This window comes from Panthera pardus, unplaced genomic scaffold (assembly GCF_024362965.1).
Source record: "Panthera pardus isolate Hobbes unplaced genomic scaffold, ASM2436296v1 HiC_scaffold_8, whole genome shotgun sequence".
In the NCBI taxonomy this organism is placed as follows: Eukaryota; Metazoa; Chordata; class Mammalia; order Carnivora; family Felidae; genus Panthera; species Panthera pardus.
Genome location: NW_026527013.1, coordinates 99,295,846 through 99,367,934, shown reverse-complemented (window position 1 = coordinate 99,367,934; position 72,089 = coordinate 99,295,846).

Here is a 72,089-nt window from a genome sequence, read left to right as displayed (position 1 = left end):
TAAAGAGAGCTACCAGTGTGACTTAGCAGCGCTATTCTCTTGAGCTGAATCCAGGCTTTTTGGTCTAATATTTTGGAAGATGCTACTGCCTCTATCAGCCAGCACTAAAGCATTTGGGTATGTGGCTTAGTAACCCTAGAGAAAAATACCCCTGAATGTACCTCCAGCTGTAATGTTCAGACATCCCAATTCTAAAGTATCCTAAGATTAAGTTATTGTACTTTGAAGGAAAAAGCTGACAATAGCTTTGTTACTGCACGCAAAGTTCCAAGTTTACTATGGGTTAATTAATTGTCATAACATATGCCTTTGAAGTAGCTGGAAGAAAAGAAAAATTACCCCATTTGACTGATAGAAAAACTGAGACAAGGGCAGCTAACTTGCTTGTGGTTACCCAAGGAATAGTTGGCTGAGACTCCAGGATTCCTGACTCCAAATTCATTGCTGTAACCACCAGACTGAAACCAGCCGCCAAAGGCTGTAATTTGGTCTTGAGGCCGTGGCTATAGTTTAGAACCACAATAGTGAGGGAAACACACTTTAAGGAGGACCTTGAAAAATCTCTCAAGGGAATTATGTCTCTTTATGTTGATTATGCAATGATTGGAATAAATGAGGATTCTGGCCCCACCAGGTTTGTGGCTTTGGGTTAGACTGGGGTCCCTCTTAGGAAACTGGGAAAGTTTGCCTCACCCTTAAGCCCACATTTTTAAACCAATTGTGTTGAGTTTATGATGCACAAATCAATGTGTTAACACTATGCTTTTTATTTGACAGAAGTTGTAAGATGAGTTGCTGTGGATACAGCAAGATGAGCCAGAGAGAAGAGGATTGACTTGGAGACTGAGAGAGCCTACTTCTTGGGGCCACAAAGTGTTCTTGAGGTGGGTGATCTGCAGGGATCTGAATGGGCATAGTCTTTGCATTTAGATGCCTTCAGTATCTCCAGAAGACAGAGCATAGCAGAAGTGAGTTCTGACCGTGGGTACCAGGCTAATGTTCTGGAGGGCAAGGTTCAGGCATCATAGGGTTTGGGCTATATATCTTTGGGTTAAGGCTCAAAGAATGGGTTTCAATGACAATATTAAAGCTATTTTTGAAAGAGTAAAACAACACTCTTACTCCATTATTATAGGGATCATTATATTTGTATCAATAGTAACTATACTAACTCTTTATTGAGCACCTACTATGGGTTGAGTGTTATGGTAGCTTTTTATATTTGTTATCCTGTTCATTCCTCTCTATAGCCCTGAAATATAGATGTTTGTTTGTTTTAAATATTTATTTATTTTGGGGAGAGCACATGTGGGGGAGGGGGAGAGATAGGGGAACCAAAGATCCGAAGCAGGCTCTGTGCTGACAGCAGCAAGCCCAATGTGGGGCTTGAACTCATGAACTGTGCGATCATGATTTGAGCCAAAGTCAGATGCTCAACTGACTGAGCCACTCAGGTGCCCCTGAAACATAGGTTTTATTGTTTACATTTTATAAAGGTAGAAATTGAAACTTGGAGAATTTAATTGACTTGCCCAAAGTCACAAGAATACATGGGAGAGGGAAGAGATTTGAACTCAAGACTCTGATCCCCCTGCGCATGCTTTATACTCATCCGTAATAGAAATAGGGGGCATGTTGGGGTGCATGGGTGGCTCAGTTGGTTAAGCGACCGACTCTTGAGTTCTGCGCAGGTTATAATCTCAGGGTTTGTGAGATCAAGCCCTGTGTCAGGCTCCTTGCTGACAGTGTGGGATTCTCTCTCCCTCTTTCTGTCCCTCCTCTCTCTCTCTCTTTTTCTCTCTCTCCAAATAAATAAATAAAACATTTTTATAAAAAGAAAATAGGGGACATGTCACTACATTGGTCCATAAGGCAAGAACCCAACTACCAGATCCAGGGGCAAGGCTGACAGATGTACTGGGTGAACTCTTCATATTTCTTTTAAGAACAAGATTGGTCCTAGAGGTTAGGCTTTGGCTGAGTCTTCAAAGTAGGAATGAAATGGCTTTAGAGTAAAGTTGCTATGCAGGTCCTTAGCCATATTTAACTGTTCTTCCCTATAATGACAGCTCTTCCTCACTTATTAGTACTTTAGTACATGGTCTTTGAAGTCATACAGATTTGATTTCAAATCTTGTTTCAGACCCTTACTAGCTGTGTGGTCAGGGGTAACTTACTTAACCTCTCTGAGCCCTCGTTTCTTCATCTGCAAGGCTGGCATCTCACAGGATTGTTGGGAAGAGTCAGTGAGTAGCCCAAGTAGCCTGTGAGTAAGCTGTGAGAGGTTGTCAGCAGGCCTCAATCTCAGCTGTACTTAGGCACCTGGTGGGCTATCAACCTCTGATGGCTAGATACATTCCAGATCACTGAAGTCAGAATCTCTAGGCATGGGACCCAGACATCAGTGTTTTGTTTCAAAGCTCCCTATACAATTATGAAGTACAGCAAAGGTTGGGCACCAATATAATAATATTTTTCTCTTGTTGAGGTGAAAAGTAGTTTTCTTTCTCAGTCTAAAAGAATGGACAAAATTCCTGAGTGAAAGTAACTATGGCTAAATCTTAACCATAAAAGGGTATCTTCTTATTCATAAGTAGAGAACTAACTTTCCATGTTTACTCACACAGATGTTCAAAGTTGCTACATTTCCCTTATTTTATTGGGTTTCCAGTTTAACTATTAATTTAGACAATGTGCAAGAATGAGTAACCAAGGGCATGTTCTTAAGGATAGGTATATACCTCAAAATAGATCATCGTCTATCTCTCCCTTACTTTCATACCCCACAAGCATACACATATTCCTCCCCACTGACCCCACTTTCTGGAGGGTGGTAGGGGTTGTTGGATGGTGGTGAGGGGGTCTGTAACTAAGCTTTGTCTAAAACCTATCTCTGGGGTTTGGCAGGCCAGGGGGCAGCCTGACCTGAAGGTGGGTCATGGGCTGGCTTCTAGGGGGAGGCTAGAGTAGAGATGCCTTTCTGGGGTAGAAGATAGTGGGGACAGCAGGTGGGAAGTTTAGAAGCAGATGGCTGCAGGAGCACTGAGAGTTTAGAACTGAGAGCCCAGAGGCAAATGCTGACTGTGCTGAGTAGGTGTGGGTTTGTAAATGAGGGAGAACTGAATGGGAACTGGGTTGAATCAGAAGCAGGTTGAAAACAAGTTAAAGAGGTTGCAAAATGATTGTCTCAAGTACCACTGTGTATCTACTGCTCAACTGTGGGTGTTGGGCTGGTTTCATGGTCAAGGTGGGCTCATCATAAAAAGATATATCATGGTCCTTAAATAATTCTATCACCAGTACTTTTTAACAGCTATCAATCAGCCTAGAAATAGTTGGCATAACTGATAGAAGAAACTGGTTGTTAAAAGAGCACAGAATGGAGTGAAAGCCAGGTGGCTATTCATCCTGGTTTTACATGTGTAATTTAGTTCTAAATAGGACTCCTCATTCTCAAAGATGTCCTGATTTGGCCCCCAAAATTATGTGGCCCCCTCTGTATCATGATCGTGGAATTCCATATTCTTCTAAATTGGAACTGGCTACAATAACTATAGCAATAGACTTAATCCAAATTGCAGAAATTCATGTCTGACCACCTGTGAGGAGAAAGGTGAAAATTATTCAGCAAATTTTTTTTTTATGTTTTGAGGGAGCAACTGTTCCACAAGTTGAAAAGCTCTTTATAGCTAGAATAGGTGGTAGCAGCAAGGTCGTAGCAGAAATTAGGTTTAGTTCCTTTGATCAAATTTATCTGTTGCTGTGCCAACACCACACTACTCTAGCACAGTATATCATAAGTCTAGTGGGCAAGCCATTCTTCTTCTCCAGGAATGTCTTAGCATTATTGACCATTTGCTCTTTCAATATAAATTTTAGCATTATTTTATTGAATTCCTAGAAGCAACATGTTGAGATTTATTTGAAATTGCACTGAATTTAGAGAGTGATTTTGGAGAGAACTGATACCTTAATGATTTGGGGTCCTTCTAGCCAGAAATGTATATGTCATTGATTTATTACGTATGAGTATCTTTCAATTGAGCTTTATGGATTTCCCGGAAAAATCTCACATGTCTTTAGAGACGTAGCAAAGAATAGGGGCTAAGAGTATGGAATCTGGCACTGGACTGCCTGGGTTTGAATCCTGCCATTTACCGGTTGTGTAAACTTATATAACCTCTCTGTGCCTCAGTTTCTTCATCTTTAAAATGAGGATAATAATTATACTCACTTCAAAAGGCTACTGGAAATAGTAAATGAAATAATATGTAAAGCATATATAAACAATCTTGAGAAACAATAAGAAAGATGTAAATATTTGCTGCTAGTATTATTTATTGCTAGGTTCCTTTTATTCACATCAAATGAAGTGGAAAAATATTATTGGTACTAACATTTTTGTATTTCTGTATATAGATATGACATTTATGTATTGATTTTAAGCTCAGTTCTGTTGTGGTCACATACCAGTTCTTAGAAATGTCTTGAGAATTGCATTAGGGCCTATATTTGGTCAATTTTAATAAATATTATATGAGTTCTTTAGAAGAATGCATATTCTTGGGGTGCCTGGGTGGCTCAGTCAATTAAGCCTCCAACTTCAGCTCAGATCATGATCTCTCAGTTCATGAGTTCGAGCCCTGCATCAGGCTTTGTGCTGACAGCTCAGAGACTGGAGCCTGCTTCACTGTCTCCCAGATTCTCCCTCTCTCTCTGCATCTCCCCCACTGACAATCTGTTACTCTCTCTCTTTCAAAAATAAATAAATATTTATAAATAAATAAATAAAACACAAATCTTATTTTTTAAAAAAAGGAGAATGTATTCTTATGTTATTGGATATAGATTTTGCTTTACGTTCATTAAATCAAATTTATAAATTGTTCAAATCTTCTGTGTTAATATACTTAAAGTGGGTGGGTTTCACTAGATCAATGACTGATGACATTAGTGATGTGTTAGTAATGTAGAAGATCTCTAAACAATTTAAAATTTTCAAAATGCCTACTGGAAATTATACATACAACAACCACAAGGCTTCTCACCTTAAAGCAAAAGCTTCCTCTGTTTTTTACTGGGATTAGATCAAGTCCATATGTTCAGAATGGCAGTTATTTATATTTCTGATTTAAAAAACTGAAATTATTGTACAACAAAATGCCACTAAATCTCTACTAGTTTTTAATCTCCTTGACCTATCAAGAATTGAAAGAGGTGTGTTGAAATCTCCCACTATGAGAAAGGATTTGTCCATTTCACTCTATGATTCTATCAACTTTTGATTTATATCATTTGAAGCTATTTTATTAGTTATATGCAATTTTAGAATTGTTATATCTTCCTGGGGAGTTGAAACATTTTTTCTGATGTTGGGACATTCTCTATCCATAAGAATGTTCTTTTGTCTCAAAGTCTATTTTATCTGCTACTATTATAGCTATCCCAATTCTATTTTGATTAGTATTGGCATGGTTAGTTTTTCCTGTCTTTTTATTTTCCATGGATATTTATTTTCCAAGGACTGTTCCGTGTCCTCAGGTATGGTTTTTTTGTGTGCCACTTGTAAACAACACACAATTGGATTTTATTTTTCATCTATTCTAATACTGTTATTTTTAAGCGGCAAAATTAATATAATTACACTTGCCATGATTACTGATATATTTGGGCTCTTTTATTTTTAACCATCTTTGTCCTTTCTATTTGATTCACATTTATGACATTTCTTCCATTTATCTTCTTGGTTTTGGAGGGTTGATGGAATATTTAGTTTTTTTTCTTTATTCTATTTTCTTTCCTCTATTGGTTTAAAGTTATTCATCTTCTATTGTTTTAGTGATCACCCCTGAAATTTGGAAGTAAGCTTGGTAAAGTCAACAATCAATGCCTTAGTCTGTCTCTGGAAGAATACATAGATCCTTAATATATTTTAATTCAATCACTCTCCCATCTTGAGTGTTTCTGTCTTTTTTAAGCCATCAAATTAGAAATTGTACCTATTTTATACAAGCAGTGTTGTTTAGATTTACCTCTGTGTTTAAACTCTTTACACACTTTTCTCCTTGTGTCTCTCAGATTTTCCTTCTTGGGATTATTCTTTTTTTTTTTAATTTTTTTTTAATGTTTATTTATTTTTGAGACAGAGAGAGGCAGAGCATGAATGGGAGAGGGTCACAGAGAAAGGGAGAGACAGAATCCAAAGCAGGCTCCAGGCTCTGAGCTGTCAGAACAGAGCCCGACGCGGGGCTTGAACTCATGGACCATGAGATCATGACCTGAGCTGAAGTCGGACGCTTAACCGACTGAGCCACCCAGGCACCCCGGGATTATTTTTCTTCTTCCTGATAATCACCCTGTGGACATTCCTTTCATAAAGATCTTTTAGTGATGATTGCAACTTCTGTTTGCCAAAGATGTCTTTGTTTTGCCTTTGTGATTGAAAGATAGTTGTGCTGAGGGTGTAAGTTGGCAGCTATTTCCTGTCAACACTTTGAAAATATTATTTCACTGTTTTCTGGCTTCCCTTATTTCAGTAAAGGGTCTACCAGTAATTTGTAGATTATTTTTGCATGTTGCTTTTAGGATTTTCCCTTTATCTTTGGTGTTCTTCAGTTTCACTAAAATGTATCTGGGTGTGGATTTCTTTTTATTTATTTTGCTTGGCTTATGGCCTGCTTTTTGTTCTGTGAGCTTATGTTTCCTCAATTTTGGAAAATTCTGAGCCTTACTTTGGATGTAGACTTTTTCCATACTCTTTTATCTCTTTCTGGAGTTTGTTTCAATAGCACTCTGCTGTATGTTACAAGTAGTTCAGAGACAGTCATAATGATACAACCAAGCAAGCACAACTACAGGTCCTCGATTAGGTCATACAGTGCCTTTTGCAAATTAGAAAAAAGCGCCCCCTTCAGGCATATTTGGGACATTTTATTTAGTGAACGGGGAGCAAGGCATGGGGAGCAGCCTCAGGGTAGGTTTTAGTCATTTGTTGCTTGGTTAGCTGGGTGGCTTTAACCAATCACAGCGCCTCTGAAGTGAGAGGACCTGTGGTGGCTGGGTGCAGTGTAAGGATCAGAGCAACAGAGAAATCTTCATGTTGTGCATTAGAGAAAGACAGCTTCGTGACTAGCTGGTCTCTTCACAACACTTGCACATAGAGTGGATCACATTCTAGTATAAAGACAAGTTATGAATCCTGTCTGCTAGGAGTTGCATAGCTCCTGTGTATGGATGAATCTTTGTTTTTTGTTTTTTGTTTTTTTTTTGTTTCTTTCCATCTGCACTCTTTCTCAGAGGGCATGTGTGTGTGCATATAAAAACAAAGTATTTGGACATTTTCACTATTGAAAAACATCGGTATGATTTAACCAGTGGAATCAATTTAAAAAATGAAAAGACAGTACATTAGAGATGTTCAGCATTTTTCATTATATAAGATGTATATACCAAGCATTCCTGACCACCCAAGTGGGTACTTAGGTACTGACCAAACCCAGAGAAAAAAAGAAAGGCACTAAGATTTATACTCAGCCATTTTTCATTGGGTTCTCAATCTGTGCCCAGGACCAGGCTGGCACCAGACATCACACTACAAAGCTACAAAGGGAATATTAACAGAATACTAACATGTCAGTCCCCAGGCTCTGAATCCAGGAGAGTTGCAGGCTATTGAATCACACATCCTATTCTCTGATTTCACTTGGGATTCATCAACCTAAATAACCTACTTGAGTGTCATAATTGATTTGGGAGACTCATTTCCTTCTCTGGAAATCATTAAAGTTGGCCAAGTCTTGCTTGAAGCAGCACTTTCTCTAATGGAATCCTCTGGACTCCTTCCAGGGGAAGAAAAGCCCTGTCAGCAGGTGGCTGCTCAGCCCTGCTGGCCTGAGGCCTGCCCAGACCTGCCCTCTCCACAAAGGCAGTCAGTAGCTCCTCAGGCCTCCCCACTGGGCGCCTTTCAGAGTATACAAAAAGGGCATATTGCCCTTTCTAATGGAGGCAGCCACCCTGGGCAAAGGGCTGACCATTGGCCTCCTCTTGGCCATCACCCCAATTAGTGAGACACACTCCTTGCCACTAAAGAATTTTCAGCAGGAAACTCTTTTGTGAGTGGCTTGATTTCTTCCTTGTGTGAAATACCTAGATATTGTGACTTCTTTTTCGAAGCCAATGTTAAATTCCTAATTAAATCTTTACCTTTGAGGTTTTTCAGGCAACTGAGAAAACCCTCTAGAGGTGGCCCTAAAGAATTTGCAATGCCTTCTCTTTGCTTTCACCAGGGAGAGGTGAAGCTGGGAGCAGCCACTCTACTCAGAATACCTTTGGAGTCACAAGAGGTGGTTCTCCTTTCCCTAAAAATTAATCTCCTACTTTTTTTTAAAGTTTATTTATTTATAATCTCTCCCAATGTGGGGCTTGACCTCATGAGTCTAAAATCAAGAGTCACATGCTCTTCCAACTGAGCCAGCCAGGCACCCCTAATCTCTGTTGGACTTAGGATGGAAATAGCCTGAATCAAAATCTGAAAGAGTAGCATCAAGTTCCAATAAATATGCTGAATTTTGGGGTCACAAATGGAAAGATATCTGAGATTTAGTTTTGTGACATTCATTCATCTTTGTAAGTACCCTGTTCTTAAGCATGCATTTCAGACTGCAGTGGAAATTTCTATTTGAAATATACTCCCTACACGTAGAAGCCAATCTCAATTTGAAATCATCTTCATGGCCCTGAGATAGCCTCAAATCTACAAATGGCCTTTCTAAAGTCATCTAAGAAAAGAATGTCTGCGTCATTGGTGAGACAGAAAGGCTACTCTAACCTATTTGTTGGTTTAACCATTTTTCACTGTTCTTCCATGCATCCAACTTAAATGTTCTTGCTTCCATTTAAATGTTTTGTCTCTGTGGAGATGAATAACAGATGTTTCATATTTTTCAAAGCTTAAAGACAATATTTCTTTAGAGTATATAATTACGATTTTATACCATATTATGCATATTTTTATAGACACAACTACAGCCCAATTTATAAACTGGCTTAACTTATAAATAGACCCAACATATATACTACATATATTTAAATTTTTTATTTTTATATTTTATATATTTTTAACATGTGCACTCTTCAACTGAGCTGCACTAGCCCCAATAATTGAAGAGTACACAAGTTAAAAGTGCTAAAGTATGGCATTCTTCTTTCTCCTCTTACTTAGAGATTTTACAGGATTCAGAGGTTACTTTTCCCACTTATTCTTGGATCACTAATTAAATAAATATAGATGTTTTTTGATGTACAAAAATAGATTTCTAAACACTGGTCCTGCATTTGAATGGTAGAATCCTGTTTTATTTTACTAGTCCCTAAACTGACTCTTTGAGGACTAAAGAAAAACGTATAATTTATCATGTAAGCTGCTTAAATGCAAAATTAATTAGGCGAGGGGAGGATGGACATGGGGATTAAACTGTCATGCTGGGATCTGGATGGTTGGTGACAGACCAGGTGGGCTGAGAGGCCAGGATGGGGGTGGGGTTGTGAATGTGTCTGGTATATCAGAGGCCGATAGAGGGAATTTGGCTGCTTCAGCAATGATTCAACAAGGGAGTCAAACCTGGGGAGTTGAGCTAAGCTGGCTGTGGAGAATATTTGGGCAGTAGGAGTGGAGGACTCTGGCTAAGAGTTTGGGCCCTAATGGGTTTGGGCAGACCATAGGCCAGAGAGATTAGGCAGCATCTTCTTTGTGTAGCAGATGCTAGCACCAACAGGAAAAATAGAATTTGATTTTGAGCTCAGAAGTTAGGTGGAGGGTACCTTTATGTGGTCTTGCCCAGGGCCAGAACCTGTCTCTAAGAGAAGACTAGTTTGAGTCTATGGAAGCATGGAGACTCAAGATGGGAAGCAAAAGAACAGGGGCTAGAAGTACTTACATATAACAAGTTTCATTACTGAATGATTCCATTAGAAGCTGCATGGAACCTGTTATGGGAATCTGGCCCAAAGTTTCTGTCATCAAGATTAATGGCTAATTAATATGTAGCCAGTTCTATATTTACTTTCCACTATTATATTAACAGTTGTATATTTAGTATTTTGTTTTACAATCACTACTCCTCAACATATTTTGGTTTTGAAAGTAGCTTTTTATTTATTGTGGAGATGATAAAATGAAAGCTAAGTAACCGGTTCAAAGCCAGGCACCTAAGTCATAAAATAAAAAGGGTAAAAGGACCAAATCAAGACATCCAGCATCTGTTGTATTGAAGAATGGGCTGGATTGCAAAGGGGCATGAGAACACTTTTGGGGGTAATGGACTTGCTCATTATCCTGTGTTTCACAGGTGTGGACATATGTCAAAACTTTCCAGATTTTGCAATTTAAATATTTGCAGTTGATTGTATGTCAAACATGCTTCAATAAGGCTGTTCAAAACATGAAATAAAATGATACCACCAACAATTGATGAATGTAAGCATATATAAGCTGCAGTTTTTGCAAAACCACATGACAGTGGAAATGGGAGTCTTTGGGTACTAGATTCCTTTCTATTTTTGCTGTCAACAAGACTGATGGAGAAATTTGAATAAGAGGTAAGAGTTAACTTTCTAAGATTGACCCCCTGCTGGCTTGCCTCCCTCAAAAAAGTTGGCCTCCTGCAAAGCTCCATGGAAAGAGACTAGGCTCTAGTGCTTAGAGCAATCAATCATCCCTGGTCAATTACCAGGCATGGAGCCTAGCCTCTCCCTTTCCTGCGATGGGAGGACATGGTGCTTCATAGCCATGAACACTGATGTGGTGCATGCTCTAGATGGCTTTCTATGTCCTATAGATATAACTCAAAGTGTAGACCTCAACCCCTGATCACACCAGGGAAGAAGCCCATGACCTTTTGTCATGAACCCCCATCTTGCAAGATAGACTTATGACAAGGTTCCATCACATTATGTAGCTTTTGTATCCTGGCCCTGGTTATGATGATGCTTTCTAATGAAGTAACTTAAAAGTTCAGATCCCTTTCCTCAAATCTGAAAGCTGGCCTGGCTAGGGCTCTCAGTGTTGCTGTAGAATTAAGTGAGAGATGGGGATTATGTCTCCTGTCTCCATGAACTTTCCCCAGTGGACACTGATATGAATACTTCTTTGCCAGTTGTCATTGTTTACACAACATTGGGTAACTGTGCTGATTGGCCCCATTACTGTTATAAGGCTTTCTTTCTTATCTGTATTCTCGGGGTTGCTCTGTCAACTCCTTACTCTCTTCTAGTTAGCTTCCAGATAGATGTGAATGTTTACAACTCTCTTCAAGTCTCTTACCCAATCATACTCCTGCATTTTGGGCAAATAGCCTAGCTTCCAACTTCATAGCAAAACAGACACCATTAAGTGCAAATTCTCCCCCGTAGACAAATGTATCTTTGTACTTTCCTACCACTCTTTCATTCCTACCTCTTCCAAAAGAAAAACAGAAGACTGCTGTATAATGGTTAGGAGTTGGATGGCCTAAGTTCCTGTCTCGTCTGGCATGGTGACCTTGGAAAGGTTATTTAACCTGTCTCAGTGCCTTCATCTGTAATGCAGAAGTAATCTGGTATTTGGTCTCCTAAGTTACTGGGAGGAGTAAATAAAGTGAGTGCTTAGTGTACTACCTGGCCTGTGACATGTACTCAATCTGGTGTCAGCACTGTAATGACTCCTTTCAAGTGCTAACTCGATGAGCCTTCCTGATGCTGTTTTGTACCCCCATTTCCAGGTCCTGGCTACAACAGTCACTTCTGCCCTACATCTCTTCCTACTCTTAGCTGTAATGTCAACTCTTCTATGAAACCATGTTGCCTGACAAGACAAATTACATTTATTTGTGTATTAGTGTTCTCTGTTACTATCTGTCTGAAATCAGGCCAGATAATCATCTCTTATAGACTCTAATACTTAAGTGCATAGTTTGTTAAGTAAATCAGATATAAGAAGTAGTCAGATTCCCTCCCTTCTTTCTTATTGGGATCTGCCTCCGGTGTTAAAAAGCCTTTACTGTTTTGTTCAGTTTTGAGAGGCAGTATATCATAGTGGTCAGCACGTAGGTTTGGAACCAGTGGTCTGGATGGGAGTCATGGCCCTACCATTTAAGCCTCTGGAGCTTCCATTTGTTCATATGTAAAATGGAGCTAATCACAGTAACTACCACCATAGCGTGGTTATATTAACGTGCAGACCAATGCTTGGCATATTAGCCATTTCTATCACTATTGTTATTAGAATTGAGGAATTTCCAAAGCCATGGTACTATAGCTGCTAGAAAATCCACCCAGATCATGCTTGTATGTCAACACTAATGGTGCTGTCAAAACTACAGAAAGAGTGGAAATAAAAAAGAGAAAAGGGAAAACATTTTTATTCTGTTCACAGGCTCTCTTTTCAATGCATGCATGAGTGATTATCTGTATGAGTATTCATATGTGTGTTTTAAGTTTAAGTTTAATTCATACAATTAGCTTTTCATTTCACCACTCAAATAATTTGAGTACAAAGGGGAAAAAACTATACTTTCTTTGGGAAACATGACTGAAGACGAAAAAGAAAATTTTTCTAAAGTTGCTTAAATTTTACTTGGGATAGATTTTACTTTTGATTAGTATCATACACAAAATCTATTGTGCTTCCAAAGTTTTAAAAATTGATATTTGGTCACCATAAAAATTGAAATGACCCAAATGATGGATTGGATTGTTTAGGCAGTATTAACCTTGAAATGGTCAATTATATAAAATTTTCCCTCTTCTTTTTGTGTTGGTGATTATTCTTCTGTAATTACTCTTCATTTTTAGTCAAAAGAGAAAGCACTTCATCATATCCTGAACATTCTCAAACAAGTTTACCAAAACACCTGCAACATATATACAGAATGCAAAGGATTTTTATCCTATAGAATTAGTTCATAAAAATCAATAAGAAAAATACAAATGTTCTCCTATAACAAGCAGGCAACAGACATGAACAGGCAGTTCACACCATAAGAAATACAAATGGCCAGGAAACAATAAAGCAACAAATACTACTTTAATGTAAAAAGTTTACTTGATTTGGGCATGCATTTTACCACAAAATTCTTCATGATTCAATTGCATTTAAAACAGATTTACTGATTAAGAAACATTCTGTCTTCTCAGACAACTTTATATCAATTTTACATGCTACCCAAGACCCATGGGAAAAAATTAAACAAAAAAGAGATGGGAATAGATATGAAATAAAATAAAAAGTGCAAATATGTTAAATATTCAAAAATGAAGCCCATCTGCTCTTCTCTGAAGTTCCTAGATAAAGGAATTTTTAGCCTCTCCTCAGACTTTGAGTTTGGTGAATTCATGACCTCTTTGCATCTTAAAACCATTTTGTCATCTTGTTCTTCATTAGCTCTATAGGTAGAAGCTTCTATTTCAGTCTTAATGATCACAAGTCCATTACCCACGAGTAGAGACCCTGGTGTCCACTATGACCTGGTTCCTAACTATGTCTATGGTTCTTTCTCTCAAGTCCACCTAACACTAATTACATTTGATGGTGTAGATATTCCAAAGAAACCTCTTCAGTTTTTGTCTTATATGTGCTTTAAGTAATAATAGTTTATTTTTTTTAAAATACCATCTGCCATTTTAATATGATATAGGAAACTGTGTGTGTGTGTGTGTGTGTGTGTGTGTGTGTGTGTGTGTGTGTGTTGTATTCATGTATGTGTGTTTTAAATAAGAATCTTAAAGGAAGAGCCTACCACCTTTTCCAGTGTGGAATTTTAAATTCTCTTGATTCCTAATTTACTACCACTCTGGCCACAGAGATGACATTCCCTATAAGGTTTAGACAATTTATAGCAATACTAATAAAAACCAATCCTTGAATTGCCACCCATGTGCTGTTTGAAGCTGTTCTTCTGGAGAACCTGGAAACTGTGGCATCTTAAATTCCTGGCTTTGTGTTATTCATCCCACTGACCCTTCATTTTTCACCATGAGTAATGGCTTTCCTCTCAGTTCTAGTAACCCAGAGCCACCGAAGTCCAAAGGCAACAGTCATGTGGAAACATAAATCACAGATCCTCACCTGAACACATGATAGGGAAACTTACTGCCAGACTAACTCTGGAAAGCAATTGCTATCAAACTGCATGGATGAGACTAACTTTATATAAGAAGAAAAAAAGTCACTGCCTGAAAGTTAGGGAAAAAATAAATTTATATATTTTGAAATGGTTATAACTGTTAGGCCAGTTTTTAAGAATATTGTGTCCTATCTGCAGCTTTGAGTGTGTGTGCGTGTGCGTGTGTGTGTGCGCGCGCACGCAGGTATGTATGTGTGTGTGTAACTTCTTCCATTTGCTTTTATCCATTTAAAAGTTAGTGATTCTCATTGGAATTCTAAGTAATACCTTCAAAAGACAGAACAACCCTATAATATTATTATTATTACTGTTTTGCTTTATTGTTATCTTTCTTTCTCTAGGATTTTTTATCATTCTATTCCTTCATGTTAAAGTTGCCAGAAAAAGCCCCAAACTCAGTCTCCCCAAATGGCTGTGCCTCCTAGCACTGGCTTGGTATGACTGAATGAGATAAGTGACCAACTGGCAAAGTATCTCTTTTGCAGTCTGGAGAGCATGCCCAGGAGGCTGGAAGAACCTGTTCTCCATTGTGATGAAAGCCTGTCTTCTCATCAACTTGGCAATAGTGTAACACACCAGGCCAAAGGAGACTTTCTGACATTTGGCTGAAGGAATATTGTGCTGAGTATTGTGCAGTAGAGTTTCCCATCCTTTGTTCCGTGTATCTTTCATTTTGTGAGATGCCCATAGGAAACAAGATTTTTGTGGTTACATCAGTTATGGAAACCTTTGCCTTTGAGCTGTTTGTAGATTCACAAAGCACATTAGCATGAACATGTTCTAAGACTTCCTGTGTTTAAAAAAACCCTCTGTTTAACTTTGTTTAGCCTAGTGATTTCTAAATTTGTTTGACCACAGAATCTTTCTTAGGGAAACATTATTAATATTTCATGGAACTGGCATGTTACGGAAAACATGGATGGACAGTGTTAGGTGCATGAATCAAATGTATAATGGGAAGAAGGATGGATTTGGAGTCACAGACATATGTTCAGATTGAATCTGCTCTTTGCTGCAAAATACACCTACTTTTTATTTAGATCTCTAGGCTTCTCTAATTCTCAATTACTTCATCTAAAAATTAGAAATAATTAGAAATACTAAAAAATTAGAAATAAAAATTAGAAATTAAAAATAATACTGTGCACTACACAGAATGCTGGTTGGTGGATAAAAGGAGGCAGAGTGTGAGAGGACATAGGACTAGTGCTTGGTATAGTTTTGGTGAAATCTGACTTTTCTGGAGGAATGAATACTGGGAACAAATTACACATTAGAATTTATGTCACAGAGTGGTCTACAGAGCCCTGCTACTATCCTACATGCACACGTCCTCTGTTGTAATGGCTTTGTGCAGGGGTGGGTGTGGCACCTTACTGATGAGCAGTGAAGTTGTAAGGATACAGATCTTTCTATGCCAACAAGCTGGCCATCTTGAGAGTTGGTGGAGATTGACATCTTACAGTCACAAGCGATTAAACCAACAGCTCTCACAACACTGGACCAACTGTATTTTTCACAAAAGGTCAGCAAGATTATTGTGGATATTTGGTAGCCTCTTTCCTCAGAAGAACATAACTCAGATCTTTCGATGCCAGCCGTGGCTTGTGATATGTTTCCTTGTACAGTCAATCAGCTGTCATTGACCAAGTCTTTTGTTGATGGTTTTGTGACTTCTTCATAGTTTTAGGGAACATTTTGTCTAAATATTTTGTTGTACTTTAAAAAATTCTCTTATTTTTCTAACTTCTAGTTTAAAAGACATAAGTTTATGGGTTAGCTCTATACTAAACTATCTGTATACAGGTAGTACTTCAGCTATGTCTAGTTAACATCTCGGGAGTCCATTGTGAGATCTCTCTGCTGAGTTTACATTCACTTTCATTAATAAATGCTTTGATTAGAAATTCTTAAAGAGTCTTACAAGTAAATTATGGTTGACATAGAGCTATACTTCCCAGAGGCTCTTTCTGGGTTGTGCTACCGCCCAACATCTAGAGTCTTCAGTTCTCAGCTCCTTGGAGGTGCATTTCAGTTGCCAAGAGAGCCATCTTGCTGGAGGTCACACCCTTCTCATGACTGTCCACAACTAATGACTGATCCAAGAAGGGGCAAAAAGACTTGCCATCTTGGCCCAATGTGAAACAGTCCTGATGACCAACATGTACTTTAGCACCCCCCACTGAGTGGACCAAGGCTTTGTCAGACCTGAATTGCAGTTTGCAATGGTCTGCAAATAAATTGCAGTTTGACCTCTGCTCAATCCTACTTCCTTCACCTTCCTTCTACAGGTATAAATTCCTCAAATCTAAACATCTGCTTCTGGAAAAGACAATCTGTGCCAGAAGGTGCCACTCCTCTGTATCTCCTAAATGTCTATTCAGTGTTTGATGAATACAGTGTTCTTTCTCTAACTTGACTGTAAGTTTTTTGTGGGCAAGAAACATATGGAGACTTCTACATATATGCCACAGTTTCTATTGTTGTGGCATGGACTTGGAAAGATAGGTGTTAAATATATTATGAATGAAGTGATATATTTATTAGGCAGACGGACAGCATACCTCCATTTCAGAGAGACTTTTGTACTATGCAAATGGTTGCAAATTAAGAAAGCCGTGTTAGAAATCTGGACATTCTGTCAATCTTATTCACCTTTTTAGTGACTCTCTTAATGTTCAGTTTCTCCGTAGAAATTTCCAGTATATGGTTCTCACTCCCTTTCCTTCTTCCTTTTCTCTGTGCATCCAGAGCTAACAGTGATGTCCAGAATTCTTCCACCTATATCCTTCCACATTCTTCTATGATAGCTGAAATGATATTTTTCTTTATGAATTGTTATTTTCAGCAACCTTCTTGACTAATGCATTCAAAAATTGTGAATGCCATTTCCCCCTTAAATAGGCCCCTTTAGACAAATAACTGCTAAGCATTTTTCCCTGTGAATATGTAAATAGGGTTAAAAATGAGGATGCAGTCAGTGTTGTGTGAATATTATTCCAACATTACACTTAAGATCCTTTCAGCACCATTTGCTAACATTTTGTACTCCCAGCCAAAGTGCCAAAAATTGTTCTCTCCTCATGCAATTTTCAGAAATTTTGCTGGCACAAAAATGAAGTAAAATCTCTATCTGCAGGAGAGAGCAAACTTCATTTAGCGTGTTTTACAAAGTGCTAAATAGGTTTTCTATTTTGGGAGTGTAGTGGCAAAATGTGTGCTTCCTGCTATCCTGATCAAACATTTGCAATTCCGTCCTTGCACGGATGGCACATTCTAGGTTGTCTTTGGATATATTAACATAATACTTGTTATTTTATTCAAAAGAAAAGAAAAGAAAAAGGGATGTGATGTCAGTACTATAAGCTTATTTTTCCTTGTCTTTTAATTTTTTTTATTATTTAAAATAAAATAGTGATTAGGGCCCCAATGAGAGGCTTTTGTATTCAAGTAGTTTCAGAGTTAGAGCTCTTATTTCCTATTTTCGAATGCATCATACAGAAGAAAAAGTGTCATGGTCTCACTGCTGAGAAATTTAGGAACCTAGATCCCTAGCATTATTTGAAATAGTCCATCAAATCTGTGTCTGAAAGAAACCATGCATGACTAAATAGTCACTGAATAATTTTCCAGGAAAAAAAAGTAACTGTCTCATAGTATAACAACAACAATAATACAAATATTGATCGATTGCTCATAGTGTTCCAGGCATTATTCTAAAATCCTGACCTGTATTATATCTTGAAATCCTGACATCTACTTTCTGAGATAGTTCTGTTATTACCTCCATTTTACAGATGAGAAATTAAGACAGAGGAGTTAAGAAACCAGGGCAAATGAGTATGCAGGTGGGCCATGGTTTAGAACTTGATTTGGCTCCAGACCCTGCATTCTTTATACTGTGTCACAAATAAAGAGAGCATGCAATGATAGAACCTATGCTCCCAATGGAGTTTACCATTCAGTCCATAAGCAAAAATGACTGAGAGAGCAGAAACAGAGTATTAGGGAGGAAGCTGGAGAGCACACAAGAAACTGAAATATATGGCTTCTTTGTAAATGTTATCCATATTTACACCATAAAACACATATCCTGAGAGCATTTGGACACTTTTACAGCCTTTTCCAATGCTTACTATGTAACTTTTGGCAATACCCAGCTATTGTTTGAAAGGAAAGAAAGTTCCTTCAATGCCAGTGAAGGTTTGAGAACTGACCTGGGCAAATAATTTTTGGAGAGTAATGATACTTGTGAACATTAGCTTTGTATAAATACTGCTGACTCACTTTCTCAGAAGCAGTGAACAAAAAGAAGAGAGAACTCATTGATTCTTAGATGGGGCTCCAGTTGCATCTGTAATCCACAGAGCTGTCTCCCAAGTGTATACCACCTTTATGTCCCAGTATCCCAAAATAGTGTTGTCCATATCACCAAGGAGAGGATGGTAAACAGTGGGGGTAGGGGTGGGGTGGGCAAACAGTGCCAGTGAGGAACATAGAAACATTCCCCACATTACCTAGAATTATGCCTTGACTATTGCAGATAGCCAGCAAATACTTTTTGCAATATGGTCCCTGTTTTCAAAAAGCTTGCATTTGTAATTGTCTAAAAAAAACCCATGCTAGGGCACCTGGATGGCTCAATCGGTTGGGTGTCTGACTCCGGATCAGGTAATGATCTCCCGGTCCATGAATTCAAGTCCCACACCGGGCCCTGCATTGACAGTTGGGAGCCTGGAGCCTGCTTCGGATTCTGTCTCCCACTCTCTCTACCCCTCCCCCACTCACACTCTGTCTGTTTGTCTCTCTTTCAAAAATAAATAAACATTAGAAAAAATTTTTAAAAATCCATGCTTATAGGAAGAGAAGAAACTCAAGACAGTATATAATGAGAGAACTAAAATATGTGTGAACCAGATAGTAAAACTACCAATTCAGAAGAAAGAGAAAGATCATTATGATCTGGGGACTCAAGAGAAATTGAACTGTGATTTTAGGGATAAGAAGGATTTGGAAAAGTCTAGAGTAGATAAGGGTCAGCAAACTTTTTTTTGTAAAGGGACAGATAGTAAATATTTCAGGCTTGTGGGCCCCATACTGTCTCTGTGGCAGCTACTGACCTCTGCCATTTTGATACAAAATTAGCTAGAGACAAATATGTAAATATTGTCTGGGCTGTGTTCTAACAAAATTTTACAAAAAGAGACAGCAGGCCAGATTTGGCATGTAAGCCAATAGTTTGCTGACCCCTGGTCTAGACCATGGAAAAGGACATTGTAGGAAAGAGACATTATCAAATGTATAGGGAAGGATATATCCCTGGGACGATGAAGAATGGGCAAAAGATGATCAATCAGTGAAACATTCTAATGTGTGAAAGAAACCATACATGATTAAATCTTCACAGAATATACTTTCTTTTTGTGAAAGGTAGCTGTAACATCATTTCTCCCCATGAAAGATGGCATTCTACTAGACTGAGAAGGTGCTACCTCTACTCCTTGAATTCAGACCTTCATGACCTTACACCTGAATTACTGAAGCAGCCCCTCTGGTTCCCCTTTTCCTCTCCATTCCCACCTGCCTGTAATCCATACATCTATCCAGAATGGGCCATGTAAAATAGAAATCTGAAGCGGTTAGTCCTCTTAAGCATATTCAATGTCTCCATGTGGCCTGAAGGATTGAAAACCAAACTTCTGTACATGACATATAAACTTAACGTACTCTGATCATGTCAAACTATTTGTAATTCTTTGTGCATGCTCTGGTCTCTTATTCTTTGCACAGGCTGTTCTCTTTGCTTGGATTGCATGTCCTTCCCACTCTACCCCCAAAACCAAACTTGTCTACCTGAAGAGCACTTAATCATTCTGAAAGGCACAGTCCGAGTTTCCCTTCCTTGGGGATACTTCCCTAACTTGCTTTGTCTGGGAGGTATGCCCTCTTTTCTGTTCTTAGTGTTCTCTGTGCCTAACTATAGAGTAGCACATATCCCATTATATAATGTTTACTCATTGACTCGTTCATCTTCTCTGCCAGACCTTGAACAACCTCAGGACAAAAACACTCACATTTTCAATCTCTGTATCCTTTGGATCTGACATGGGTCTGACAAAGTTTATGGAAAAATAAGAGCTTAGAAATGGATTAATTTATTGATCATTGAATGAATGAATGAATGAATGAATGAATGTCTAGATACTGTTGCCTATTTTTGAACACAGGAAAAATTTTCTTATATTCTAACACCTCAATGATAGAAATATAAACATAGCACTAAGAAAAACAGAAAATATATATAGCAGGAAACCATAACAGTGGTTATCTTTGGGTGGTGGGATCATAGATAATTACATTTTTTACTCTTAATCTAACTATATTTTCTATGTTAGAAATGTACTTGGTTTATAATAAGATAAAAGCAATAAAAGATAAAAATGTGTATAAAAACTGTTAGTATCAACAACAATTTAAAAATAGAATTGGACTGGCTACCCTGAGGTACACTCTTCCAACTTCTCCCTCAAAAGCCTATGAGGACACAGAAAAAAATATATAAAAATAGCAAGACTGAAAGCTAACCTTTCAGTCTAATAATAGAAAGTCTATTGACAGAATCTGGGAGCAGTCTTAGGCATCTACAAGGCTGAGAGCTATTGGTCCCTTTGATTGGTAGTATTGCTTTGCCTTATGAAATAGAGACTATAACCCAAAGAACCCAAAGAATAGAGACTATAACCCAGAACTTACTCCAGCTGGAAACTGTGAAGTCATATCTTCACCACACAGTTGCCTCTTCTGGAGGCTTCCTGAGCATTGTCCAAGTTGTTTTCCACCCTTCCATGTCATTTAGAGGAGTAAGCCCCAGGAAACCATGGAAATAAGGAATTTGGCCACTGGCTTATTACATCCTAGGAGGTGGATATACCACAAAGTGGGGGCGGGGGGTAGGGATAGAGACTGTTAAAACCTGGGATGAATACCATCACCCAGGCTTTTAGCTAGAGATTTAGATATTTGCAGTCAACAAGGAAAAAAGAGGTGAACAAAAGGCAACCCTTTATTGTCAAATACAAGTTCTTTGTTGTTCTTACCTTATTTAAGGATAATTAAAAAAAATAGAACCTATGGAAAAATAGTGCAAAATAAGGGAAGGAAAATGCCATGTTGAGGACTTGGAAGAACAGAAACTGCTTGTCACTGAAAACAACCATCTGTAGAATCCTGGGGGGGGAAGTTCAGAAAATTGTTTGGAAATTCCAGTTAAAATCAAGAAAACTTAACCTCTATGCAACAGAAAGTAAAAATAATAAAGAGAAAAGAGATTAAGAGGAAGAAAAAAAAAAAAAAAACAGGAGGGAGCACCAATATATGACTTTTCATTTCAGTTCAGGTCATGATCTCAGGATCATGAAATCCATCTCTCCCCCCACCTCAACCATGTGGGCACTGAGCATGGAGTCTGTTTAAGATTCTTTCTGACCCTCTCTCTTTCTCTGCCCCTCCCTTGCTCACTCACATTCCCAAGCACAGGCTCTCTCTCAAAAAATAAAATAATTTAAAAAAAAAAGTAAAAAAGGGGGATAAGATGAAGAAGTTAATGAATCTGATGAGAAGCAATTATAAGAACTAGAAAATAAAATAATGGGATTAAAATTCATATTTTTAGAGAAAAAAACACACAGGAAATAAGGTCAGTGATGTGAAGGACTAACTTGAGAAACTCTCTTGGGAAGTTAAAATAAAAGACAAAGATGAGAATGCTATGAGAAAAAAGAGGACAAAACAGAAACCCAAACCAAGGAAGAAGCTAGAATAGCTAGAGGAAAAAAAAAAAGCATTTTCTTTTAAAGACATAATTGAAGACAGTTTTCCTGAGCTGAGACTACTTTTGCACCTACAGATTGATGTTCTAAGCTGAAATCTGCATAGTTACAAACTGAAATTTTTAAAGTTCTACAAACTCTAGGTAGAAAAATTTTATTCTATAGAGGAATAAAAGATGTCTTCAGCTTTCTTCTCTCAACTCCAGAAATCAGTGAATCAATATTTAGATTAGGTGCTGCCCAAGAGAACTTTCTGTGATGATAGAAATGTTCTGTATCTGTACTGTACAATATAGAAGCCACTAGCCATGTGTAAGTATTGAACATTTACAATGTGACTAGTTAACTGAATTTTTCATTTTATTTAATTTTAATTAATTTAGATTTAAATAGCCCCATGTGGTTAGAACCTATATATTGGACAGTGCAAATTTAAAATTTTGAGGTTAAGAGGTTGTGATTTAGATTTTATTTTCATCAAGTCTCTCGCATATGATGGAAATACAAGGACTTTTTTGTATATCCAGGACTTAGAAAATATACCACCCATGAACTTTGAAAAAAAATCTTCAAAGATCTATACGAATCCTAATAAAAATAAAGAAAAATTAAGAGCTCAACAATGAGGAAATTTTATTATAAAAGGCCTAGTGATGACCACTGAGAAAAGAAAATATACAATGTAAAATCTGAACATTTATCATGATCTGTGCTTACATCTCCAAATTATGTTAGCAAAAACAGAGGTAGGAAACATACTAAATTCTTATTTTTATTTTTATTTTTTTGACAGAGAAAGAGTGGGAGTGGGGGAGGGGGAGAGAGAGAGAGAGAGGGAGAGAGAGAGAGGAATAGAGAGAATCCCAAGCAGGCTCTGAGCTGCCAGCCCAGAATCCAGTGTGGGGCTCAATCCCATGAACTGTAAGATCATGACCTGAGCTGAAATCAAGAGTCAGATGCTTAACCAACTGAGCCACCCAGGTGCCCCTAAATTCTTTGTTTTTAAGATGCAGTTTTACTTCCTCATCAGACAAGAAGAGAAATATGGGATGTTTTTGCATATGTACATGTTGAATTTAAAACACAATGCATATATAAAAAATTGGAGAAGATAAAAGTAAATAACATATTCTTCTGCACTCAGAGAAAATTCCAATGCTTTTATTATTATTCAATGCTTTTATTATTATTCAATGCTTTTATTATTAAAGAACAAAGAATTGAAATAATTCAATGATTCAATTTAAGAACATAAGGAAAGTACAACAAAGCAGCTCTAAGAAAAGCAGAAGATAGGAATACTAAAATAGTAAAGCAAAAATGAATGTACTAGAAAATAGAAAGATGGTAGGATAAAACTTAACCTGAAAGTTGGTTGTTTGGGGGGAAAAAAACTAATAAATAAACCTCTACCTAGCTTAGTCAAAGAAAAAAGAGAATTGAAAACAGCCATAATTATGAATGGGAAAGGAAATATGATGGTGGAAAAAATTAGATTTCTAAAAATGTTTTATTTTACTTTTGAGAGAGAGTGCAAGTAGGGGAGGGGCAAAGAGAGGGGAGGACAGAGGATCTGAAGCAGGCTCTGCGCTGGTAGCAGTGAGCCCAATGTGGGGCTCGAACTCACCAACTGCAAGATCATGACCTGTGCTGAAGTTGGATGCTTGACTGACTGAGCCGCCCAGTCACCTCGAAAGTTAGATTTATTTTTTTTTTATTTTTTTTTTTATTTTTTTTTTCAACGTTTTTTTTTATTTATTTTTGGGACAGAGAGAGACAGAGCATGAACGGGGGAGGGGCAGAGAGAGAGGGAGACACAGAATCCGAAACAGGCTCCAGGCTCCGAGCCATCAGCCCAGAGCCTGACGCGGGGCTCGAACTCAGGGACCGCGAGATCGTGACCTGGCTGAAGTCGGACGCTTAACCGACTGCGCCACCCAGGCGCCCCAAGTTAGATTTATTTTTAAAGAGAAAGAGAGAGAGAGAGAAAGAGAGAGATACTACATTAAAATTTTGAAAAAGCTTTCGGAAAGCATTAAGTTATCAAAATTAATCGAAGATGAAGTAGAAAATTTGATAACTATAGGAAAAAAATTAAGTTTTTAAAATGTTGCTTCAGCAAAGCTGGCCTTAAAAAAAGAAAAAAAGAAAAGGAAAGCCAGTCTTGGAAGTTTTGAGTGAGTCCTTTCAAACTTAGAAGAAGACATTCCTCCAAGTTTTTTTTTTAATTGTTTCAGAGCATAGGGAAAAAATATAAAACTGTAAGTTAATTTTATAAAGACCATATAGTTCTGATACTAAAACTGTCATAAACTAAATAGTGGAAAGAAAAAAAAACCCTGGAAATCAACCCTACTTCTAAGTAGAGATGAGAAAACTCATCTTACGAGGGGAGGGCATAACAAAGGAAGGTTACTCCCAAATTGAAAAGTAATGACAAAACACATAACACTGGTAATAGTCTAGGATCTGCTCATGCTTTAACTCAATTGTCACAACAATAAATGAGGTAGTTTCATTATTGTATCCTTTTTACAGATGAGGTAATTGAAATGTGGAAAGAGTAAGTAACTTGCCCAAAGTCACATGGTGAGTAAGGGCAGAGCCAGTCTCAAATCCAGGCAGTTTGACTCCAGGGTCACTCTTACCTCCAGCTGTATTTCCCTTTATGCCAGTAGATATTGGAAGAAACCAAGGCATACATCTTAATAGCTGTAGAAAAGGATGTGATAACATTCAGAATCCATTCCTGACTCTAACAAGAAAGCGCTTAAAGTAGGAGAAATGGTTATGTTATTCCTATATGACAAAGAAAATCTATTTGAAATCAGTATCTACAACCAAAATTAATAGGAAAACTAGAGGCATTCACTCTGAAGTCATGTATGAGGCAAGATTACCCATCATTATTATTTTTTAATTTTTTATGTTTATTTATTTTTGAGAGAGAGAGACTGCTGGGGAGGGGCAGAGAGAGAGAGGGAGACACAGAATCCAAAGCGGGCTCCAGGCTCTGAGCTGTCAGCACAGAGCGACACACAGGGCTCGAACTCATGACCTGCGAGATCGTGACTTGAGCCGAAGTTGGACACTTAACTGACTGAGCCACCCAGGTGCTGCTGCCCACCATTATTTAATGTTGTTATGGTAGTCCTACTGAATGCAACCAGAGTAAGAAGGGACAAAGAATCAAGAGTTAAACTCTTAGAAAGGGGAAAAACAAATTATTGTTATTTGCAGATGATATGATACTCTACCTAGAAAACTAAAGGGAATTAGTTAAAAATCTACTAAAACCAATGAGAGTACAGTACAAATAACATATGGAAAATAAATATAGAAAAATATTAGCTTTCCTGTATATCAAAACATGCAAACTCAAATGCTTTTAAAGGCCAGGCAGTAACCTAAATGCATGACTTCACTGGTGTAGGAATATGCTATTCACAGTAGCAAGAAAAGTATAAACTAGCTAATACTTAATAAGAAATACAAAATATTTATGCTCAAAACTATGAAAACTGAATAAATAAAGAAATATACACAATGTACCCAGGTCATTTGGAGAATAAATAGGTGGTACTAGCCAGGAAAGTTTAGAATCACGAGAGTAATAAGAACTTATACGAACGCTATCAGATGTTAAAATGTATGTGACAGCTCTAGAAATTTAAATGGTGTGTTTTGTTTCTGTTTTGCTTTTATGCTTGTTTGGTAGAAGAGATAGATCATTATATAGAAAAGAAAACCCAGAAACATGAATAGGTATAGGTAAAATGCTAGCTTATGCTATATTCATTCATTCAGAAACACTGTTTTAAGCACTAAATCACTGAGGACACAACAGTGCATGTGGTAGTTTAGATTGTTTCTCTTTACAATTTGGTGGTAGATTTAAGCAATGCACAAATATACCAAAAGTAAGTAAGAAAAATCAAGATAATTCAAGTAGGATGGTGTAATAGTGACTTGAGGAGGGAATATTTAGGCTGATAAATGAATTGTTAGAAGGAGTGATCCAGGTGTAATTCAGGGGAGAGAACCTCTCAGAGTAAAGGAATATCATTTTCTCCTCAAAATTACCAGGCTTGGTATATTCAAGAAATAGAAAGAAGGCCAGTATGGGTGGAGCAAAATAGGCAAGTAGGTATAATGTGATTTGTGCAGGAGCTAGATCTTGTAGGACTTTGCACGCACCCAACATAAGGAGCTTGAATTTTCTTTTTAACTATAATATGAAAATATTGAGAGATTTTAAAGCATAGGAGTGACATAGTATGATTTGTAATTTATATAGAAATTTAATATAGAAATTTAATTTATATAGAAATTTAAATTACACTCTGGTTGTTATTTGTAGAACTTATTACAGAGAGGTCAGCAGGGAAATAGGTTACCAGTTAGGAACCTATCTGAGTTGTCAGGAGAGATGAAGGTGGCTGGGTTAAGGTGGTAATAGTGGAATTGGAAGGAAGTGGATGGATTTGAAATACGTTTTGGTGGAAGGTCATTGAATTGGGACACTGAGGAAAAGAAAAGAATCAATGGGTAATTTCTAGTTATGGACTAAATGAACTGGATAAATGATATTGGGAAGACTGGAAAAAGACCAGGAATGGGGTTGGAATAGGGAAACAAAGATTTCAAATATATCAAGTTTCCGGTGTCAGACATTCTGAGAAGTAGGCAGTGGAATATATAAATCTGGTGTTCTCATGAGAAGCTGGGCTTGGGACAACCATGATCTTTAAAGCCAGGGCACACATGAGTGTTAGAGAGGCAAAGGAGGCCCGGAAAGGAGTCCTGGGCATTCTGGCATTTGTCAGGCAGGCAGAACAGGAGCAAGGTAGCAACAGAAATGGGGAAAACATGGATGGCAAGGCTGGAGGAAAACTAACGAGGCATTGAACCTGAGAGAAGAAAGCATTCCAGGGAGGGATAGTGGACTGTGATAAGTATTGCTGTGAGTTTAAGTAAGATAAGAACAAAATGGAAGTCGTTGTCTAGTCTGAAAGGAGCAATCTTGGTGAGGTTGGTTGGTATTGGATTGTTAATAGACTGAGAATTGAGGAAGAGGAGACCATTACTTTTGACAACTTTTTCAATATAATTAAAGTGACATTCAACCATTTCAATACAATAAAAAATTATTTCAGTTTACTAAAGGTGACAGTGAAAACCAGTTAGGAGAACAAGGATTTTTTTTCATAAATGATCTTGGTATAATTTCTTACTATTTGAGAAAAAAGTAAATAGGTTGATTGCAGTGTTTTAGAAAAAAAGGTAAACTTCAAAAGGATAATAAGCCTTATCTCTAATGATAATTATAAAACACTTAATGAGTGTTTTCCTTTTGTAGTTAAACATGTTTGTATTTTAATTTTTTCCACAGCATACTTTCTTTTAATTAAAAGAATCAATGTCTCTCATAACAACCAACAATTTCTTGGCAGTTCAAAACGAAATTATAGGAACTCAATTCCACAGACTATTGGCTTTGCAACATTAGCACGCCATCTAGAAAGGTGCAAAATATAAGAACCTTAAGAGTTATAACACAGTGGTGAGGTGAGGTGAGTGTCCTAAGTGAAATACAAACACCTAAGAAAAGTCAAAAGAAGAGCTTATAACTCCTGGTTTCTGATCATCTGGTAAAACTCTGAAATGAAAGGGCTTGGCAAAGGGAAGCCCATAGTGATTGCATCATGTGAGCAATGTCATTGGAGTAGGAAGGTGGAACTTGTACCTCACTGAGTAACCCTGTGGGAGAAACCCACAGGACGTGGTAAACAATCAGTGGTTACCCGAAGAGCTTGCCAGGGAAGTTAGTAATAGGGAAGAAACCCTAGAGACTCCCTTTCTTTTCCTTCAGGAATGTTTGCTCATCAGTTCAATAGAGAAGAAACAAATAGCATGTATAACCTGAGATCTCTGAAGTGTGTATATGCACGTGTGTGTCTCCAGTCACCACAGGAGATCATAACCAGCTGTTCACAAATAGCCCTGGACTCTTTCTGGACCTTGTTTCCAGTGCTCAAGTAGCTTATCCAAGCCTAATTAGAGAGGGTTAGCTCTGATTAAGGTTTAAAGAAATGTGGTTAGTGAAAGAGGCCACAAAACAGAGAGACTTCAGAACTAGATTTGGGTGGAGACACCACTCCTCTCTGTTTTACACAGTGGCTGTGATTGCTGTGGGTTGTGGAGATTGACTGGATTTGTCCATTGCTCACATTAAAGTCCACCTAATAGTGCATGTTACAAAGATGCGAACGATCTAGATGTCTGCATTCTGACTCAGTGGTGGATGAAGACACCTCCTTGCAATTGAGACAAGTACTCGCTGGGTAGATGGAGGAGTAAAAAGAAAAACAAAGTATGCAAGCAAGAGATGATTCAAAATTCTACTTGTTTGTGACTCAGAAGCAATGAGTCTAAGACTATTGTTAGCTACTTTCCTGGCTCTCCATAGTCCCTCTGCGAGTGCTGCCTAAGAAAGATCTGATGTGGAGAGGGCATGACTACACTGCTTTTATCAGGAAGCCAAGAGGTTGTCAGGATGTTCTTAGACACAGAAAAAGAAGACTTTTAAATGTCAGTGGCATTACCTGCATGTCTTTTCTGGCTCTCAGTGTGTTCTTCACTCTCACATAGAGATTGACACGTTTCCCTGGTCCCTGATCAAAAATAGAACTCACTTCTCATTTCAGCTCTCAAGCTAGGAATGGTGTGTCCCAAGCTTTCATAGTCTTCAATTCAGAACCTGAAGCCAACATAAGCAAAGTGTTATCTGAGTGCTTTTATTATGTTTATGTACTTAGAACTTTTATATAAATTGTTTTCCCTGGAGATGCTTCTCATTGCTGGCAACTCCTGTTTTTCTGCTTATATTTCCCTTTATTTAACTTTATTTTGATGCCAGTGGGTTTTGTGCTTGACTGTATTTCTGTTTAATTTCAGGATGTTGGGCTTTTAGTAAAGCATAATGAGGAGCCCAGTTCACTCTCTGTTCAAGTGCTCGATAATGTGCTCTGCAGGAGATGAAAAGGATGCATCTCTTATGGTTGCCCTCAGTGTAGTTGTTCTGCCTGTGTATCTGCTAAGCATGGGCAAATGGCCCCTGTTTGAACTGAGGACTCCCTTCCTTTCTCTGACAATCATCTCCTTCCCTCTTACCAACCTAATTCTTACTTGGACTCTTGATGTGTACCTTGGACTCTCATGTTTGATGGATTTACCAAGACTTTCTTTTCCAACTCAACATCCTTCCTTTTTCTCTATCTACCTGCAGCATTCCTGAGCTCCCAAAGGGGACTGACAGGCTCATCTACATACTTCTCTAGCAACCTGGTCACAAAGACCACAGCTAACAGCTATTGATGAACAATAAATTACCAAACGCTGCCTTCACTTGGTACCTGGCCTGGCCACCTCATCAATTGCTAATTTTAAATATCCTAATGTGGCATTGCTTCTACACTCAGTTTTTAATGAGCCCTACCTAGCCACATTCCTCTAATCTACCTGTTTCAAGATGATTTGTGATCAAGACTTTTCTTACAACCTTTCAGAGAAGACTGAAGCCAAGAATTAGTACTTAACCTTTATTCCTTGAGTACCCTCTTTGCTCGGTCATTTGCCACAAAAATGTGCCCTCTCTCTTCTAGGGCACAAAAGAATTGCTTTTTGTAGGAGAAACACAGATTTCTGCAAACACTTTAATTTTTATTTGAACTAACACATTCTTACTTTACAGTTGACCTACCATATTTTTCTCTTCATTAGTGCAAGCTTTGATTTTTAAACAATATATTTTTTTCTAATTACAAAATAAATACATATGTGATAAACTCAGAAAATATAGGAAAGTTCTAGGGAAGAGACAGAGAATCACCTATAATCTCCCCATTTATTATTAATTGCTTTGTATCTTCGTAACTTCCTTTTTATATAGTAACGCAATTAGGATCGTATTGTACATACTATTTGTATCTCCTTTTCACTCAACAATTCATCATTAATATTTTCCCGTAGTGATAAACATTATACTATATCGTGGTTGTTAATGATTACATAGGGTACAATACTTCCTAATATAATAAATCAAATCCCTGATGGGTTTGTTAATTAACTCGATTGTAAAAATCATTTCACAATGTATATGTACGTCACATCATCATGTTGTACATGTTAAATATATACAATTTTATTTGTCAATTATACCTTAAGAAAGTTGAGGGAAAACAGAAAACAAAATAAAAAAAATAAACCAAATGCCCTAACTTGTTTCTAATGTATTGACATTATAGAAGACGCTTGAGTGAGCATCCCTGACCAAAACTTTCTATTCATCTTTAATTCTATCAACCTACTATTTGCTTATGGAATCAAGCTCCATATTATCCTCTCTATTGCCCTCATTTGCTTTGCCAGTTAAATGGACAATATTTCTGAACTGGTGTTCATTTTCTTCAACTAAGGTGTACCTATTGTGGTGGTTGTGGGGGTATAAACTAAGGTTGTTTTTTATTTTATATTATATTAATTAACTAATTAATTTTTAATTTAAATCCAAGTTAGTTAATATACAGTGTAATAATGATTTCAGGAATAGAATTTAGTGCTTCATCACTTACATATAACACCCAGTGCTCATCCCAACAAGTGTCCTCCTTGATATCTTTCTCCCATTTAGCCCATCTCCCCACCCAACACCCTGCTAGCAACCCTCAGTTTGTTCTCTGTATTTAAGAGCTTCTTATGGTTTGTCTCCCTCCCTGTTTTTATATTATTTTGCTTCCCTTTCCTTATGTTCATCTGTTTTATATCTTAAATTCCACATATGAGTGAAATCATATGATATTTGTCTTTCTCTGACTGACTTATTTTGCTTAGCATAGTGCACTCTAGTTCCACGTTTTTGCAAAATGGCAAGATTTCATTCTTTTTGATAGCTGAGTAATATTCCATTGTATATATATACCACATCTTCTTTATCCATTCATCAGTTGATGGACATTTGAGGTCTTTCCATACTTTGACTATTGTCAATAATGCTGCTATAAACGTTGGGGTGCATGTGCCCCTTCGAATCAGTACTCCCGTATCCCTTGGATAAATACCTAGTAGTGCAATTGCTGGGTCATAGAGTAATTCTATTTTTAATTTTTTGAAGAACCTCCATATTGTTTTCCAGAGTGGCTGCACCAGTTTGCATCCCCAGCACCAGTGTGAAAGACAATATAATATTGTCTTTCTCTGCATCCTTGCCAATGTCTGCTGTTGCCTGAGTTGTTAATGTTAACCATTCTGACAGGTGTGTGAGGTGGTATTTCATTGTGGTTTTGATTTGTATTTCCCTGATGAGTGATGTTGAGCATTTTTTCATGTGTCTGTTAGCCATCTGGATGTCTTCTTTAGAAAAATGTCTATTCATGTCTTTTGCCCATTTCCTCACTGGATTATTTGTTTTAGGGGTATTGATTTTGATAAGTTCTTTATAGATTTTGGATACTAACCCTTTATCTGATATGTTATTTGCAAATATCTTCTCCCATCCAATCGGTTGCCCATTAGTTTTGCTGATTCTTTCCTTCACTGTGCAGAAGCTTTTTATTTTGCTGAGTTCCCAATGGTTCATTTTTGCTTTTGTTTCCTGCCTCTAGAGCTATGTCAAGTAAGAAGTTGCTGCAGCCGAGGTTAAAGAGGTTGTTGTCTGTTTTCTTCTCTAGGATTTTGATGGTTTCCTATCTTACATTTAGGTCTTTCATCCATTTTTAGTTTATTTTTGTGTACGGTGTAAGAAAGCGGTCCAGGTTCATTCTTCTGCATGTTGCTGTCTAGTTTTCCCAACACCATTTGATGAAGAGACTGTCTTTTCTCCATTGGATATTCTTTCCTGCTTTGTCAAAGATGAGTTGGCCATATGTTTGTGGGTCCATTTCTGGGTTCTCTGTTTCATTGATCTACATGTCTATTTTTGTGCCAGTACCATACTGTCCTGATGATTACAGCTTTGTAATACAGTTCCAAGTCTAGAATTGTGATACCTCCAGATTTGTTTTTCTTTTTCAGGATTGCTTTGGCTTTTTGGGGTCTTTTCTGGTTCCATACAAATTTTAAGATTGTTTGTTCTAGCTCTGTGAAGAACGCTGGTGTTATTTTAATAGGGATTACATTGAATATGTAGATTGATTTGGGTAGTATTGACATTTTAACAATATTTGTTCTTCTAATCCATGAACATGGAATGTTTTTCCATTTTTTTTGTATGTCTTCAATTTTTTTCATAAGCTTTCTACAGTTTTTAGAATACAGATTTTTCACCTCTTTGGTTAGGTTTATTCCTAGGTATTTTATGGATTTTGGTGCAGTTGTAAATAGGATTGGTTTCTCTTTCTGCTGCTTCATTATTGGTGTATAGAAATGCAACTGATTTCTGTACATTGATTTTATATCCTGCAACTTCAAATTCATTGATCAGTTCTAGCAGTTTTTTGATGGAGTCTTTTGGGTTTTCCCAAAAGACTCCACATAGAGTATCATGTCATCTGCAAAGAGTGAAAGTTGACTTCCTCCTTGCCACTTTATTTCATTTCTTTGTGTTGTCTGATTGCTAAGGCTAGGACTTCCAACATTATGTTGAGTAACAGTGGTGAGAGCAGACATCCTTGTCGTGTTCCTGACCACTAAGGTTGTTTTTAAATAGTCCCCAGGATTTCTTACAAGTTCTCTAATGTCCACCTTTTGCAGTTCACCTATCCAAAATCAGGTACTACATGATGAGTGTTTTAAGCATTCTCCTCATTTGGGTTGGTACTTATGGTCTTAATTATGTAATAATCATGATTACAAACTGGCTTGCATAGGAATTCTGCCTACACCAATTCCTGTCCATTCTTTCGAGCCAAGTCCAGGATATGTCTTTTCCACATGTATTCAAATAGCGTTTATGCCAGAGGCTATGTTTCTTATCCAAACCTCATGTCCACAGTTTGTCCCCATGATGGGCTTTGCCAATTTGGATGTGGATTGTGATCAGAATCCAATTTTGCAGCCTCCCAATGTCACTTAATATTTCTAGGCCTGCCTTGTGATTTTCCCTCATAGCTTTATAATGTAATGTATCCTTATTATTGCCATACTTTTATTGTTTCAGTATGGAGTCCACTCAAGGAAATTTTATAATATTGTCTTTATCTAATAGGCTATTGAATATTGACCTTGTACCCACGATGTACAAACCATTGTGCTGTTTTTCACTCTGTAAATAAGCAGATTAAAGGAGGGAATTTTTTTTTTTACTTTTTTAAAGAAGAGTTTAAATATGGATGTGCTAATCCAAACTTATACTTAATGTTACTCCAATCCCATCTTCCCCAACCAAATAGATTTGTTATTACAAAATACCAAAGCAAGTAGCTGCTGTACTATATATATGTATTCATAACCATCATATTCTCTTCCTCTAAGCTATGTCTTCTTCTTCTGTGACAATTAAAGAAGTTTTCTAGTTCCTTCTTGTGACATCTACAATAGTGATTCTTAACTGGTTGCATGTAAGATAATATTTGAAACATTCTAATATCTGGGTCCTTTTTTAAACCAATTAAATCTGGACTTCCAAGGGTGAGTCCCAAGCAGTGTTATTTGATAACTCTCCGAAAATTCTGACATTTAGAGAGTAGAGCTACTTGGTATTCAACAAAGCACGTTGAATCTGACCCTCCATTTCCTCAAGAAAATCAGCAACCTCTATACTACTGGTTCTCAGACTTTGCTGAAGATTAGAAACATTGGGGAGCTTTTAAAAATTCTGATGCCCAGGTGACACTCAAGAACAAATAAGAGTCTCTGGGGCAACAGCCTTATTTTGTACTTCCAAATAAATGGCCAAACTTGAGAACCAGTGTTCTATACCCTTGCAACTCAAAGTGTGCCCTCTGATCCAAAAGCACTGGCATCACCTGGGAACGTGATAGTAATGCTGGGTCTCAGGTCTACCATATTAGCAGATGATTTTTGTCACATCAAAGTTTCAGTGACACTATTTAAACAAAGGATTTTAGCATTGTAGCTTAGAATCTTAACTTTGAGACTTGTAATTTTATCATTTTAATTCACTTAGCAAAGAGTAGAAAGATTTGTTTCAAAAATCATCTGGACCTTTTTAGGAAGCTGCAGGTCTCCTTGGCATTTCATCCCTTTTGTTCTTGCTTGTTTCACTTTATTATTAATATTATTATTATTATTATTACCTCCATGTTATAGATGAAATAAGTAAGTAACTGACCCAAGATTTCACAGCTAAGCAGTATCAAGCCTGGCAGGATGCAGACTCAGGCATTCTAACCTCAGAACCCACACTCCTACTTCCTAACCTGAAATAACTTCTAAGTGAGGCTCTCTTGAAACATGAGGGATTTATATTTGGTTTATTATGAAAACTTTAAGCATACAAAAATCAGAAGAAATAGTATAATGCACTTCTATATATCTACCACCTAGATTTATCAGTCCTTAATGTTTTGTCTTATTTATTTCATCCACATTTATATTTACTGAATCATTTTAAAGTAAATTTCAGATAATGATATTTCATCCCTGTAATGGATTGAATGGTTGCCCCCAAAAGGCTTAATATTACTTTATACTATAAAATCAATGTTACCTTATTTGGAAACTGGGTCTTTGCTGATGTATTTAATTTAAGAATCTTGTCATGAGAAGATCACCTTGGGTTATCCTTGGGGGCCCTACATCCAATGACAAGTCTCTTTTTAAGAGAAAATCAGAGGGAGATTTGACAGAGACAGTAGAGAAGTAAATATACACAGATAAAGAGAAGACAAGAGGCAAAGATCAAGAGTTACATGGCCACACGCCAAGGAATGCCTGGAACTATCAAAAGCTCAAAGAAGCAAGGAAGTATTCTTCCCCAGAACTATCTGAGAGAGCACAGACCTGCCAACATCTTGATTTTGAACCTCTAGCTTCTAGAATTGTGAATAAATTTTTGTTTTAAGTCTCCAAGTTTGTGGTGATTTGTTATGGCAGCCCTAGGAACTACTAGAACCTGTTAATACTTTATGTGTGTCACCAGCAAAGTAAGGATATTCTTTTACATAGCCAGAGTACAGTGGTCACACCTAACAAAATTAACACTAATCCCTTAGTGTCATCTAATATGGAGTTTATAATCAAATTTTCCTAATTGTTCTCCAGAGGTATTTTAGGACTGGTTTGTTCAAATAAGGTCCAATGAGAGACCATACATTGTATTTCATTGTACAAATCTATTTTAATCTAGAAAACATCTTCCCCTTTTCATGGCATTGACTTATTGAAGAACCTATAGAATGATTCACATTCAGGATTTGTCTTGTTGCCAGAATGGAGGGGTTTTTGCACGTAAACAGTTCTGCTGGGAAAAGGTTTCCTCAAAGCCTTCTCGGATCCCATTCTTCTGGTAGTGCCTGCCTGCAGGCAAAGCTGATGGGAGGCAATGACAGAGTGGGGAGATGTGCCACTGGCTGCATCTTCCTAGGGTTTTTTCCATGGGCTTATGCCTCTCCTTTCTCACATAAGAAGATTCTAGAGTTTGATCCTTCTTCTGGAGAAAATGTGGAACAAGGGCTCATTCTCTCTAAACTGGAATTGATTTATGGTAGCCTGGAGATGTAGGCAGTTTTGTTTTTAGGGATTTCGACTGGCAGTGGCCCTAAAGCACTTGTAGTCCACGTAGGGCACACTGGGGCTGCAATTCCACTTTTGAGATGCTTGTGATCATGTAAATGTTGCCTGCTCCCTTGCAAATCTCATATACTTAGACAGGAAAACGTATTATGTTGCCAACACAGTGATATGAATTGGTTTTATATTGATGTGTGTGGCTTTCCCACTGATCAGGTCGAGGGTCAAGGGAGATTTGAGGCTGATGGATATTTGACAAGGAAAACCTTACCTATTGCCTAGTTTTGCATATGGCTGATACCTGGAACTGGAGGACTGCAGAGAATTGCCAATACCAAAAAGTCAGGCTTCACATTGATCATGCAACAGCTGTGGGAAGGGAGCCAAAGATACCTAGCCCCTTGTCAGATGAGAATTTCCATCAACTATGGGAGAAGACAGAAAGGAAAATGATACACTCTGTTTAGAAATTGCCACTGATGTCTTGACAGGTTACTTCTCCTGAATCAACCTCAGGTTTCCCCCACTATCTAAAAGTAGAGCCTTCCTATGAAACATTTCAGGAGCTGACATGGTATAAAGTGAAGAAGCAATTGCCATTTCAAAAGTGAAAATCCACTTCACATTTCTTCAGTTAGCAAAAAACCAGGTTCTAATATAGGTCTTTTGTAAAAGTGAGGTGGTGTAAAGTGAACTTGCAGATCGTGGAGCAGACCTGCACTATTTTTTCCCCTTGTGATTCAAAGCCAAGGAAATGTTTTCTCATCACTGTGTGTCTCAAAGCTCTGAAATAAGGCATCCTTTCCTGTCTTTTATTTGATTTAAGATCTGCTTTGGGCATTTATTGAACTGATCAACACATTAGTTTTGTTATTCTCTTCCATGTCCTTTTATGTTCTGGTGAGTTTATTAGGTGAGGCCAGTTTCCTTCTGAGAGTTTAATCCAAAACCTTTACTAGAAGGCTAGCATATTTCCTTTCCTCATAAAGATAAGAAAATGTCAACAGGCACAACAAAGATAGCAGACCATCTGAGCCTGACATATGAAAAAAAGAGTCCATGTCAAACTTGCCCATGAGATTGACTTCAACACTTGCCTGCTTACTTCTCTTGATTACTGGTTCACAACTGAGATAAGTAATCCCCTGAGGGGGGAGCTGGTCATATTCTATTGCTTACTCATGGATCTGGGTACTTTTTTTTTTAGGTTTTTGGTAGAAAAGACATGGAGTGTGAGAGAAAGAGAGGAGTCAAGGGTGTCTCTAAAATTTTATACTTGAGCAAAAGCTAGGGTAGGATTTTCATTTTCTGGCATGGAATAGACTACTGAAAGAAAGTCTTTCATGTAAGGGAGGAAGAGCATGGGGGAAATGTTAGGAATTTGGTTTTGAACATACTAAGTTTAAGACACCTAATATATATCCAAACTGAGATACACATTTAGGTAAACCAGACTGAAATTCAGGGAGTCATCATCATATACTTGCTGTTTAAACCTACGTGAGGAAAACTACATAAACAAGAGGAGAGGATCTCTATTATTCATAGTGGGGGTCAGCAATCTTTTTCTATAAAAGGTGAGGCTGAAAATATTTCAGGTTTTGCAAGCTGTACACTCTCTGTCACAATTACTCAACTCTACCTTCATAGTGAAAGCAACCATATACAATATGGAGAGGAATGGATGTATCTGTGTTCCTAATAAAACTAGTTCTAGAAATAGCCAGCAGGCCAGTTTTGGCCCAAGGGCTCAGTTTGCTGAGTCTTGTTGAGAGGTCAGACTTTTAGGCTCATAAGAAGGAAAAATAAAAATTCTGAGCTTATACTTTAAACTCTTCCTCTCTAAGCAAAGAAATTGTATGTGTGTGTGTGTGTGTGTGTGTGTGTGTGTGAGCGTGCACATGCACATGCATGTAAAAGACAAGATGAGTATCTCTATGGACCAGACAGAGCAGCCAGAGTTCTGTAACCATGAGATTATAGAGAACCCAGAGTTCACCATGCATGGTGAAAGACCTGAGTTGGACTCATCGTCTGAAACCAGAAGCTGGGCAGGACTTACCTGCCTAAGAAAGCAAGGCTGAAAAAATGATACTACTGTCTTTGGCTTTGTGAGTCATATGGTCTCTGTCATAACTATTCAACTCTGCCACCATCTAAGGATAACAGCTATAGATAATATGTAAGCAAATGAGAGTGGTGGAGTTGCAATAAAACTTTATTTGTGGAGAGGAGAGGCTTCTGGGAAGATGGCCGCGTAGGAGGACGCTGGGCTCACCACGTCCTGTGGATCGCTTAGATTCCACCCACACCTGCCTAAATAACCCAGAAAATCGCCAGAAGACTAGCAGAACGGATTCTCCGGAGCCAAGCGTAGACGAGAGGTCCATGGAAGAGGGTAGGAAGGGCAGAGAGGTGGTGCACGCTACACAGACTGGCGGGAGGGAGCCAGGGTGGAGGGGCAGCCCGCCGGCCAAGCAGAGCCCTCGAGTCTGGCTTGCAAAAACAGGGGCCGGACGGAGTGTGTTCTGACAGCAAGTGGGACTTAACATCTGGAAGGTTATAAGTTAACAGATCTGCTCAGAGAACAGGAGGGCTGGAGGACAATGGGAGGGAGATTTGTTGAGCCCTGGACAACAGAGCACAGCTTGGCAGGGAACAAAGGCGCTCGCCAGTGCCATCTCCCTCGCCCATCCCCCAGCCAAAATCCCAAAGGGAACCGGTTCCTGTCAGGGAACTTGCTTGCACCGTGCGAACACCCAACACTGTGCTTCTGCAGATCCATCCCTCCGGGGGGGTCTGACTCCCTCCCGGTGCTGCAGGCCCCTCCGGTAGCGGATCGCTGAAGGATAAACGAGCTGAGCCTACCCCTCCTGCCCCTGTGCACCTTGCCAATCCACCCCAGCTAATACACCAGATCCCCAGCACCAGAAGCCTGGCAGTGTGCAAGTAGCCCAGATGGGTCATACCACCCCACAGTGAATCCCACCCCTAGGAGAGGGGAAGAGAAGGTACACACCAGTCTGACTGTAGCCCCAGTGGTGGGCTGTGGGCAGACATCAGGTCTGACTGCGGCCCCGCCCACCAACGCAAGTTATTCAAGACAGCACAGGAGAAGTGCCCCGCAGTTCTGCACCACTCCAGGGACTATCCAAAATGACGAAACGGAAGAATTCCCCTTAAAAAAACGTCCAGGAAATAACAACAGCTAACTAACTGATCAAAAAGGATTTAAACAATATAACAGAAAGTGAATTTAGAATAATAGTCATAAAATTAATCGCTGGGCTTGAAAACAGTATAAAGGACAGCAGAGAATCTATTGCTACAGAGATCAAAGGACTAAGGAGCAGCCAGGAGGAGCTAAAAAATGCTATTAATGAGCTGAAAAATAAAATGGAGATGACCACAGCTCAGATTGAAGAGGCAGAGGAGAGAATAGGTGAACTAGAAGATAAAATTATGGAAAAAGAAGAAGCTGAGAAAAAGAGAGATAAAAAAATCCAGGAGTATGAGGGAAAAATTAGAGAACTAAGTGATGCACTAAAGAGAAATAATCTACGCATAATTGGTATTCCAGAGGAGGAAGAGACAGGGAAAGGTGCTGAAGGTGTACGTGAAGAAATAATAGCTGAGAACTTCCCGGATCTGGGGAAGGAAAAAGGCATTGAAATCCAAGAGGCACAGAAAACTCCCTTCAGACGTAACTTGAATCGATCTTCTGCACAACATATCATAGTGAAACTGGCAAAATACAAGGATAAAGAGAAAATTCTGAAAGCAGCTAGGGATAAATGTGCTCTAACATATAAAGGGAGACCTATAAGACTCGTGACGGATCTCTCTACTGAAACGTGGCAGGCCAGAAAGGATTGGCATGATATCTTCAGTGTGCTAAACAGAAAAAATATGCAGCCGAGAATCCTTTATCCAGCAAGTCTGTCATTTAGAATAGAAGGAGAGATAAAGGTCTTCCCAAACAAACAAAAACTGAAGGAATTTGTCACCACTAAACCAGCCCTACAAGAGATCCTAAGGGGGATCCTGTGAGACAAAGTACCAGAGACATCGCTACAAGCCTGAAACCTACAGACATCACAATGCCTCAACCCATATCTTTCTATAATAACACTGAATGTAAATGGACTAAATGTGCCAACCAAAAGACATAGGGTATCAGAATGGATAAAAAAAACAAGACCCATCTATTTGCTGTCTACAAGAGACTCATTTTAGACCTGAGGACACTTTCAGATTGAAAGTGAGGGGATGGAGAACTATTTATCATGCTACTGGAAGTCAAAAGAAAGCTGGAGTAGCCATACTTATATCAGACAAACTAGACTTTAAATTAAAGGTTGTAACAAGAGATGAAGAAGCGCATTATATAATAATTACAGGGTCTATCCATCAAGAAGAACTAACAATTATAAATGTCTATGTGCCAAATATGGGAGCCCCCAAATATATAAAACAATTACTCACAAACATAAACAACCTTATTGACAAGAATGTGGTAATTGCAGGGGACTTTAATACCCCACTCACAACAATGGATAGATCATCTAGACACATGGTCAATAAAGAAACAAGGGCCCTGAATGATACATTGGATCAGATGGACTTGACAGATATATTTAGAACCCTGCATCCCAAAGCAACAGAGTATACTTTCTTCTCGAGTGCACATGGAACATTCTCCAAGATAGATCACATACTGGGTCACAAAACAGCCCTTCATAAGTATAAAAGAATTGAGATCATACCATGCATACTTTCAGACCACAATGCTATGAAGCTTGAAATCAACCACAGGAAAAAGTCTGGAAAACCTCCAAAAGCATGGAGGTTAAAGAACACCCTACTAAAGAATGAATGGGTCAACCAGGCAATTAGAGAAGAAATTAAAAAATATATGGAAACAAACGAAAATGAAAATACAACAACCCAAACGCTTTGGGATGCAGCGAAGGCAGTCCTGAGAGGAAAATACATTGCAATCCAGGCCTATCTCAAGAAACAGGAAAAATCCCAAATACAAAATCTAATAGCACACCCAAAGGAAATAGAAGCAGAACAGCAAAGACACCTGAAACCCAGCAGAAGAAGAGAAATAATAAAGATCAGAGCAGAAATAAACAATATAGCATCTAAAAAAACTGTAGAGCAATCAATGAAACCAAGAGTTGGTTTTTTGAAAAAATAAACAAAATTGATAAACCTCTAGCCAGGCTTCTCAAAAAGAAAAGGGAGATGACCCAAATAGATAAAATCATGAATGAAAATGGAATTATTACAACCAATCCCTCAGAAATACAAGCAATTATCAGGGAATACTATGAAAAATTATATGCTAACAAACTGGACAGCCTGGAAGAAATGGACAAATTCCTAAACACCCGCACAGTTCCAAAACTCAAACAGGAGGAAGTAGAAAGCTTGAACAGATCCATAACCAGTGAAGATATTGAATCAGTTATCAAAAATCTCCCAACAAATAAGAGTCCAGGACCAGATGGCTTCCCAGGGGAATTCTACCAGACATTTAAAGCAGAAATAATACCTATCCTTCTCAAGCTATTCCAAGAAATAGAAAGGGAAGGAAAACTTCCAGACTCACTCTATGAAGCCAGTATTACTTTGATTCCTAAACCAGACAAAGACCCAGTAAAAAAAGAGAACTACAGGCCAATATCCCTGATGAATATGGATGCAAAAATTCTCAATAAGATACTAGCAAATCGAATTCAACAGCATATAAAAAGAATTATTCACCATGATCAAGTGGGATTCATTCCTGGGATGCGGGGCTGGTTCAACATTTGCAAATCAATCAATGTGATACATCACATTAATAAAAGAAAAGATAAGACCCATATGATCCTGTCAATCGATGCAGAAAAGGCCTTTGACAAAATTCAGCAACGGTTCTTAATAAAAACCCTCGAGAAAGTCGGGATAGAAGGAACATACTTAAAGATCATAAAAGCCATTTATGAAAAGCCCACAGCTAACATCATCCTCAATGGGGAAAAACTGAGAGTTTTTCCCTGAGATCAGGAACACGACAGGGATGTCCACTCTCACCGCTGTTGTTTAACATAGCGTTGGAAGTTCTAGCATCAACAATCAGACAACAAAAGGAAATCAAAGGCATCAAAATTGGCAAAGATGAAGTCAAGCTTTCGCTTTTTGCAGATGACATGATATTATACATGGAAAATCCGATAGACTCCACCAAAAGTCTGCTAGAACTGATACATGAAATCAGCAAAGTTGCAGGATACAAAATCAATGTCCAGAAATCAGTTACATTCTTATACACTAATAAGAATTGTGTAATCAATGAACACATTACACATGAACAAATCTCAAATATTTATTAGGTTAAAAAGTAAGTTGTCGGGTGGCTGAGTGTCTCAGTTGGTTAAGTATCCAACTTTGGCTCAGGCGATAATCTCATGGTTCACGTGTTTGAGCCCTGCATCGGGCTCTGTGCTGACAGCTTGGAGCCTGGAGCTTGCTTCAGAATCTATGTCTCCTTCTTTCTGCTCCTCCCCCACTTTTGTTCTGTCTCTCTCTCTCTCTCAAAAATAAACATTAAAAGTAATTTAAAAATAAAAAAGTGGAATTTCTCATAGAGTATATACTAAAATTTATTTTCAAAATTAATACTATATATATTTTTAAGTATGTATATATTTAAGAAAAGTATAAGGTATGACTTGGATTGACACCAAATTCATTATAGTGGTTGCCTCTCAGGAGAAAAGGAGGAGAGGAGCAAAACGACATTTTCTGTAAGGGTTAATTTAAAAATAAAAAGTTCTGAAGAAATTGTTAAATATAATTTTCAAAAAACTATAAAAGTCCTAACTCTCATACTGATATAAAATGAACATGTGTTATAGATTTTCTTTAACTTAATCACTGAAGGAACTAGTCAGATGTTATAATGGGTTCAAAAGAGAATCCACGAACAAACACATTTATAGATGAACAATATTGAAATGTGTGTAAAATTGTTTTTCCAGCACAAAAGGAAGAGACAGAATTTATATGTCTATAGATAAGAATTATTTTGCATAGCTATCATTATCTACAATATTCAAAGTTGTACAATAGTTCCTATAGAATCAGAATCTGATAAGCCCAAGAGGTCTCCTCTAGAGTCTAGACAATGCATAGTTTCCCATTTTTAAAGTTTAAAGTATACCCTTTCTCTACACAACCATAATAATATTTGCTCATTTTACTTTACAGGTTCATGTGGTTTTGTTATATTATTCTCCGTACTTTATTTAAAAACAATTTGTTGTTGCTGTTGTTGTTAAAAAGACTATATTCTTGCCACATCTCCTCACCTCCAACACCAGCCCCAAATTCCAAAGATACTGATTCCGGAAGTCTGGAGATGGGTTTAGGGATCTGTTATTTTAAAAACTAACCCAGGTTATTCTGAAGTGCAACTAGGTTTGAGCATCTCTTACTAGATGGTAACTAACATTCCTCCCAACTCTGAGATTCAGACTTGTGCCTTTGTTCTTTGGTTTGGGAGAAGAAGTGGGATTAAGGACTGAGTTAGGGAAGGGCAAATGAGAGAAATAATTGAATCCTTGACCTGGAGAGGAAAGCCCGTCCTGTGCCTAGGGTAGCAAGAGGCATGTATCAGATGCCAGGCATTTTTTATAAATGAATTTACATTTCCATGGAGCAGAATTAGGACAACAGTCATTCAGTACAGTGTCTGGGCATGTCTCTTAATTGTGGTAGACCTCTTTCTCATTATAAAAATCATAATCTGTGCCCTGTCTACCTCAGAGTGCTACTATGAGAACGTATTTGGAGCTACTTTATAAACTGCAAGGTGCTATGCAATTAAAAAAATGTTATAATGGTGTTTATAGATAGTGGTCATAATTTTTTGACAAACTAGTTATACAGCATATTAGAGAGTGTACTATAATTTTTTTGAGGGGGATGTGTGAAAGGGGTAAAAATAGAAGATCTTTTATATTGGCATAAAAATGTATTTTAAAATATCTATCAAAATCTATGATTCTTGAATTGACTTTTGGATAATAGGTCTTATCAATTTAGGGACCCAATAATAGTAAACAAGATAGTAATTTATATTGAAATAGAGTTGTGGTCAACTAAGCATTGGATGGTAAAACTTTTGACTTGATAGGGATTATTCAAAAGTAGGGTGGGATCAGGTTGTTTAAATGAGGGATTCTGTGATTGTTTTGTAGGTTAGGCTGATTCAAAAGTTCTTATAAGAGGGGCATCTGGGCGGCTCAGTCGGTTGAGCATCTGACTGAGGCTCAGATCAGGATCTCATAGTTTGTGAGTTTGAGACCCTCATGGGGCTCTCTGGTGTCAGTGCAGAGCCTGCTTCGGATCCTCTGTCACCTCTCTCTCTGCACCTCCCCTGCTTGCCATCTCTCTCCCAAAAATAAATAAACATTAAAAAAAGTTCTTATGAGAATAAACAAGTAAAAGCAGCAAAAAACAGCCAATACTCTGAACTTATCTCTGTGACCTTTTGTTTTCTTCCTCTCTGGTTACCTGAATTCTACTCAGTTTTCAGATCCACTGTATTCCTGTGTGGATTTGTCTTTGCTCACAACTCTTTCTCCCTCTTCTGAGCTCCAAGCAGCACTTCTGGTCTCTATCACTCATATTATTTGGCTCATGTGCCATGACATGACTGTTGTGGATGACTTGCCAGCCCTTTTTACCTATTTTGTCTTTTCCTCCTCAAATAATAAGTGGCATAAGGCCAACAGCATTGCTGTATACATCTTAGGGTCTCCCGTAGCCTCAGCCTAGTATTTTACAAAAAGGGTTATAGACCCTGGCAACCACTCTAAATTATGTGATCCTTGACTAAGACTCTTGAAACATCCAATCTTGTTTTGGAAGAGGATGAGATACATAGTTTTTGCAAGGTTTATGGCAGAGATTAGTCTTAGGAGTTCACTTGCTCTTTCATATTAAAAAAAAAATCTTGTTATTGATAAAGTAGCTGAATCTCAAGAGCAGTTTAAGCCAGAGATTGGAGCACAGCTAGGACTTTGTCTCTCTCTCTCTCTTCTCTTATTTAGCTTTTCTTTGGTATCCATTATTCAGCTTCACAGCAAAAAAATTCTCCTCAACATTGTGGAAACCCTGATTATCAAAAGTTGCTGGAATGTATAACTTATGGTTTCTATCAATGGGAAGGGATTGATATGATTTTTCTTTATCAAGTTCACAATTACTGGGGAAAGTCTTTGATTGGTCCAACTTGGGTCAAGTGATCATGGCAATCTAATTTTTTTTTTAATCCAAGTGTAATTAACATACAGCATTATATTAGTTTCAGGTGTACAATAATGGCAATCTACTTTAATCAGGAGTGAAGGTCAAGTCACATTAAAACATGGATTCTTTCATCTGAACCATGTGGTTGGAATGGGAAGAGAAACAATTCCCAATAAAAGGGTGGAGGGTATTGTTTCTCAAAAGACAAAACAGCAGGTTTCAACCATACATTCAAGTCTCATTTCTCACTATTCTCAATTGGAATCAAGCCCCCTTGTTTCCTTACACATGTTGCTACTTTCTGCCTCTATCCCTTCCCCTTTCCCCCTAGGCTACCCTCCTGATGTATTTATAAGGTTTTGAGTCTCCTCTTCCAAGAAGATCCCCCCTGCCTCCATTATCTGATATCAGTTAATTTTGTACAAATATTTCCATTAAATGTTGTGTCATAATGACATGATATTGTAGTCAAGATTAGGAGATCCACATTAGGTCCTTATCTTGAGATTTGCTAGCTGTGTGACTCAGTGAAAATTCTTTAACTTCTTTGAGCCTCAGTTTTTCCCTTCTATAAACTAAAGATTATAACGCCCATGTTGCATATATATTTCTTTTTAAATTTTTTTTTTATTTTAGAGTGAGGGAATGCATGCACACGCAAGGGGGGGGGAGGGCAGAGGGAGGGGGGACAGAGAGAGAGAGAGAGAGAGAGAGAGAGAGAGAATCTTAAGTAGGCTCCATGCTCAGTGCAGAGCCTGAAGTGGGGCTTGATCCCACAACCCTGGGATCATGAACTGAGCTGAAATCAAGTCAGGCACTCAACTGACTGAGTCACCCAGGTGCCCTAACACCTATATATTTCAACATATAAATGAATTAATGCATTAAAAATTAGTTTGAAAAATAACTCTATAGATAGAAGATATCTTTATATCTCAGTGCATGGTGCAGGAAGGATCTTTAATACAGAGACTTACACTGGGACATGTGAGACACTTCTGGTACTTTAAAGCCAAGCTCACAACATCTGAGCCAAGGGTACCACTGCCATCTATATAATGGTTCAGATAGTGTTAGCATCACTGGATTAAGAAGTAGTTGCATACTAGAGGTAATAAGGACATAAAAAATGTTCAACATCATTAGCCATTAAGGAAATGTAAATAAATCTACAATGATGTGCCACTTTATACCCACTAGGACGGCTCTAATAAACAAGACAAATAATAACATATGCTGACAAGGATGCAGAGAAACAGGAACCTTAGTATATTACTGATAGGAATGTAAAGTGTGTGGGCCACTTTGGCCAATACTCTAGCAATTACCCAAGCAGTTAAACACAAAGTTACCCTATAAACATAGAGTTACCATATGAGTTCTACTCCTACATATATACCCAAGAAAACGAAGATGCAAAACTTGTACACCAATGTGCTACTAACATTATTCACAATAGCTAAAGGTGTAAACAACTCATCAGTAGAAACATTACCTGGTTAAACAAATGTGTTATATGCATGCAGTGGAATATTATTCTGTAATACAAAGGAATTAAATAATACATGCTACAACATGGACAAACATTGAAAACGTTGTGCTAAGTGAAAGGAGCCAGTCCACATATGGTATGATTCCATTTATATAAAAGGTTCAAATCTTTAGAGACAGAAAGCAGACTAGTGGCTGTGTATATGGGAGGGAGGTGGGGAGTGACTTTTAGTGGATACAGGCTTCTTTTGGGGATGATTAAAATGTTCTACAGTTAGATTATGGTGATGGTTGCATAACTGTAAATATTCTAAAAACCATTGAATCGTACACTTTAAATGGGTGACTGCTATGGTATGAAAATGATCTCAACAAAACTGTTTTAGGAACACGAAAGGACATTCTTTTAAAAGAATTAAAAACAAAGTAGGAATAGTGCCTTGTGTCAACAAGCAGGGAGAATAGTGATGCTCACAAGCAAAGTTACAACCTACACACTCAAATTAGGACCTCCAGTGTGTCTGCTGGGGTGCTGCTAGGAGCTCTTTCACAAACCTCCATTCCTTCCTTTACGTACTTTGCTCTGCTTGACATGTCCTTCCTTCCTCGCCCACCTAGTGAATTCTTATTCATCCTATGAGAATCATCTCAGGTACACTCTGTGAATTCTTTCCTATAACTGCTTCTCTTCCAGATATTGGGAGCAGCTTCCTCCTATTCCACTACCATAGCACCCCACACATACCACCTTCAGAGTGTTGATCTCACTCTCATCACTTTCATGGGTATATCTCCTTATTAGATGCTGAACCCCTTAAGGGCAGAAGCAATTTCTTTATTATTTTAATATCCCCAGCACCTGACATGATGACTGACCCAAGTAGATGCTCAGTAAATGTTTGCTAAAGGGATAAAAAAGGCAGGTGTCCTGGAAGTAGAATGAACACTACATAGAGATTTAGATCAGGGACTCAGAAACAAAGTCTAAGGCCAAAATACCACTGGGAAAGCTGTGTGGGAAGCAAACTGTGTCAATGCAATGGCTGCCTCGAGAGTGCACAAGGGTGACTCAGAGAACAAAGAGGGACTTCTGTGGCCAGCAGCTGAAGTTTAGTGAGCTCTATTGTAGCCAGCTAGAGATGGCACCATTAACACGTACAAGATAGGGAACTCCGGTTTCTATTATTACCTGGTTGTCTGTTACTTTACTCAATTGTCAAGTCCTTAAGGGCAGTGTGGTAATTTCTTGTTTTATGTGTTTCATAGATACTCCACAACTATTTGTTAAATGAAGTAATTTTACCCTAAACATTTTCTCCTGAAAAAGAGTGAACATTCTATTTTCTTTTTACTGATTCATTATTCTAACTCTTTCAAAAATGACATGGAAAACACCAGAAAGTGATTCTCTTCCAATTTTTGGTAGATACTGTGGATTTGAGGGAAAACACTATATCCTTGAAGACCTAACACGAATTGTGAAACAAGTAAAGGAAAAACAGTGCCCATCATTGTAGTAACATGACATATCATACATTCATTTGTTTATTTGTTACATGATATCTTTCCACACTAATAGGTAAGCTCTGTGAGAGCCAAGATTTTTATCTGTTTGGTTCACTAGGTATCCTGAGCATTTGAACAGTTTCTGGCATATAATAGTACTTAATAAGTAACATGAAGGCAGGGAAAGAAGAGAGGGCTGGAGGGAAAGATGACTTTTATGTATGGAAATGTGTAAACACCAGGAATTAGTGCTGGATCAGTCTTATTTAACATTGCTAGAAAAAATGCCTGCTAGAATAAAATTTTCTGCAGAGCTCTCTGTATAGTGACATACTGAGGCAAGAATAAACTGAAAAAGGAAATAACTTGGTCATATGAGTGGGCAGAAAAATGGCAAATAAGCTTCATGTAGACTGATGTAAGATGATAATACATTATGGGAAAATGGCACAAATGTGCCTATAAGATAATGGCATCTAAGTATCAGATCTGAACCAGGAGAGAATCTGAAGTGTTGTTGAATGCAACCTACTTTATGCCCAGGGTTACTCTTCAACTTCAGTGCAGTGGAAGAAATAAGTCCCACATTATTTTAATTATGCCTCAGGACTTGGGTGAAAAATGTCTGTGGAAAATAAATAAATCTTTTTGTAATGGTTGTGTCACAATTTTCTCTCTATTCCTTCTACATCCTCCGCTCCAGCCTGCTATATATGCAAATGGACCTGTTTCTTCTATAAGCTCAGTTCAGGTGGCACGGATGCCTGCCTTGCAGGAAGGGGTCCTTCAGTGCTTGCCATGGTAGCTTAGCTGCCTTGAATAAGGACCCACTATCCTCTGGTTATAGCTGACTAGAATCTGAGCAGGATTTACTCTCCACATCTTTTTTTGCCCTTACACCCTGTATAAATCTAATTGACTCTAAGTTGGCTTGAGTAGGTTTCTATTTATTGCAATGAAAGAATCCTCAGGTGTCAGTAGGAAATGTATTTCAAGGGGAAAAAAATCCCCTATCCAATCCTGCATAAAACTTGATGTAAATCAACTCAACTGGTAAAGAGGCTTGGAAGCAGATCCTAGAAAGGACTGAATGGTTTATCCAGGTTGGAAGCGGTCCCAACTCAAATGTACCTTGGCCTGTATCTGGAGAGCCTTTGTTTATCATTCATCTCTGACAAGGGAGGTCTTAGGGGGATCTCCTGGCCAGGTTGTCAAGTGTTACTATCTAATCCCCAGTGTGGAAAGTAGATTTGCTTTTCTGTCAACAAATTTTGACCTGCAAATCTAGGCCTGTATATGATTTTTACTATTGTTTTCCATTGTTGGTTATTACATTAGTGTTCTATAGAAAATCGGAACAAATAGGATATATCTATTTGTCTATCTATCTATCTATCTATCTATCTATCTATCTATCTATCTAAAGAGATTTATGATAAGGTAGTGTCTCACATGATCATGGAGGTTGAGAAGTCTCAAGATCTACCATCTGCAAACTGGAGAACCAGTCAAGCTGGTGGTGTAGCTCAAAGGCCTGCAAGCCAGAGAGCTGTTGTTATAGATCCCAGTCCATATCTGAAGGCCTGAGAACCAGGGGCACTGAGGGCAGAAGATCTATGTCCCAGTTCAACCGTCAGGCAAAGAATAATTTCAGCCTTCTCCCACATTTTTATTCAGTTCAGGCCCTCAATGGATTAGATGAATGCCCACCACGCTGGGAAGGGCCACCTGCTTTACTTAGTTCACAAACTCAAATGCTGAGCTCTTCTGGAAACACCTTCAGAGACACACCCAGAAACAGTATTTAACTAGCTACCTGGGCACCCCTGGGCCCAGTTAAATTGACACACAAAATTAATCATCACAGTTTTCCTGGTGAATATTTATTTTTGGATAAAAAATAGAGACACCATAATTTTGTTTGAATTTAGTCCTAGTCTCTGTACCTCATGAGTGACAATATGGAACTGAAGATTGAAGAGCAATCAGGATGACTGGAAGAAATTATGATCTTCCATTCTGGCTCAATTTTATTTTAAAGTAGGATTTTAACATGGAGAGGCAGATACTGAGAAGGGTAGTTATTATAACCAATAAATTAATAAATTGTATGTAATTTATAAGAGTTAACTTATTTAATTCTCATAACAGTACTATAATAAAAATATGATTATGATCCCTATTTCATGCATGGGAAGTAAAGTCGTTGCCTCAGGTCTCATCATAGTGGCAAAGCTGGGATTTGATTCTAGCCAGTCTGGCACTAGAGTTTATGATTGTAGCTACCACACTAGATGACCTCTAACACACATTGAATTAAGTTCAACTGTTGGAATACTTATAAAGTGTATAAGTTCATAAAAACTCTTTATACCAAAATGTGGCAGTGGCTGCAAATGTAAGTAGGCATCACTGATAAATTTATGAATATTAAATTTATAATGTAACATGAAAGGACATTGGAGAAACTGGGAGGCTATCAGCTTGTAGATGCTGATGACCTGGGCACAACCATAATGCCTTCCCAAACTCTGCCTAAGAGATCCTGTTCCAGACAAATCAGAGACATGTGGAAGCCAGGTCTAATCCAGTCCACAATGTCTAATGCTCCTATTATATGTCTGCATAAAGGATATTTTAAAGATCTTTGAGTTTCCTCCTAGCCGGCCACTCTCATTACAAGTGATGGAAGGTGCAGAACAGTCAATAGGTCTGGTCCTGGTGGCTTTCTCATGCATGTATTCATGCTAGACATCTTCCCACTGCTTTACCTCTTTGCTAAGTGAAATGGGTATTTGCTTATATCTTGGTTTTTAAACCCCACTTATCATCTATAGAATATAGTATGGAATACTTTATAATCAAAATTAAAATGGTAAAAATCTATTTTTAAAATAGTTTATTTAATACATTAAAAAATTGTGTCATCTGGTGTGATGATCTTACAATTTCACATGCAGTCAAAAATACAAAATTGGTGGTATGTGTCTGGGTCTGAGACCTCTCTATCTTAAAAAGTCTTATAAATATCAGTGTCCATTAAATGTGAGATATAGAAGTTCAGTGAATGAGTTTTAAAATCTCTCTCTTTCCCAAACACTAAAACACTGAAGTAAAAGACTGAACAGTTTTTTAAAAAAAGAAAAAAACAGAGATCGGGTTGGAGGGAAAGAGGAGACCTATTGGGAGAGCTTTGGCTTGCTGACTGTTGCCATAGGAACCGTGTACCAATACCTGTTCAAGATACCTGTTTCCGAGGAAGACAAGAGTAGCAAACAAAGTAAAACCAACAAATGAAGGAAACAAAAGGATCTGGTACTAGAAAATATTAAACACCTTTTTATATGCACGCATTTGAGAAGATGGTATTTGTTTCAGAGCAAGAGGGCAGGGTGGGGAGATGCCCAATGATATAATTTCTCTTTCAAAGAGCAGATAGTAACGTGTTAGGAGGAGGCCCTGACTTACTGCCACATTCTCCTCTAAAGCTCACAGCCACTCCATTGGTCGATCTTGAGAATGATCAAAAACCTCAATTCCTCTTTTTCTTCTTTTTTTAAAGTTTTTCTTTAATGTTTATTTATTTTTGAAAGAGAGAGAGAGAGAAGGATGGGGGGGGGGGCGGTTGGTGGTGGAGGGAGCACTCGCGCGCTTGAGCAGGAGAGGGGCAGAGAGGGAGATAAAGAATCCAAAGCAGGATCCGTGCTATTGGCGCAAAGCCTAATGTGGGGCTCAAACTCACAAACTGTGAGATCATGACCTGACCCAAAGTCTTATACTTAACCAATTGAGCCACCCAGGCATGCCTCCCCCCTCTTTTTCCTTTCCAGCAGTCTACAGAACCCTATAGTAGATGTTCAGTAGGTTTGATGACTAGCCAACCATTCTCCCACTTAGAGATTTCTAAAGATTGCCTTCAAGATCAATGAACATAGAATTTCAGTGCAGGGATATGTATTTGAAAGCTCAAAAGACAAAATAATTTCTTGCTCGAAACCTGACAGCCAAATACATTTCTTTGAAGTTACAGCTCATTTGCAATTTCCTATTTGTTCAACACATAGAGCCACATTCCAGGTGAATTATCAGGTTAAAAACTAAACTTATTATATTTTACTTTCCAATTAATATGCATGCTGCTATGCAGCCAAAGTAATCAAGTTTGATGCCTAGTGCCTTAATATTTCAGATTTAATTGGACACCTCATCCTGATTATTTCTCAGTTCATCATTGTCCCCTTGATTTCTTTGCCTTGTCTCTACCTATAGATGACCCTCCTTTGATCATTTCTAAGATATTAGCTGGTATTCAAAGCTGGCCAAGATTGAGGTAGCACTTTGAGCTCTTGAACAGAAGAAAAGGTTGAAATGCTCACTAATGCATTCTTTGTACCTCAGTGTCGTCTCTCTCCTTCTTTCTCTAGGTAAGATTGTCAAACTCCAATTTACCAATAGACCAGATGTCTTCTCATGAATATGCTGGCTGTATTTCCCAAATACAATTAGGAGGAAAGCTAGATTGGTTCAAGCTAGCAGTTATTACCCTTAGGTAAGAGATAGAAATGTTAGTACCATCTGTGTACATAGATCTATACAAGGTCTGACACTCAAATAACCCCCATCCCCAAGTCCAGGCAGGTGAAATGAATGAGTAAAACCAGCCTGATGGAGGTATTGGTGAGCTGGAGAACACATACTTTGTGATGTCTAGTAGACATTGCTAACACTACATGGACAAAACTGAACTCCTGATCTTTCCTATAAAGTCTGCTCTGTCCACAGCATTCTCCATACCACAATGGCAATGTCTTTCTCAGGCTAGAAGCCTCAATTTTTTTGGTATTGAAATATATTTTTAGTTCCTAAATTTAACTCATTTGTGAAGAATAAATATGCTTTTTATTTCAGTAATTTCTGCTTTTATGTAATTATGACCCTTACTTTTTTTTTCAGAGTCAGTTGCTTTCAAAACAATTTTTAAATGTGGTAAAATACACATAACATAAAATTTACCATCTTAACCATTTTAAGTGTAGAAATGTTCAGAAATGTGAACTTCATTCTCATTGTCAATCAATCTTCAGAACTGTTGTCATCTTGCAAACAAACTCTACATTCATGAAATGACAACTCCCCATTCTCCCTTGCCCCAAGTCCCTGAAAACCACTATTCTACTTTTTGTCTCTGAATTTGACTACTGTAGATACTTCATCTAAGTGGAATCATACAGTATTTGTCTTTTTGTGACTGGGTTATTTTACTTAGCATAATATCCTTGAAGTTCATCCACACCATAGCATGTGTCAGAATTTCCTTTTCTTAAAGGTTGAGTAATATTCCATTGCATGTATATATCATATTTTGTTTTTCTATTCTTCCACTGATGGAAATTTAGGTTGGCTGTTATGAATAATGCTGCTGTGAACATGGGTATACTAAGATCTCTTCAAGACCCTACTTTCAATTATTTTAGGTGTATACCCTGAAGTGAAGTTGCTGGATCATATGGCATTTCCATTTGTAGTTTTTTTTTGAAGAACCTCCATACTGTTTTCCACAGCAACTGCACCACTTTACATTCCCACCTATGGTTCACAAGGGTTCCAGTTTCTCCACATCAATTTCTCCCCACTTGTTACCTTGTAGTCATTTTTTACCTTTCTCCATATCCAACCTAAAAGGATATCTTGTTGCTTTGAACTTCAAAACATTTTCATACTCTTTTTTCATAACTTTCACTGGTACCTCCCAAACTAGCATTATTCTCATCTAGAGGATTTCCAAAGGTTCCTAACTGACCTTCCTCAGTCTATCCCTATTTCCTCTCTACATCCATTCTCAAAACAAATAAGAGGAATTATTTTCAAATGTAAGTTAAATCATGTCACTCCTCTGCTCAAACCCCTGCATGGCTCTTCATTTCAATCAAGTAAAAGTCAATCCTCAGAAAAGCTTATAAGGCTCTACATTATCTGGGCCTTCATAAATCTTCTTACCTTGTTTCTTATTACCTTTTCATTTGTTCACACCACGCTGGGCCCACTGACCTCCTTGTTATTCCCCAGACAAGCACACATGCTCCCACCTTTAAGTCTGGGTGATTTATTTTCTCACCCTGAAATGTTCCTCGTACCTTGCTTTTCACATGGCTAACTCTGTCATCTCCTGCAAGTGTTTGTTCAAATACTACTTCCTTAATGAGGCCTCCAACAAACCACCCCACCTTTCTTCTAAACCCCCATTACTCTAGTTTACTTGTCTTTTTTTTAGCACTCACTTCCTGAGATCCTATATGTTAATCATTTATTATGTTCATTATTTATTGTTTGTCTCTCGCTGCTAGAATGGAAGTTTCATGAGGGCAGTTTTATCTGTTTGGTTCTTTAAGGAATCTTCTGAAAACAGCACCAGCCATATGCCCAGTAGATATTTGCAGGATGTAATTTATATATTTTTTTATTTTCTTAATGTTTATTTACTTCTGAGAGAGAGAGAAAGCAAGTGGGGGAGGGGCAAAGAGACAGGGGGAAGGAGGACCTAAAAGAGGCTCTGCACTGACAGCAGACAGCCTGATGCATGGCTCAAACTCACAAACCATGAGATGGTGACCTGGGCTGAAGTCAAGAGCCAGACACTTAAGCCACCCAGGTACCGCAGCAGAATGAATTTTTAAATGTTGGCAGCTATTTAAACAAACACTGTGTAGGCTAAATAAAACAACCCATAGGCCAAACCTATGGGTAACCTATTGGTGGCTTCTGGTTATGAGAAGCCAGCCTGTACATCCCTCTTCTCCCAGTGCCCCTGGTCTACCCAGTCTGTGTAAGTATCTCTTCTATTCCAAATTGCAAAAGCAGAGAGTAAATAAAACTTAGTGTGTGGAGGGTGTTGGCTCTAGACATATCCATGGCTTCCTTCCTGACTCCTAATTCCTCCACTGCTCTTTTCAAACTTGCTATATCTAAGGGACAACAATGCAGACTTAAACCTGCAGATCGAAAGCCTATGGAGAAATCCAGGCAAAATGCTGCATTGTGATACCTGCCTATATCTACCTTCTCTAATAGTCGAGGCCAGAACTAAGCATCAGGAGCCACAGCACACAGATGAATAAAACACATCACTGGTGCTTTAAGTCATGTTTTATAATAACTTTATGAACACAGAGATGACAGGGCATGGTGGTAAGCTCCTGAACAGACAGACTCAGTTGGGATCCTGGCTCTGGTACTCAGCTGGGGCATCTTTCTCAACCTTGCTGAGTTGTAGATTCCTTCGCTGTTAAGTGGGAGTCATCATATTTGTTTGAGACTTAAATGGGATAAGTGCCAAATGAGTGGTATATTGGTGTTCAACTGATGATTGCTTCCTTTCTTTCTGCCAAGCCAAATGTTTGCTAAAACCATTCTAGGGAATTTGGTCCCTCCCCTTCTCTTAAATCACTTTCAGCATTACTCTTACTCTTTTTTAATATAGTATTTTCAAAATATTATGATTTTTTTCCCTCAGCCTATTGTCCATACCATAAGTATTTTCCTAGATTTTGAAGTCTCTTGTCAAACACTTCTTTGCAAAACATTTTTTCAAAAATTCTGTTTCTTTTACGTAACAAAAAATTGTGGATCTTGTTACTTGACAGTTAATCTTTTGGTCTTTACTTTCAAAGGCTTTGATGCTTTCTGTATATGTGCTACCTAAAGACTTCAGTGGAAAAGCCAACTGAGGACTGATTAAAAGGAAACAAAAGCAGGAATGACATTTAAAAGTATGTAAATTCACATATTTTGAGTTTCTTAAACACAAACTGATTTTTTAATATAATTTATTGTCAAATTGGCATACAATGATTTTTAAAACATTCTCTGCCTCACCTCAAAACATTTGGTATGTTACTGGTTTCTGTCTAATAGAATCCAGTAGCAATAGACTTGCATGTTGCTGTGTGACCTGGAAATTCCCAAGTAATCACTTTTGAGTAGCAGATGTTTAGATAAGCTAAGAAGTTCTTAGGGAAATAAATCCTTTTATGATTATTCAGAAGGAATCTGTATGTTTGGTTCCATACTTTAGTGGAACTGTATTCTCAACAGGTGAAAATAAATACATGCAGAGCCAGAGTTTAAACTAAGACAAGGGGATCTGGCACCTATTTTCGAGTGACTTTGTAAAGACAGGCTAAGGGGCTGACCCCAGGATGGGTGTGGGTCAGAAGGGCAGGAAGGGAATCTGCTGGTCCTCTTGTTCTCTTTTAAAGTCTTGTAAGAGCAAAATACATATAATTTTAAAAGGGGGCCTGGGAAAGGAAGCATTGTAAGAATTTAACTTAATACTTACAATACTTACAAAGATGACATTATCATTTCATGTGTAGAAACAAGTGGGGAAATAATATCACCTGTTATCAGTAACATAAGCAAGTGTTTATTGCATGTCCTTGGGAATGAGGCAAGTAGCAAGACACTTAAGGGAGTGTTGGAGTGACCACATACATTTAGGTAAATATGGGAGTAGGGAACTATTTATTATTGCTTGTTTTTTGCTAGTCCTCTTTCAATTTCTGTATTAAAAGGTTTTGAACCACCAATACTTTTGTAAAAAAACAGATAACATTACTCATTAGCCTTTTCCTTCAGGCAAAACCACATGCTTGTGCTTTAGCTCTCTACCCCTGATAAAGCCCAACGCCCTCCATCTTGATAGGAGGCAAAGACAAACTCAGCAACCTTAGCTCCACAAGATTCCCTCTTTACTTCCTTCCTTCCTCCCTTCTTCCATTCTCTCCATCCCTTCTTTTCTGTTTTTCACACTCTCTGGTTACACAGCTTCACTCTTGGTTGTATTTCTCTTTCAACTTTTCTGATACTCCAGGGTTATCCATAAACCTAATGTGATTCTTTAAAGAGAGACTATATTAATCTCAATAAGAGACCACACATGCCTACACAATTTTGCCAACATCAGGATAGGGGTTAAAAAAACCCCCTAATTTTATTTAACAGGCAAACAACAACTGCGACAAAAATTATAGACCCTATGTTTTCCACATAGTGAACATATAAACTCAGTGGTCTGGGGCCCATGGTCAAAAAGCCATCATAGTTCTACACTCTTCAGATCTTTCCAATTAGAACTTGAAAGCCCATTTTCCTCCCAGAGAAATGCCAGATGCATTCTTCTTTAATGAGCTTAGGACCAAAACTGCAATATGATCTCCTGCTTCAGGTGGAACATGGATAACAACTTAGAAAGAAAGGAGAATGGGGTCTGGAAGAGGATGTAGATTGAAGGATTACCTTAATTAAATGTAAAAGTAGGATCAGAGAGGTAGAAAGACCTTAAAGAAACACTAGTTCTGTGGTCTGAGAGATAAAGCCCTGTAGGGCAGCTGTTCTCATGTTTGGAAAAAATCAAAGTAAGTCTGGATGTTTATACAATATTTAAAGAGAATAAGGTGGGCATGACAAACACTCCATAGAATATAGGCAACCCAGGACCAAAGCCTACCAAGAACTAGTAATATCTTAACTATTTTTAGTTGAGTCTATGTTCTAACTCCATATATTTTATCTAAGTCAAATTTATAAATTAAGTTATTCTTTCAAATAATCTTTGACTCCACAGACCTCTATTTTCCAGAGTCTTAACAGTTCAGGCTACAGGCAAATACAAATTTAGTTTGAAGTTGAATACAAACGAAAGTATATGGGCTTGCCACATCATATTTTTGCATGGTGTTTCTAAGAGTGACCAGGACTTAAAAAGGCTGCAATTTGGATTAAGTAAATTATAATCCATTCAAACAATGAGGTATTATACAGCTATAAAAATAAATGAGGAAACCATGTACTGAGATTAAAAAAAAAAGTCTCCAACATATAGTGTTAAGTGAAAATTAAGATACAGAATAGTGTGCAGAGTGTATTGGCTTTTGCATAAAAATAGGTGAAAACGATATACATGTTTTCAAAATACAAAGTATGTATTTACTTTGATATAAAAAAAAGAAACACAGGAAGAATACACAAGAAACTAATAACAGTGGATATTTAGGGCAGCAGGAAGAGTGGGAAGAGGGTGACTGGACTGGTTGGAACTAGGAGTGAGGAGATATTTTACTACAGATAGTTTTTATACTGTTAGGTCCTAGAATCATGTGACTATATTAACTATATATGTATAATTTTAAAGTTCTTTATTATACCAAAAAATAAAATGCAGCGATTCAAAGGAAAATTTCAAGCTGATGAATCTATAGGGGGAATCTATATGACCTGTATTTTATATGCAGACTCTGTCATCTTGTGTCTTGCTAACATCTCAAGAATAAGCTACTAAATGCCAACAGTTTGACCCCTAGGTAAAAGGAGAGATCAGGAAACTTCAGAAAACACAACCCCCTGATAATCTTCTTAGGAGCATTTGGAACTGCTCAGTGATCCATGAATGTCAAGGCAAAACTGTGATATGCCTCTTTCAGGTTCCATATAAATCTCTTTATCTAAGGTAAACTTTGGGTCAATAAGAAATATCCATGACCTTTGTTTTATGTTTGTGAATATTTTAGAGACACTATTTCACATATCTTCCCAATAGCTCAAGCAATATACAGCATTTCTAATATCTTTTCATAAGTAGAATTGTTAAGGCACTGAACAATCCAGCTCTTAGCATGGTAAATGCTAACTTTTGTTTGTTTGTTTGTGCTAATGTTTGTTTGGATTCCTAGCCAGACAATTACAAAGATGCACAGATATCCCCCCCAAACTATTTCCATTCTCCAGTTTCAATGCCAGCTCCAGTGTCATTTTAAGTTCATTTCTTATGTACCTAGATTTTTTTCTTTTCTTCAAATGGCAAATTTTCCTCTATCTGATATTTGGGGAAAGCTTATCATTGGAATTTTTAAGTGTACAAGCTGACACAACAAACCACCAATTTGTTATTTTGATGAAAATATTTTTATATTTTCAGCAGATGGCTAAAAATGTTGCTTTTGTTATACATTCTTTGTTTTGACAAAGACAAAAAAAAGAGAGAGAGAAAGAAAGCCCTGGATTATTTTTCCTGTGAAACTTAATCTAAAACCAAACAATTTGGCACGTGACTTCTGAGCCCTTTCCATGTTTCATTTCTAGAGCCCATTTCCCTGGCAACCTCCACCCTCTACCAGCTGTAGAGGTCAACACAATAGACTTGTCACAGGTTTTAAGTCGGGTAACCACTTTTAATTTGGAGAAATTATTACCCAGGGAGAAAATAGGCTGGTCCTGTACTTCAAAGAAAAAAAATAGAAATCAAGATGCACACAGCCTCCTGAATTGGACCGACTGTTAATGTTGCTGTGTGCATCCTAAGCAGCTGTTCAAATAAGTAGCTGCCCGAGGAAATGTATATTCAAATGCTCCTTGTCATTTGCCTCTCCTAGCTTCACACCTAAAAGCCAGATGCAAGCTCTTCCAGGGCTAACAAATAGATGCCTTCTGGTGGCTCATTATGGTAATTACTGGCCATATATTACTGCCATGTGAAAAGGGTTGCGAGGCAGGCCGGCCCAGGGGCATTTACAAGTGGTTTATTTGTGTTGAGCTATTAAGAATCTTCAAGTTATCAGATCAACCACTGCTCTTTGGGTTTTACAAGTATAGTTGTTCCTTAACAATCTGATCCTTCATCTGCTACCTTTGTGATATGTTTAAGCACCACTTAGGGACCTAACATGCTGCTTAGGAAAGTTACTTTACCTGTTTACAAAGAGTTTCTCAAGTCCACTGGGTCTTGTGCACATTTTCTGCATGCCTCCTTTCCAACAACTCCCCCAACCCCCTAAAGACTGCTTTCTCCATTCTTTGATCTTCAACAGGGTTACACACCTCTTTGTTGGCTGCAAACACCTTCTTGGTGTAAATGAATGTTGACGCAACTGAGCTTTATGGGTTTGGACAACTTCAGGGTTGAATCCAGGTTATATAGGGTCTGAAGCTCATACAAGTTGGGGCCGGCCCTCTTTAAAGAAAAGAATAGAAAGTTTGTATGCACAGAATTAGGTACAAGAATGAATATTTGGAATGAGAAATAAATTACAAAGTTTAAAAAGGTGACATCTATATATCTCATAAAAATCTAAAAAATAAAACAAAACAAAAAACACCCAAAACATGACTTTAAAATCACCTACCTGACTCTCCTCTAAACCATTTTTCTTACTCTTGGCAGGGAGAGAAGCAGCGGATTCTTTGCCTCTTCCTATGATGATAAGTTTATAATTAAAACAAAAAAAATTTTTTTGATGTTTATTTAGTTTTGAGAGAGGGAGAGACAGAGCGTGAGCAGGAAAGGGTTCTAGGGAAAGGGACACACAGAATCTGAAGCAACCTCCAGGCTTGAGCTGTCAGCACAGAGCCCAACACGGGGCTTGAACTCACAAGCCGTGAGATCATGACCTGCGCTGAGGTCGGACACCCAACCGACTAAGCCACCCAGGCGCCCCTATAATCTTTTTTTCAGAGAGAGGAAAGAAATTTAGTCTTTCCTCTAACAACACTGAATTTTTATAATTTAATTTAAGAAATGATTTCAGCCTCATACCTTGTTTAGGTAATTCCCTGTACATTTTTAGAATTTATCTTTCTTCATTACTGCTTTTGTTTGGATCTCAAAGTTTTTTGTTTACATTGCTTCTCTATATCAGTAATTTCTTTGGATTTCTTCACATATGTGTATTGCTTTCAATTTCATATTCCATGAATTTTTTCCCCCTGAATTCCCTTTTACTTTTTAAATACATTTACCGAAGAATGAAAACGGTACCCTTCATAAACATCCAAATCGGGACACATTAGATAAATTTTCACTTATTTTATGGAAGCATTTCAAAACATCTTTTCCAAATTTGTTTCTCCATGGTAGAGTAATTTTGCAAATTTTCAAAAGCAAAATATTTGGTAGATGCCAGTGCAAGTAAAGAGCTATGAAGCTTAAGCTTCATTAATGTCATGAAAAATCTGCCTCCGGCCTCTGCAAGATGACACAATAGATGGGACCCAGTGTGCTGTTGGGGAGAGGTCCTGCCTTATTCCTCGGTGCATCTCTGCTCGATTCAGTATATAGCTATATACATAATATAAATTTAAATTTAATAAGAAGCGTCTAGCTGATATCTTGGGGTGGAGAGGGAGTGATAGCTAGGGAAATCTCTCATATCCCCAAGGATCCTCAGAGGATAAGGAATGGGGAATGGAGTGGAAAGGAGATTTTGGCTGGGAGACAAAGATATTAGAAGAAGTGGCTTTTGGGGACTGTCCCCCTTTCAGCCTGCTGTCAGGACTCATAAGCTTATTTATAGCCTACTTCTAACAGCAGGTATTTCATTGTTGCAGTTGTACATATTCTCTTCACATAAGACATAGAACATTAAGCAGATTCTTTTTGGCTGATGACATTATCTCACTCATTATAATAGCAAAATTGGAAATAACCTGCATATTTAAAAGTCAAGTGTTGGTTAAATACATTATTATATATCCACACACAGATACATAGAACTTCTACAAATGTTCTATTAACAGTATATTTACTTCTTTAAAAATTGGTTGCAAGATATTTTTGCGTGAAACAAACAGGATGCAAAGCAATATGAATGGTAAAATCCCAGTTTTGTTTAAAGAAAAATCTCTTTACGTACATAAGTACATATGGACATACATGTACCAAAGTGTTGATCACAGTTGTCCTTGGGCAGGTATAATTGTAAGATTTGTGTTTTTATTAGGAAACTTTTATTTTTATCATGAAATTTTTCTTCTGTAATGACCATCTTTTATTTTGGTGATAAGAAAATAATATTTTTAATGGGAAAAAAGAGAAAATATCACTGAGACATTGGATTTCTTTAGCCCTTCCCAATAAACTAATGGCCTAAAATTTGAACTTCTCTATGCAGTTCAATGTTCATGTTAAAACCCCATTTCCAAGAGGCATTAACCTATTTATAAGAAGGAGTACTCTCCAGGATTTACTGTAGCAAAGGAGACAAGTCAGTTTCCTATGTGGCACACTATGATCTGCAAATTCCAGTGGAATATGCAGAGGTGATGTGATACGTGAATAGGCATGTGATAGGCGAATCAGCCAACATACCAACTAGTTCTAGGGGGCTGAAAAAGAAATGTCTTATGTTTAATTGAATTTTTCTAGCGTGTGCATATGTATATATTATATTTAAAGAATTTTCTGGGAAAGGATATTTTATTCCTTCACACTTACATGTACAATTAGGAAAGTACAGTGCCTCTTTAGAAATTTGGGATGTGTGTGAAATTTCAGTTTTGACCAAGAAATATTTATTGTTATGAATGCCAAGTGAACCGGCACTAAGAATCTACAAAGCTTAGAACACATATATTTACATAATCTCACTCTATCCTTCCAAGAGAATGGTTCTCGCTCCTTGATATGCAAAAGAACCCCTGAAGAAACTTGGTAAAATGCGGTTTCCAAGGCCCCACTGGGGTGGGCCCAGGAATGGGCAATTTAACCCAGGACTCAAATTTAGAGATACACCATTTTTTAAAGAAAGTGCGCCTCTTTTAATAATGGGAAAATTAGAGCACAGAGGAAAAGAAAAAAAGAGCCCGTCCTACAGCTCCAAAGACTGTGATGTGCGGAAAAGCGATGAGCAGATTGTGTCTGCTCCTACATGCTTTCTTCCCCCTTCCTTTGCCAGCTGACCAATGTGACCTCAGCTGTATAATGTGAATCCTTTGCCCAAATTAATCAATGCCTCAAAACTGGTCCTTTTGCAGTTAATGAAACCATATCGTGTGGAAAAAACAAATTGTTTTTTCCCTCAGAGTAGCTTGAAACCCTGTTAAGATAATGACTTGAGCCTCACTTAAAAACCTGCTGCATTCAACCTTCTAAATCTACGCTCGCTCCTACAGATTGCTGCCCTGAGTACATGTGCTTTGTCTCTGCTGGCACTAATGGTTTTCTATGTTCTGCTCTAGACACGTGACAGCCCAGTGTCATAGTGCTGCTGAAAAATGCATTCTCCATGCCCAGGAAGAACCTGTATAAATATTCTCAATAAATAAATAACAGTTGTCATTTTCAGAATATGACAATCTCCAGCTGCCTGTGCTTAAAGTGAGCGACGTGTCATTTATCCTAATAGATGTGAATGCATGTATTGTACATACCAGTGAGTCACCTAATTCTTATTCACTCTAGCCTTGGTCTCAGTTGGGGGCAAGTTGCCTCTAACAGGGTATGGCTGGATCAAATCACAAGCTGAAAAATCTTGGTCAATTATAGAAGCCTGAGGCTAAGGAGGGAGTTGTCTTTTCAGACCTCCCAGACCCCTCCTCTTCCCAGGCTTACTGAAGATGCCAGTCAACCTCCCATCTGTGGAATTTCTGGTACTCTTTCTCCCCCCTGTAATTTAATGTGACTCAGTTGTTCTCCATCCTGATAATACAAGCGGTGAGAAAGTTGCCTAATCCCACTGGCATCCCCTCTTGTCAGCACCTCTTTATTTCCCTCTTTAAAGGCTCAACATGTTTTGATTTACAATCCTCACCAAGATAACTGCAGGTGCCCTCTTTAAAAAGCAAGGTTAACTCACCTGAGATGAATTCTTTTATTGCAAACAAAAGCAACACATGAGCAGGAAATACAATTAATACAGGTGCTTCCCTGAAACTTAGCAAATGCTTGTTGTCTTGAAGCGGGGGGGGGGGGGGGGGGGGGGGAAGTCTTCAAGTCCCTGGAGGTTCTTTTCATACTATTTCAGTGGAGAAGGAAGGACTTGAATTAGAATATGTGTGAAGGGGAAAGGAATAGCCCTCTGTGTTCAGGAGAAGCCCCAAGAAAGAAGCCCCATGTAAGGAGCTGCAAATTGTTTAAGGACTCAGGTTATTCAGGGCAAGTAAAATGTTGAACAGAACTGACCCTATAACATTACCATTTGGGAACAAAACCCATTCAAGGAAATCATATTTCATATGTTTAGAGCTATAGTCTTGCTAAGTAACTTTTTAAAGTACTCCAGTTAAGGCAACCTTTAGAGATGGTGCATGTTTAGAGCTACATTTTTGCTAAATAACTTTAAGTACTTCAGTTAAGACAACCTTTGTAGAACTTGTCATTTGATTCTCCTTGAAAATGTATAATGTACATATTAGTTCCAGGAAAGTGTTTTAAATTCTGTTAGATGGGGGCAGATGTGCTAACTTGATCTTCAATTTGAGGTTCAGAGTTCGTTATTCTGGTGGCTGACAGTTCCTGACTTTAATACCTCAGAAGTTAATTGAAAGTCTTCTATCGTGAAGTGTAGGTAAATCTTTTCAGGTGGTGGTAAAGATTTTTGCTGCTCCTGTTAAGAAATGATCAAGGAGATCAAGAAAAATAAATGCGCAGTCCTACTAAACAGCTTAACTTAGTAAATCTTGTGTAAAGAAAATTAAGATAAAGAGCCATGAAAAACAAAAGGAGTGGTAGACTTAACAAGAACAACTTGACAAATAGTTACAATTAAACCGCCAAGTATTGCCATCTATTTTTTAAAATCTTATCACTTCTCTAAACAAGTGTCTTCTATCTTTTCATTCCCAAATCTGATATTCATTTAATTCTGATAGTTTCATCAAGCAAAGTGTCACTTTTTAGCCGTGGCTGAAGGACTTTCTAATATTAATTCACCTGGAGGGCTACATTCCTGTGTTTGCAACCTGGACCCTCTCTCTGACAATCTCCTCCTTTCCCAGAGCACATACAAAATAGGGTTTCAGCAAATGCATTTGACATAGTCACACTTCCTCAATGGCAGAATCTACCTGCGCTTACAATGACAAGATGACAAGACTGCATGCTCAATTACACCTTCTCTTTTAAGTAATTGCCTTAGACCTTGCCAAATTATGTGCTAGTTTTCTCAGGCACTCTAATTTAAATTAGAATGAAGGTACTAAACTTTTGTTAATTACTGCAGCCTGATTGAAGCAGTGTCTTTTTGTTTTCTACAATTCTATCTTTCATGACCCAATTAGAAATAGCTAAAGATTCCTGCTATTTTGGACCCCTCTATATGTTACCATTAGGTTTCCTTCTGCATATTCTGTATATCAAGCTAGTTTCCTATATCTGGATTTTTATGTAACAAAAAAAAAAAAGTGCTACTTTACGGGGTTTCTTATGACATAGAAATAAAAGCAATAAAGGAGTTAAGTAGGGCCAGATTTAGCAAATAAAAATACAAAATGCTTAGTTGAATCTGAATTTCAGATAAATAATGAATTATTTTTTAGTGTATGCCCATATAGTTTTTGGGATATAATTATGCTAAAAAATCATTTATCCGAAACTCAAATTTAACCAAGTGCCCTATAATTTTACCTGGCAACTCTAGAGTTGGGTAAAGCCAAAATTGATTTATATATTTGTGACTTCTGTAAATTACATTTTATTAAGAAACTAAGGAATGCATTATATTTCAATTTCGGTATGGGGGAAATAATGTCAATTTAAATAATAAGTAAAAACAAGATATTACTGGCAAGAAATATTAATCTGAATGGGGATTTCAAGCCTTTTTTTCACATTCTGGTAAAATATAAAATGTGTCTCTGTGTTTATAAATATGAAACTCCATTGTTTTCTGTTTGAATTAGCATCTGTTATTTTTGTGCACGACCCTCTAAAACCCTTCCCATGACTCAAGTCATCTTCAGTCACTCAGAACTGGTGAAGCCTTATGAGAATAGCAAATGGAGGAATAGTAGCCTTATTAAAATTAGCTCAGTTCAAGGAAGAAGGAACTCGGCTTTAAAATGAACTGTCATAAGCAAAATATTAGGAAATGCATACTTCAGGTAATTTTCAGATGCCAAGAAAAATGTACTGAAGACAATTTCTTTTCAAAATTATAATTACAGCAGCAGAAATGTTCTAATTTTTATTTTCATGGCTCATGATAATTAGCAAAATAGTTACAAAGTCAATCGAATGTAAGTTTCATGTTTTCCTCATGATTTCTTTCATCACAAATTCTATAATATAAACCAATTAAAGAATACTAATTAATGAAGTTAAGACATGTGCTACAGATATTTCAATTAATATTATAATTTTGTATATTTCAAGTTTTCTAATGTGTGCTAATATTTACCCTATGCATAAATTGAAATATATTCCTAATCTTATCATTAAATATATTTTTTCTATAAATTATTTATAGCCTTGGTCTGCTACTAATAATTTCTACTGTTTTTTTTACTTCCTTATGCTTAAAATAAATAGAGTTCAAAATAGAAAGGAAAGAGTTTGGTACTTCTATTATTACAATGGAATGGGCTTTTATTATCAACTAATACACCTATCTTGTTAAACCTAGTGTTGTTATTATAATCTGAAGTTCATAAAACAAAACACCTTTCTTTTTAATTGGCTTGATTAAATGTAAGGCAATGACGTGTTTCTTTCCAGTGCTTTCAGGGGTGAACATTGAGTTTATGACATGCAAAATATAGTTAACATGACAAAATATAGGCACTGGATCTATTGTTTTTCACAACCATCAATTTATCTAGCTTTCCGCAATGTTCAGTATTATGTGTTCAATATCTCTTCAGTGTCTGTAGGAAAATGCTAAACATACTGTGCAAGGTTGTAACATAACACATGATATATCTAATTTAATCTAATCTAAGTAAAGGATCTGTTAATTTACCATAAACTATCCAGCTCTCTGGTGTTATCAAGACCAGTGAAATAACAGATCAGTTGCTTTAGGAGAGGTCAAACTGTCTATTTTTCTGAAAAACAAAAAATGAAAAAACAACAAAAAAGGAAGGTCTTGTCCTAAAGCAATAGAAAAAAGAGCCACAAAGAGTCCAAGATGCAGTGAGAACAAAGCTGCTGTCTGGCCCAGCCAGAAGCAAGGCACACTCTCAGTGTTCATGGAGGCTAGAATAAAACTCACTCTTGCCAAAGTTAAGAATGAGAAAGAGATTCCCAGAAAGGAAGAAGGGGAAAAAGGGAACAGAAAATTAAAAAAGAGAAGAGAAGAAGAAGGAGGAGGAAAAGAAGTAGGAGTAGGAGAAGGAGAAAGAAAAAAGAAAAGGAAAGGTAATGGAAAGGAAGGGAAGGGAAGGGAAAGGAAGGGAAGGGAAGGGAAGACAAGGGAAGGCAAGGGAAGGGAAAAGAAGAGGAAAGCAAAGCTCAAAAGGGACAGTGGAATGCCTGGGTAGTAATTGATCAGAAGCAGCAAAGGCACAAAATTAAGACATCTCCAAGGGAAGAGAACAAAAGCATCACCCAGAAGAGAAGGAGAATATTTTTCCAATTGGGTTCTGTGGAAATTAGTATCCAAAAATGTGAAAGGTTCCCATACCGAAAAAAAAGGGTACTTGATTAAATATACTTGAGAAATGTATATGCTTCCATTTTGGAGATTTACAATTTATAATTGAATATTATAATTTCCCAGAAGTCCTATTGTTTAAAAAAATATTTTAAATCTTGTTATTAAGTGTGTATATGTTTAATATTAATAACTATTAATTATACAATATTAATATTTAATATTAATAAAACTTATATGACTATGAAATTATTTTTCAGACTGCCTGATAACATTCTTTATTGTATGAGTAGATGAAAAAATGAACTCTAGAGTTCATCTGGTTATTGGTTATTTGGAAACTTGGATCTGGATAATATCTATATTTTGATGGTACCTGAAGACATTGCTTTATCACATCCGTGATGTTCTTGGTGGATATGAGAATTTCAAAGCCATTAAGAACAGAGCTATGAATTGAGAATCTCTGGGTTCAAATATCAGGTCTTCCACTTGCCTCAGCAAGGTCCCTGACTTATTTAAGCCTCACTTTCAAAGAGGAAAGAAATAACAATGAAAATAGAACTTATTCCCTAGGCTGTTGGGGGAATCAGATGAGATATTCCTTGTAAAACATGTAACTTAACGCTTAGCACTTGGAAAACAAAAAACCTTAATATGAATGATCTTGTGTTCAAATCTCTGTGAGTTCTGCAAGCAGAGTTTTTACCTGGCTACTCAAATATTTTTTGGAGATTAGAGATTAAATGAATCCCCAGTCTCTGAACAAGGTGACTTGTTGCATGAGCCTGTGTTCAAATGTAAATAAATATGATTTTACCAGTCCCATGGTGAGTTAAGAGGATTCCATGAGATTACATGTGTAAAGGGCTTAATCATTTGATGGACAATAGCAGGTATGGCTTTTTAATTGTGTCAGGGATGAACTGATAGGTAATATAAATGAGATGAGTTGTATTTCTTCACTCCTTATGTTAGTTTGTTCACAGACTTCAATATCTGCTTTTTGGAGACATGTGCAGGCTCTAGAATTTATGTCTGCAAGCTCAGAGGGAGAAGAATCCTTTTTACCACAGGGAGTTGGCATTGTAAAGAAAAGTGGGACCAAATGGGAAAGGTGTTGAACCCTCAGAATGGAGATCAGAAGACCAAGCCTGGGAGCACCTGGGTGACTCAGTCAGTTGAGTATCCAACTCTTGATTTTGGCTCAGGTCATGATCCCAGGATCCCACATTGGGCTCTGTGCTGAGCATGAAGCCTGCTTAAGAATCTCTCTCTCTAAAATAAATAAATGAATGAATGAATGAATGAATGAATAAATAAATAAAAATAAAAATAAAAGAAGACAAAGCCTGAACTACATTTTCCTCAGGGTTAACAAAAAAAAATACCCATCTTTATCCTTTTTAAAATTGGGAGCTGAGGAAATAAATTTTTAAAGACTTTTTTATTTAGAAATAATTATGGATACACAGGAAGTTGCAGGGATAATTCAGAGAAGTCCTGTGTATTTTCACCAGTTTCTCCCATTGGTTACATCTTAGGTAACTAAACTACACCAGGAAACTGAGACTGGTATAAAAGGTGTGCATGGTTCTATGTCATTTAATCACATCCACCACTGCAATCAAGACACAGAACTTAAGATTTTATTTTACCTGCTTTCCCCTTTTCAATAGGCAAAATAAAAACAGTTCACATTATATGAGCATTAATTATTTTTAGTAATTATATTTCAATGTTCACAACTGAAGGTAGGCATGAGCAAAAAGTAGTTACTTGAAGGTTTTGATATCACAATTCAGGATTTTCACAGGACTCTGAATATTTCTTCTATGGTTGCAATGTTCTTCCCCTTTCCATTTTGTAAATCTGGTCATCATATGTAAATACTTTGTGAACTAACTTTACATTCTACTTCAGTTCTTCTCTTCTGTCATCATTTATGATTGCATGGGTGGAAATGTATGTATCTTACAAAAAGCAAAAATGTGCTCAAGAAAGAACCAAATGGTGAAACAGATCCCATTTAAAAAGGCCATAAACAAACTTACAGCAGTAAGTGGTGACATGAATAAATTGCTTTTGCAAGAAAATTCAGACTTAATATCATTACTAAGCCACAGCTGAAAGGAATAACCATATTTCAACTGGTGGTAATGACTGGCACCAGTGGGTTAGAAATGATCTCATGATGGCATCATAATGACTTTTCTTATTTTTAAAAAAACAATGGACCTTGGAATTTCATCATGGTAGTTAAAGAAATAAAAATTCAACGATGATATAACAGGTGTTATACTATATTCTTTGCAATGTTCTCCTCTGGCCTTTAATATAAATACATCAAGATTTAAGAGACTGATTCTCATGGTTTTGGTATAGCTATGGCTCCTAGTTTGTTACAAGGCACACTCATGACATACATAGTTTAATAAATTAATCTCCAGACCAGTGAACATGATTATAGCCGATAGTTTTACCCACAAAATGAGCTCTTTACAATAAGTACAGAACAAAGTCTTGTTGAAATATAGAGAAGCTGGGTGGGCACCTGTACTTGCTAACCATACCAGCATAGAGGCTGGCTCTGGCACCCAACTGGGATTAATTAGCAGCATTTCCCTGAATGTATTTCATAAAATAGGATAGTCTCCTAAGATGCTCTATGAAAAGAATTGTATTTTTAACAGCACAACCAAAACATGACTGTTTTTAATACAGATCTGTTTACATGTTCACCAAAGTCTCCAAATTCCTTCTTGCATCTCAGCCCTTCCTTTGGGGATCATTTTTCCTTGTCTCAAAGTTCTTAGAAATTTCTTTACAAGAGAGATATTTTAGTTTGTGAGAAATGTGCTAATTTCACATTGGAAGATATTTCGCTGGCTATATGGCTAGGTTGACAGTTATCCTCTCTTAGTACTTTGAAGATATTATCCCATCTTCTGATTGTCTCAATCAAATTGTCATTCCTTTTAAGTCCGCTGTGTTATTTACACTCTAGCTCCTTTTAAGAACTTCTCTTTGTCTTTGGCAATCTGCAGTTTCATTGTGTGTTTAGGCGTTTTTTTTCTTTTTCCTTTATTTTATTTGAATTTCATTGGGATTGTGAATCTGAGGGTTTGTGTTTTCTTCATTCTGCAAAATTCTCAGCCAATGTCATTTCGAATCTTGCCTTTTCCTAATTCTATTATCTCCCTCAGGAAATCTGATTAGACTTTTGTTAGACCTCCTTACTCTGCCTTCCATATTCCCGGATTTTCTCTTCACTATTTTCAATCAGCTGTTAGAGTTCAATCTATTTAGTTCACTGAGGTTCTAATTTGATTTCTAAAACGTCTTTGGAACATTTTTTATTTTGCCTGATCATTTTTCAGAGTCTTTTACGTCATAGTTATACCGAGTTTGTATTTCTTTAAGCATATTAAGCAAACCTATTTTATATCCTGTATGTACTAATTTCTAGTCCTGTAGGCTTAGTGGGTTAAACACTAACACATAGTGGGATTTTTTTGATACTATGGATTTTTGCTCATTCTGGTTTATTTCTCACTTACTATGATATAGTTCATTCAGAACTCCTGTTCATTGGGATTTTGACTAAGAATTTTTTGAGGTTCAAGTTAGAGTGTTTTCCTTAGATATGATTTAATTTTGCTTCTAACAATCATCTAGGGATATTACCTAGCCAGGACCAGTCCCAATTAAATGTTTATCTCTGGGTTTGTCAAGTCACTGAATTCTTTGAAATCTGTCTCCAAATCCATGTAAAGACTTGACGGTGGTTTTGAATTCTCAGGAAAAAAATTTCCTAAACTCCTCTACCCTGAACCAAATCTAAGACATCTCTTTCCTAGTTCTTTTTGCAGGGTGTTTTATATTGTTATATCAATTAGAAAATGCATTATTAAGGGGCACCTGGGTGGCTCAGTAGGCTGAGCATCTGATTTCGGCTCAGGTCATGATCTTGCGGCTCGTGAGTTCGAGCCCTGCATCAGGCTCTGTGCTGGCAGCTTCTGATTCTGTGTCTCTGTCTCTCTCTGCCCCTCCCCTGCTCACTCTCTCTCTCTCTTTTAAAAATAAATAAACATTAAAAAATAAATTACATTATTAACTAATAGACTATAATATATAAAACAACAACAACAACAATATCTTTACCCTTTCATTGAAAGCATTATTTGGGGGGGTTTTGGATTCATGCAGCAGTCTCTCATCCAAAACTTCTTCCTTAGCTTTCAATCCTACAAACAGAAGTGGCCCATTAAGTCCCAAGGTCTAGGCTTCCACCAAATATAGGATACTCCCAGAGCTGCTACCAATGATAGTACTATATTTACTGTCTGGGGCTATATTTTCTCATGGTTAGGGGCTCACGTTTCTACCAGTTCAGATATTCATATAAAGATTAAATGTTGTAGCCAGTATTTCTAACTGTTCTGTAATAGGAATATTTCATTTATAATGTCACCTAAAACATAATTCATAATATCATTTAAAAGTATTCAGAAAACTACTAGAAGAACAAAGGATAATAATATACCTAAATAAATTAAATGGTAGAGTGAAGGAAAGAAAAGTGGAAGGAAGTGAAAGTATATTTAATTCGTTTGTTATTCATAGTAGAAAGTCATGATATTGTCTTAAAAATAGAATTAAACCTTACATACAACTATACTTACAAAGATAAACACTGGAAACTTTTTTTTTTTTTTTTTTTTTAACACTGGAAACTTTTTAAAAAG